This window comes from Pipistrellus kuhlii, unplaced genomic scaffold (assembly GCF_014108245.1).
Source record: "Pipistrellus kuhlii isolate mPipKuh1 unplaced genomic scaffold, mPipKuh1.p scaffold_m20_p_17, whole genome shotgun sequence".
NCBI classification, from domain to species: domain Eukaryota; kingdom Metazoa; phylum Chordata; class Mammalia; order Chiroptera; family Vespertilionidae; genus Pipistrellus; species Pipistrellus kuhlii.
In genome coordinates, this window is record NW_023425482.1 from 15,179,556 (window position 1) to 15,251,644 (window position 72,089).

Here is a 72,089-nt window from a genome sequence, read left to right on the forward strand (position 1 = left end):
CACTGCACTCACAGCCGTCAGCCCGGCTTATGGCTGAGTGGAGCTCCCTCTGTGGCAGTGCACTGACCACCAGGGAGAAGCTCTAGCAAAGAGCATCTGCGCTTTGGTGGCCAGTGTACATCATAATGATCGGTCATTTCTCCATTAGGGTCAATTTGCATATTACCCTCTTATTATATAGGAGGAATATGACCCCAAAATCTGAATCTGTCCTATTGAAAATATAGATTACATAAAAAATACAGTAACTGCCCAATAAACCTTCAAAGGAAAACAAAATATATAACAGCTATAGTATGGTTTCAAACTTATTTTCTTTAATAATGGGGAAGTCTTTGAAGAATATCTATAAAGCTATATATATATATATATATATATCTACATATATGTGTATATATATGTATGTATCTAATACATATGTGTGTGTGTATATATATACATACACACACACACACACACACACACACACACACACACACATCTATATACAAATCTATATAAATAAAAGCCGAAGCGACCTTTACGACTGGACAACTGGCCGGTAACTATGACACGCACTGACCACCAGGGAGCAGATGCTTAACACAGGAGCTGCCTGCGAACCTCCCATGGTCTTTTCCCCAAGCCAGCCAGCAGCCCCAATCGGGACTGGGCTAGACAGCCAGGCAGAGGGACCCCACTCGTGCACAAATTCATGCACCAGGCCTCTAGCATGAATTCTAGAATTCAAGCTGCCTTAATTCCATATAGAACTAGAAATAGATACACATAAAACATTACCTACCATTAAAACTTTTATTAATTTAAAAAAAATCAATAAAAAAAAAACTTTTACTAATTTTAACTTCTGCTTTGTGAGAACTATCACATTTCCCTTTCTTTGTCTTTATCCATAATTCTGGGTCTTTACTCATGCAGAAGTAACACTAAATCACTTTCACAGAAGGAATGAACTTCTACTGCCAGCTCAGGGTCAACAGTCAGGGATGGGATTGGAAGAAGTACTGATTAATAGAGCTTTAAAGACAGGTTCAGATGTCTTAAAACAAGACAAATACCCAAAAGGGCACCCACATCTTTCTAGTGATTCAAAATTTCATTTATAGCAACTACTTCTAACCAAATTATATGGGACTACAATTTCCCAATGACAAAGGCCTATTTCCTTTAGTTTGGGGGAACTTCAAGGGCAATCCAAGGATATGGTCAATATTTTATAGATAAGAAGTAACAGAAAGGCAATCAGGAAATGGAAACAGGGGCAGTGTCCTGAGGATCAGGTAGAACACAATGGAGTCTCTATCTAATTATATTTAAGGGAGCAGATACAAGGAAGAACACAGCTGGAATGTACTTTTTATTTTTTGTTAAAACTCACCTGAGCAAAAAAAATAAAATAAAATAAAAATAAAAAATAACTCACCTGAGCATATTTTTCCATTGATTTTTAAGGAGAGCTGAAGAGAGGGAAAGACAAAGAGAAACATCGATGTGAGAGAAACATATCGACTGATTGATTTCGGCAGGAACCCCTACCAGGGGCCCAGTCCAGGGAGGAGCCTCCTACTAGCCCTTGACCAAAATTGAACTTGGGACCCTTTGGTCCACAGGCCAATGCTCTATCCACTGAAAAAAACCTGGCTAGGGCTGGCCCTACTGGTTTGGCTAAGTGGACTAAGGGTCCCGGGTTCGATTCTGGTCAAGGGCATATGACCAGGTTGCGGCCTGATCCCCAGTGGGGGGCATGCAGGAGGCAGCCAACTGATGATTCTCTGTCATCAATGATGTTTCTATCTCTCTTTCTCCCTCACCCTTTCTCTTTGAAATCAATATTTTTTTTTTTTTAACTGGCTAGAGCACATGTGTCAAACACAAGGCCCGCGGGCCAAATCCGTCCCGCCAGGCCTTGCAATGTGGCCCGCACCGCGCTGTCATCACTGCACTCCGCTGCGTTTCCATCACAATGACAGTTTATGACTGTTCAGTAAACCATTCGGCCCGCGATTTAGGCTGGATTTTAGATTTTGGCCCCTTCTCTGATTGAGTTCGACACCCCTAGGCTAGAGCTTGGTTGCTTAAGAAGGAGACCACTTTGTCTAAACATGGATACAGAATTTTCCTCAAAGGGCTCCTATCCTTAAAGCATTCATCTTTCTAATCCCCAAAGCTTAGCACAAGTTACATAAGAAAAATCTTCTTCATCAGAATTAAAAGGAGGATATCTATCCACTCCATGCCTTGCCTCCCTGGTTTCTGTATACAAAGAATGCTTCCTAAGTGGGAAAAATGATGTAAAGTGGTAGGATTTTTTTTTTAATTAATGGTTCTCACTCAAACAAACAATCAACAAGTACTGTGAAGCAGTTCACCTGCCTGCTGGCTTTGAGTTATTAGCTCAAAGCTGATTACCTAACAGCTTTTCTGTCAAAGCGGAGCCCAGCAGCTATAGATCCAAAGAATCCACCCTTCAGAAGAGACCAGCAGCCCGGCGCTGGGAACGCTTTGTGCTCCCGCAGTCACCTCAGGGGGGACAAAGTTCCGGATAGCAGCTCAGTATCAACTCCAAAGTAGTCATTTGGGGAGTCAAAACCGAATTTAGATCCACCTATATATATTTTAATCAGTTTACCATTTCCCTGCTGAATTATTCTAAAAGCCTTTCCTCATGGTGCATAGGGCTGTTTTTTAGGGGGGAAAAAACATATATAATATAGCATGATCAAATTTACAATTATTTTTCAAGCAAATACTAATCTACATACACAAATTTTCCAAAGAATTCAACTGCTTTGCTCTTTGAACCAAAGTTAGGGGCATTCAGAGATTTGGAAGGTGAAAACGAAATAGCCAATGATTCTCATGAAGCAGTGGAGGGCAGAGTGAGGGTTTCAGGCAATAGCAGATGTAACAATTTGCCAAGCCTTTCAGAATATCCTTCTGCATGTCACTCACTTCAGGGATACAGGCAAATGGATTCATTGGGAGAGATCTTGAAGTTTTTGAACTTACTAAAGACATTTTCTCCTCCAGACCATCCATGTATTTTGAAAGCCTCTAATCCCCTGTATTAAATTCCTTCCAGAGTAATTTCTTATTCCTGGCCAACTCCTGACTAATCCAATAAGGAATACAAATTACTCTCAAACTGGTTACTCTGATGTTTAAAAACTAACTTTTAAAAAGTGAAACTGTTCATTTTATTTAGTCCAAACGACCAGGATTTAATTTAAAAATTAAAATTTCCACTGAGTCAAATAATAATTATAATTTCCAACCACACCGCAGCCTCTGACAAAATCTGGGATCATGTAATCATATGGTTGGTTGACTCAGCAACATTCATTTGACCAATAAGAAATGCACATTATTGAATGTTGACAATGACCCTGTAAATCATTATTATGTTATTTCCAATTTGTAGTTAAGGACACCAAGGGTTTCATGACTTGTCCTAGATCCCATATCCAGGAATTAGAAGAATTTGAAGTGAAACCAGATATTATCTGATGCCTGAATCTTTCCTGCCATAGTAAACACTTTTTTTTTCTTTTTTCTTTTTTTGCCATAGTTAGGAAGTAATGTTGGAGAGTGGTCAATAAGAACATTTTGGGTAATCAAAGTAAGATAACAACAGTATGCATTGCTTTATGATAGCATCTACATTCTGAAAACTCTCCCTTCTGATATTATAGGAAATTTTCCAGCCAGCTCATGTAATAGATGTGTGGTTTCCAAGATGTCATGAAAACCTACTACCACATGGGTACCAGTGAAAGTGGCTCTCAAGACTAAGAAAAGCTCTAACAAGGAGGCTGACTAAAGGAAACTGATTTAATACAACAACACTGAAAGCAACAATTGCAAAAACATTCTTCCGCAGATGGCATGTCACTGGAAGACATGCTTGCCATATTCTATGAAATGCAGACTTAGATAAATTTCTCCCAGGAACCATCACTTCCTTCAACTTCCTTAACCCAATTCTGGAAATACTGAGTCTCTTTCAGAAAAGATTGGCTTTTTGCTGGGAACCATGCAACAGCAGAGCTCTCCCTTTGGCAGGCGACTTATTGAAAAGATGCCCACTGGACTGGAAAGGTTTGGCTTCACCTGGGGGCAGGCGATTGTGCCACCAGCAATTTTCCCTGCCAATCCTTCTACATGACAAAGTGCATACAGATTCAAATAAAATAATCCTTCTCTGGAAGAATAAGCGGCACCTGGCAGAGAAGACATGAGTGAGGTACCGGGGGATTGCCACAAGCAGCCGGGAGAAATGTCCACATAAGATGCCTGAATAAAACCTAATCATCTGCTGGGATAATTGGCCTCTGAAAGGGATACATGCTAATAATAGCATCAGCCATAATGTTATTAAACTGCCTAAAGGTTTGGACTCTTTGCCTATTTATTAGAGAATTCCTGAAGATGGCAAAGCCACAGACATTCAAACAAATGAATCAAATGAAATTCTACAGAAAGAAATTGTGCATCCTGTTAATTGGTAAAGAAGATATTCAGAGAGGAACACCTGTCATAATCTGAACAATAAAGACTTATTATAAATAAATAAAAAAGAAGATATTCAGGGACAGGTCACCCCTCAATGAACAGGAATAGAGAATCTTTATAGAGAGCCAAATGGATCTCTATAAAAATTGGAACCCACCCATATTATCACCAAAACACGGCCAAACCACTAAAACAATTATGTTGGTACAGAACATAATTAGAAACAGGAAAATATTCTTTAAAAGATTTGTAAACATATGCTGTAACTCATTTTTTAAAATATTCTCCTTTACTTTGTTCCTACGCTGAATTTTATAATAGTGAGGGGTGGTTTTTAAAACATTTCTGTGACATCATTGATACTCCTCCCATAGAGAGATGGGAGTCTATCCCCCCTCCTTAAATATTAGTGACTTGTTGTAACCAATGGGATGCTGCATGACTTCCAAAGCTAGGCAAGGAGAGACAATGAAGCTCCCATCTGGTTCTCAAGGAACACTCATTCTAGGGGAATTCAGTCGTTACTTATAAACTAGAGGCCCGGTGCATGAAAATTCATGCACTGGAGGAGTGGTCCTTCAGCCTGGCCTGCCCCCTCTCACAGTCCGCAAGCCCTCAGTGGCAGGAGGCGACCTGGCGATTAGGGGAAGGTGACACCCCCTTACTCCTCTGCTGGTGCCACTGCTGGCAGCACAAGCCTCGGCCAGCCCTGATTACCTGGCCTGTGGGGGCCCTGGACAGCTGGGAAACTGAGGGGATTGGGCGCCGCCATCTTGTTGCTGTGGGCGCCACCAACTTTGAGGGTGTGACAGTCAATTAGCATATTCCCTCCTTATTGGCTGTGGGTGTTGCCATCTTTGAGGGTGGGGCAGTCATTAGTATATTCCCTCCTTATTGGCTGTGGGCACCGCCATCTTTGCGACAGCATGATAGTTAATTAGCATATTCCCTCTTTATTAGATAGGATAACAACGCTGAAATCACCATGCTAGCAAAGGTGAATAAAGAAGCTCTTACCCACAAACCCAACTATGGTTCTAGCTTACCACCAGCTTCAACTCCCAGTCATGGGAGTGAGCCATCATGGACATCCAGGCAGCAAGCTTTTAAATGACTATAGCCACAGCCAACACTGTATCAAAATTGCATAACAGACTCCAAATAAGAGCTCCTAGTCAAGCCACTCCAAATTCCAGAGTCATGAAAGTATGACCAAGTAAATGATGGGTTTTTCACACTACTATGTTTGGAATAATTTGTTATGCAAAACATAGTTGACCATTCCCCAAACTTCCAACAAATAATAAGTTAACATTTTGTAATGCCTTTCAATTGACAAAGTGTAATCATATAATCTCATTTAATTCTCTAAATATTATGTGAAACATGTAATTAGCCTAAGTTGCAGAGACTAAGACAAATGTTTAATATCATAATTAGGACTCAGATCACTGTCATCTTATTCCCATGGCCTTCAACACTATGCTAATTCTCAGATGCAGTGAAATGTTTTAAGTGGCTAAAAATGTTAACTATTCAATAATGCTATATGATAAAACTGACACCACTGGTTTTTTGCTCATTATGTCCTAATATACTGTCTCTTCATACATTTATATGTTCTTATAAAATGTAAATAATAATAATAAAGCAATTCCTGCAATTTCTACATGGCAGCCAATTCTTGTATTTCTTTATATTGTAAACTCGAGGCCCAGTGCACGAAATTTGTGCACTGGGGGGGGGGGTCCGTCAGCCAGGCCTGTGCCCTCCTGCAGTCTGGGAGCCCTCGGGGGATGTCCAACTGACAGCTTAGGCCTGCTTCCTATGGGGAAAGACCTAAGCCAGCAGCAGGACATCCTTAGTGCTGCAGCAAAGGCAGGAGAGGTTCCTGCCACCACTGCTGCCCTTGCCAGCTGTGAGCCTGCCAGCTATGAGCCTGGCTTCTGGCTGAGGGCAGCTCCTTCATTAAGCATCTGCCCTCTGGCAAGTATGTGTCATAAGACACTGGTTGTGACACCGTTCAGTCGATGTGCATATTAGCTTTTATTATATAAGATAACATAGTGATTTCTCTATAGTCTACCTTTATTTTTAATATATTTTATTGATTTTTTTTACAGAGAGGAAGAGAGAGATAGAGAGCTAGAAATGTCGATGAGAGAGAAACATCAACCAGCTGCCTCTTGTGCACCCCCTACCGGGGATGTGTCCGCAACCAATGTGCATGCCCTTGGCAGGAATCAAACCTGGGACCTTTCAGTCCACAGACCGACGCTCTACCACTGAGCCAAACCGGCTTCAGCTCTATAGTCTACCTTTAATATTATGAGCAATAGACCAGGTTTCAGACAATGAAACAAAGCTAAATTTTAAGTAGACATGGACTGCTTAAAAATCACAACAACTCTCTGGATTTCATATCTTTAAAGACATACTGGGATTTAATTAACTGAGCCCTTAAAATTTAGAATGTGTTAATCCTAAAAGAGTTTGCCAAATCTGGCATGTTGTTTGGGTATTTTAGGTTCCACTTATTAAATTTTTACAATGGATAAATCAACAAAAACACATTTACTTTTCCCTATGAAGGGCACTGATGTGATGCAAGAAGTATAAAACATGCTTCAGTCAAACAAAAAGTTTAGTCTAAATAGAGATACATGCTTCAGTCAAACAAAAAGTTTAGTCTAAATAGAGATAAATTAATATGATGTATAAGAAAGCATACTGTATTAGCAATATATTTCACTACATACCTTAAAAGGATGTTATAAAGATTAAGAATGGCCCTAAACAGTTTGGCTCAGTGGATAGAGCGTCAGCCTGCAGACTGAAGAAGGGTCCCGGATTCAATTCCAGTCAAGGTCACATGCCCAGGTTGTGGGCTCAATCCCCAGTAGGGAGCATGCAGGAGACAGCCAATCCATGATTCTTTCTCATCATTGATGTTTCTCTCTCTCTCCCCCTCTCCCTTCTTCTCTGAAATCAATAAAAATATACTTTTTAAAAGATTAAGACTGAAAATGCTTTTATTCTCACAATACACTAAACAAATGTAATGTAAAATATATGTGTAAATTAAAACAAAAAAGTGTTATTCAAAATGGTAGGTAGATCCCATGATATTTCTGCTGGTTTTAGAAATTGCTAAATTGTATCTTACTGGCTGATTCCACAGTGAAGATGCTATACTAGCTAATTCCAAAAGAGTAGCCCATTGCTGACTGACTACTGACTACACTTATTACATACATCACATTGGAAGGAGAAAAAAAAATGTGTTTTCCAGGAGTTGTAATCAAGGTAGACTTTAGTAAGATTCCAGGAATTCACCATCAAGTATAGTCACCAAGTTAAAATCAAGCTGTGATTTATCAGCATAGAAAATGCCTAATTAAAGTGGTAATGACAAAAAGAATTGTAAGATATATAAACCAGCTACATAAAAAGGTTTATAAAATTTTTACAAATTCCTTAGAGAAATTTATCTAAAGTTTTTTAGAATATTTACATAGTCTATGGTTGTTATGAAGTCTCAATTTTTCTGAAGTTATTTTTTTTTTTCTATCCCTAAAAGGATATGACCTGTTCCATAGAAATGACCTGGAGAAGTAGGTACAGTTCTTTTGTACCAGGAATTTAATTTAATGCTATAAGAAAATATTGCTTTAAAAAGAGCCTCTTGATCTACAAGGTATTATGCTAAATGAAATGAGTCAGGCAAACAAAGGACAAATACCATATGATTTCACTTAAAAAAACAAATCAAACAAAAGAGCAGAGGAAATACAGGGGTGGGTGGAAAAAGATGAAAGGGATTAAAAGGTATAAATTTCCAGTTATAAAATAAATAAGCCATGGGGATATAATGTACAACACAGGGAATATAGTCAATAATACCGTAATGACTTTGTACATGACAGATGGTTACTAGACTTATGGAGGGAATCACATCGTAAGATATATAAATGGCGAATCACCGTGTCTGAAACTAATATAATGTATGTCAACTATACTTTAATAAAAAGTTTTAAGAAATATGAGCACTTCCTGAACATTAAGAATACAGAAGAGAAGATGCCTATTTCTCTTGACTGCTATATGTTAAAAAACAAACCCGTGGAGGAAATTTCCAGAATGGGGCACTCACTGGTAAGTCAAGACACCCAGTATCTTGAGACTAACTGCCATCAAGTTGTATATAATTTTTTGGCCCAATGTTGGCCTCAGTTTCCTCTCCTGTTAAAAGAAACAACAGCAGGCCTAAACCGGTTTGGCTCAGTGGATAGAGCGTCAGTCTGAGGAGTGAACTGTCCCAGGTTCGATTCCGGTCAAGGGCATGTGTTTTGGTTGCGGGCACATCCCCGGTAGGGGGTGTGCAAGAAGCAGCTAATCGATGATTCTCTCTCATCGATGTTGCTAATTCTCTATCCCTCTCTCTTCCTCTCTGTAAAAAATCAATAAAATATACTTAAAAAAAAAAAAAAAAAAAAAAAGGATACAACACAGAAGAATAGACCACGTCCAAGAAAACCTTACTGAGGAGGTTCCCGTTCCAGATCGTGAGAACCACCTCCTCCCTTGCACACACCGAATCTCCAACTACGTGAGGAACAATTTTCTCTGAGAAAAAAATAAAAATAAAAAACCTAAAACCTGGCTGAGGTGCCGCGGCCCCAGGTGCGGCAGAGAACGCAAGGCCCACGTGGCAGCGGGCATGAGAGCCTGGGACACAATCTCCCCAGAACCCCCACCAGGCGAGGCGGACCCACAGTCTGTAGGAAACTCCGACCCAGGAGCTTCTCCCTGAGGGGTGAAGACTTTGAGCCCACAGGGGGCGCCGCTGCACCCCAACACCTGCCCCTGAGAGACCAGTCCCCATCACATGTGGGTTTTCAACCCACGAGTCTCCTTTCTCTGAGCCCCACAGAGGAACCCTCTGAGAAATGGCGCCAAGGCCTCGAGCTCCACTCACCGCCCGCGGCCAGCGAGGGCGCCGTCCAGGGTCGCGGACTCCGGTGAAGAGGCTCCTCCCGGGCCGGGAGCGGGTGTGAGGAGGCATCCCGCTGGCTGGCCTTTGGGAGCTGCAGCTCCTCCTCAGCGGAAACCAGCGGGGGCCTCTTCCGGTGGCTCTTCCGCAGCCGGGTCTCCCCGAAGGGAGTTTCACACCGGCTGCGCCAGGTTTACGCCTGCTGCCAGGTTTACGTCCAGGGCCCCCGTCTTACTTTCCGTCCAGGGCCCCTGTTTTACGTCTGCTCCCTGGTTTTACTTCCAGGGCCCCCGTCTTACTTTCCGTCCAGGGCCCCTGTTTTACGCCTGATGCCTGGTTTTATGTCCAGGGCCCCCGTCTTACTTTACGTCCAGGGCCCCTGTTTTACGCCTGATGCCTGGTTTTATGTCCAGGGTCCCCGTCTTACTTTACTTCTGGTTTTACACACAGGGCCCTCGTTTTTATGTCCAGGGCCCCCGTTTTACGCCTGATGCCTGGTTTTACATCCAGGGCCCCCGTTTTACGTCTGCTCCCTGGTTTTACGTCCAGGGCCCCCGTCTTACTTTATGTCCAGTGCCTCAGTTTTACTTCTGGTTTTACATCCAGGGCCCTCGTTTTTACGTCCAGGGCCCCAGTTTTACGCCTGGTGCCTGATTTTACATCCAGGGCCTCGGTTTTACGCCTGGTTGTACGTTTAAGGCCCTCGTTTTTTAAGTCCAGGGCCCCAGTTTTACATCTGGATTATGTTTAGGGGCCATGAATTTATATCCGGTGCAGGGAACCATTTCTATGTCCCCGGCTCTGGGGACAGTGGGCTTATACATTTGCAGTTCTGTAGGTCTGTGCATATTTGTGTCCTTTAAAAACTGCTCCCTGAGGCCCTGGCTATGTAGGTCAGTTGATTAGAGCATCCTCCGCCCGGAAGGTCCAATCCCTGGTCAGGACACATATAAGAATCAACCAATGAATGCATAATGGGCAGAGAAGCAAATCTCTCTCTCTATCTCTATATCTCATCAATAAAAATTAAAATAACAAAAAGAAAAAAAACACACAAAAACCTGCCACCTAAGGCTCTCACTTCCAATCAGCCTAAGTCTAGGTGTTGACTGAGATCCTCCACCACCATCACCACCGTTTTTTGGGATACTGACAGGTCTTGGCACATCCCCAATTATGGGAGCCACTGAAAAGTAAAATAGGCCTCTTGGACCATCACAGAGGTTGAGAGACAACCAAGAGCGAAGGCATGGTTAAACAGTAAAGTTCATCTCCTGCAGAAGGTCACTCTTTCAAGACTGAGAGAGGTGGTTGTTTTATCTAACACATGGAAACTGACACAGAGTAAGGCCAAATGAAGAAACAAAGGAATGTGTTTCAAACAAAATAATAAAACCTCAGGTGGAGAAAAAAAAAAAAAAAAACCCTTAATGAAACAAAGGTAAGTAATATAACTGATAAAGAAAATCTTATTGCGCATTCAGCAATGTAATGAAGAAATGGAGGTGACTAATACAGGCAAGGTGGAAAAAACACAAGGAAAAAGAAATAAACAAGAAAAATACCAGATACTGAAAAGTACTGTGAAGAGTACTACTCGTAATAGTGTAATAAAATAGTACAGAGCTGATTTTCAAGGTTTCTCAACCTTGGCACCTGACATTCTGGACTGGATAATTCTTTGCTGGCGGGGGGGGGGGGGGGGGGGGGGGGGAAGAGGGGGGAATTCTGTGCAGGAGGATATGTTTTTTCAGCATCCATGGCCTCTACCCACTAGATGCCAGAATGCCCCCTCCAGTGTGACAACCAAAATATCTGAAGACATTGTCAAATGTCCTGTGGGGAGAGAGAAAAATCACCCCAGTTGAGAACCACTGCCATCGAGTCACTAGATGATAACTTTCAGCTCCAAATTGTTATCATCATAATATCAGACTATAACACTGCAGAGCCTACGCCTGCCCTATCCTTCTTCCATCCAACCTTTGTGATTATAGGTGCCATCTTCTGTGCCCAACTATAAAGCTTGCTGAGCTGTTTGCCTCAATAACATTCCAACCTGTATTGGAGGAATTGAAAACACTGTCGGACCCTGCAAAATAGATGACAAGGTGTCCTGAACTATTGACACAGTTAAGAAACTCGATGAATACAGCTTCTGCACTATTATCCAGAGACAGACAGAAATATTGTCATTTCTCCAAATAAAAGCACTCATCTGCAGTCATAAAAGATAGCCCATTACCATGGCAGGAAATCAAAACTGCAATAGATTTCAAAAGAGAAGAGTGAGGAGGAGGAGGAGGAGGAGGAGGCATAAATGATTGGTAGAAAATCTCAAGTGAAAACATACTCAACACATAAAGGGGACGAGTACTGTGCAAGACCATCACTTGTGACCTGACTCTGCAGCAAACTGGGAATAGGTCCAGAGGATCTAGTTAGCAGTGTTTAACCCAGCCCTTTCCTTTGTCATCCAAATCGTTTCCAAATTAAGTTGAAACCATGGCAAAGAAAAACCTACCATTGTAGTTCAGTCTGGCTACAGAGGTATTTCATTTGGGAGCTGTTAAATAGCTCATGAAATTAAAGCACGCCTGAACTCAAAGTCACTGTCTTCTTTTATCTGTGCTAAGACTTCAGGGCATATTCCATAGGAGATTTTGAGCAAAAAAAAACCCTCTAAAAACTCCAGGAAATATGTTTAATGAGGAGATGGAGAAAATATTGAGCTTTTGGATATTTATAGCAAATAAAAATTGGATTTCATGAGTTACCTTTTCTACGTAATGCTTTTATAGGTTCATTAAAATCATTTTTAATGGGGAATTCACATGTCCCTTCCCTTATCTTCCTAAGTTATCTGTTTTGTTTATCTTATAAATTTTTAAAAATCTTGAATAAAAAATGTTGGAGCAACTGTTTTTCTTTGTTTTTCTAAAGAATTTATCAAGGCTTTCCCTTCAATAAGAAGTATAGGTTTCCTGGCCTCTGCGGCTCACTGGTTGAGAAATGGAGGTGACTATGACCTCCTAGTTCATAGGTTGAAGCTCAACCACACAACCATGCCAGCCAGGCTCATCTTATTATTGAATTAACATAAAATGTTTCCACAGTATATTTACATAAAACTTTCCAGCATGAATCTTGTCCTAAACCCCTGAACCTGTCCCCAAGCCCTCTTTTCTCTGACTTTTGTGGTTCTCTGACTTCTTAGTGAGCCTAGGCTCATTTCCCCACCTCATCTTTCTCCTGTTTTGTTTAAAGAGAAAAGGCATGGTTAAACAGTAAAGTTTGTCTCCTGCAGAAGGCCACTCTTTCAAGACTGAGAGAGGTGGCTGTTTTATCTAATGCATAGAAACCCTCACAGAGTAAAGCCAAATGAAACAAAGAAATGTGTTTCAAACAAAATAATAAGGTAAAACCTCAGGCGGAAAAAAAACTTAATGAAACAAAGGTAAGTAATATAACAGATAAAGAAAATCTTATTGCGCATTCATCAGTGTCATGAAGAAATGGAGTTGACTAACACGGGCAAGGTGGAGAAAAACTATGTAGGACCTAGGTCCTTCCTTGCTTCACTGTCCCCAGCTTTAATAAGCGTCCTCTAACATTTAAACAAAAAAATCTTTCCAGCTGAAACCGGTTTGGCTCAGTGGATAGAGCATCGGCCTACAGACTGAAAGGTCCCAGGTTCAATTCTGGTCAAGTGCATGTACCTTGGTTGCAGGCACATCCCCAGTAGGGGGTGTGCAAGAGACAGCTTATCGATGATTCTTTCTCATCGATGTTTCTGGCTCTCTATCCCTCTCTCTTCCTCTCTGTAAAAAAATCAATAAAATATATATTTTTTTTTAAAATCTTTCCAGCATGCAGATGACCAAGGCCTAAGGTTCCTTCACCTCAACTTGATTAAACGTTAGTCAGGTTTCTAAAGAGAACCCTCCGTGGAAGGGGAGGTCCTGACCTCCCCTTCCACGGAGGGTTCTCTTTAGAAAACTTATAAAATCTTTCTCTGCCTTTGATATGTAAATCCTGGTAAAGGCTTCTTGTTGTTTTATAATCCGGGAAGGTCTATATCCAGGAGCTGGGAGCCATCTCTTTGAAATGTTAACATCAAGGGAGAAGGCACCCCTATATCCCTAAGTTTCTAGGAAGGTGGGAAGCTAGCTTCCTTGGGCACTTGGCTCTCAGTTGTAACACTACTCTGTCACGGAGCTAAGAGAAAATGTACTTTTCCTTTGGGGAAAGCCAATTAGCAAGCAGATGGCCTATGATCCCTCCATGCCCTTGCTATAAAAAAAACTCTCCCATGCTTTGTTTCTGCAGAGTGAAGTTCAGACTTCAGTTCTGACCTCTCTGCCCAGTTGCACCAACTTTGAATAAGGTCTTCCTCAGCCTTTCAACTTTACTCTATCCAATTTTTGCTTTGAAACATATTTGCAAAAGAATGAAGCTAGCCGAAATCGGTTTGGCTCAGTGGATAGAGTTGGTCTGCGGCCTGAAAGATCCTAGGTTCGATTCAGGTGAAGGGCATGTCAATGTTTCTCTCTCATCGATGTTTCTAGCTCTCTATCCCTCTCCTTTCCTCTCTGTAAAAAAGTCAATAAAATATATTAAAAAAAAAAAAAAAAAAAAGAATGAAGCTATCCTGAGATCTCATTACAGTAAAATTTAACAGACTCTGGTTCTGAGATTGTTAACAGGCCAGTAAGCCAGGGTAAGTGGAACAGAGAAATTGAGGAGGATAGCTGAACAAACTGGCCGAGCAATTTACAGCCAGATATAGACCACTTCCCTGAAGATAACATCTAGGCTTCGGTTGTATTTCAGTTATAGGCCCAGAAAACAGGGTGGGAGACTCCAGGACCAGGTATAATAACTACACCCTTCCTTGCCTGACACCAATCAGACACCTCACATGACCCTACAAGAACACTAAGATCTCCCCTAAGAGTCTGATCTGCAAGAAAGAAATTAAAAAAAAAAATGAGACAAAGAAGCCAGCTTGAGCTCTCCCTCCGGGGTGCACTCCCTGCCTTTCCCCTCCCCACGTCCTTGCCCCATAGGCAGCATCTCCTAAACTCTAAGGGTCCCCCTGGGACTTGCAACCAGGGGAGCGGTGTGCAGCAGCAGCTTGTCCCGGGCTAGCTCTCTGAACCTGCCTCCAAGGCCCCTTTTCTCTGGCTTCCCAGCGAGCTAACACAGCCCAGCTTGGGCTCCCCTATAGCTTCTTCTATGTCAAGCCTTCCTTGTTTCACCATCCTCGGCTTTGACAAACGTACCCTCATAGTCACCTTGTAACTGGAGAACCAAACTCCTCTGTCACTCATGAGAGCAAGATTCTTGGGGTGCCACTGAAATAAGAACTTTCAGAATCCCCCAAGGAAAAATGAGATGTGGTAAAAGGCTTTATTTGCATGGAGTTTTACATTCCTCGGTCTGTCAAGTCCCCTGTCCCTTAAGCCAGTCGTGAAAGAGGTGCAGCTGGGGTTCCAGTGGAGCCCAAAGCCAGGCCAGTGTTCAGAGCTTCCATGCCATGTTGCAGCCAGGTGTAGCTCAGGATCCGAGCTAATTAAAGCTCAATTGCTCCAGCCTGGCTCAATGGTTTGAGCGTCAACCTATGAACCAGAAGGTCACGGTTCCATTCCTCTGGTCAGGGCACATGCCCAGGTTGCAGGCTCAATCCCCAGTGCAGGGCATGCAGGAGGCAGCTGATCAAGGATTCTCTCTCATCATTAATATTTCTACATCTCTCCCTCTCTCTTCCTCTCTGAAATCAAGAAAAATAAATATTTTTTTTAAAAAGTCCATTACTCCACTTGTGGGGTACCACTGGCCATGAGCCATTTGGCAGAGAGCAGCACATCTACTGCAACAGGTGTGGGGTGGGGGGTGTATGTGTGTGTGTGTGTGTGTGTGTGAGAGAGAGAGAGAGAGAGAGAGAGAGAGAGAAAGAGAGAGAGGCCGGGGGAGCTGCTCCTTTGTTTAGAAGTTTAATTATTCAGGATCCACAGGCTCCTAGTGGCCACGCCCATTCTGCTCACTGACTCTCTACCGGATGTGATTGACATTTCCACATCACTCAGACCTTGCTGGGCATTGTCCAAACTGCCCTTGTCTGGCCCCATCTCCCAGGGATCAGCGGGGAACAGACTTAGAGAGTGTTAGATACAGCTGATGGCAAAGCTGTGTAAAGGCATGCCTATATTATTTAGCCTTCTCTTCTCTCCTTTTCTGTTAATAACAACCAGATTGTTACAACAGCATCAGCGTGGACTCCAGTTGTGAAATCTTTCCTGCACGAAGTTAAGAATCCACACACTGCCAGCCTGCCCTGGGCAGACGCACGCAGAGCCAGGTCCTCTGTCCAGTAACAGCTCCATTTGTGACTCATCTTCCTTACATCTCACCTTGGACTAATCTAAAAACTGACCACATCTAACAACAGCCACTCTATAGAGGCATGTGTTCATATATGCGAAGCAACATGCAGAGAGTGGATTCCATTCCATGTTGCAATGCCCAGATTTATCTCGGCATACACATCAGGGTTTAATTTACTAGAAGCTGGAGCACTTGAAATACTTCCACAGGTGGTTGTTATGGTAATGCTGCAAAGCAGATTGCGAAGTAAATGCATTTTTAACCACTTTATTGAGATCTGATCGACATACCAAAAGCTATACATATTTAATGCGCCCAATTTGATGAATTTAGAGATAACTATACAGCCATAAAATCATCACCACAATCGATGCCCTAGACATAGCCATCACTTCCAAAAGTTTTCTTGCACCATCCCTATTTATTAATTTTTTGTGTTTGTGATAAAAAATAAAAAAACATTGAACATCAGATGTACCCTCTTAGTAAAAATCTTAAGAATTTTATAGTTAACAGAATTGTTAACTACAGGCACTACATGACACAATAGATCACGAGGGCTTACTCATCTTGTATTAATATAATCAAAACTGGTGGGGTTTTTTTACTAATATCTCCCTGTTTCCCTCCAGTCCCTGCCTGGGGATATTTCACTCGCTGCCTCTGTGATTTATATTCCTCATGTAAGTGGTATCAGGTAGTATTTATCCTTCTGTGCCTGGCTTATTTCACTTAGCATAACATGCTCCAGGTTCATCCATATTGTCACAAATAATGGGATCTCCTTCGTAAAGGATGAATCATATGTACCACATTTTCTTCAGTCATCTGTTGATGGACATTTAGGTTGCTTTCATGTTGTGGCTACTGTGAATAATGCTGCAATGAACATGGGGGTGTAGGTATCTATTCAAGGCAATGATTTTATTTCCTTTGGATATGTATACCCAATATTGATCATATGGTAGTTCTGAAGCATCCATCTTATATAAAAACTGCTGTTTGAAATGTTCACCCTGCTATTTTGGCTCTTGTAAATGCTTGCTTGTTTAAATAATAAGGAAAATGAGACGACTCCCATTTCAGAGAGGCCATTAAACCTTCCCCAGACGAAGTTATCAGTGCTGGCACCAGGCTAAGCCTTTGGTTGAGGTCTCAAAGCCCCAGCACATAGGGCTCTTTAAGAATTTGCAAAGGGGACTGGAAAACCCCATATTTTGGGAGATAAAGAGGGTAAAAAGGCATAAATACAGGAAACTTCCTGTGTGACTTCGCCCAGAATAGTAGAGACATTTTTCTCTAGGCCCTCGCATCATAATAATAACAAATGTAACTCCATCTCTCTAAGCATTGCTTAGTTCTTCTCTGGTCTTCTGTAAGTTCTTTTTTAATTTTTGGAGGAACTGCATAGGGTTTTGCATAGTGGCTGTACCAAATTGCATCCCCACCAGCAGTGCACAAAGGTTCCCTTTCTTTTACATGCTCTCAACTCCTATCCTTTGTTTTTGGTGTGTGTGTTTTTTCTGTAAGAGCCCACCTGACAGGTATGAAGTGCTAGCTCATTGTGATTTTGATTAGTGATGTTGAGCCCTTTTCATATACCTATTGGCCATTTGCATATCTTTCAAAATGAATGCATTTCAATGCAACTTCACAAAATGGTGACTTCTATAGATGTACTAACTGTACAAATATCAAGAACTAACAATGTCAAACATTTGTCAATACCAAATATAATTTAGACATAGTTAATTTAACTCTAAAATGTTTTTGCTAGAAGATGCATAAATAATAGATGAGGCAGAAGTATGACAAATGAGAAGAGCAGTGAGTTAAATATTATCATTAAGTCTACTTTATTTGTAGAAATTTTATGCTATAGTTTTACAGCTTTATGAGATATACTTAATACACAAAACTGCACATATCTAATATATGCAATTAGATGCTGAATGTAAATGTCTTATTTGACTATCAAGATAGGACTTAAGAAAGGCCATAAGCACATTTCTATGTGGATCATCCTATCCCAAGTGCTTTAGAAGCAATCTTCTTTTAAAGTATTTTTTATTAATTTCAGAGAGAAATGGAGAGAGAGAGAGAAATAGAAACAGCAATGATGAGAGAGAATCATTGATCGGCTGCTTCCTGCACAACCCCTACTAGGATCAAGACTGCAACGTGGGCAAGTGCTCTGACCTCCTGGTTCATAAGTCAGTGTTCAACCATTGAACAACACCAGCCAGGTGACAGAAGCAATCTTGGATTCCCAACAACCCATTGTATGTTCCCAGAAGAGTGCTAGGACTAAAGTGCACCCAGAATGATAAAAGTTGGACGTATCCCCTGGACAGCTACATGGCTAAATTTTGTTTTGCCTGGATTCCCCAGAGCAGCAGGTGAGTGCATAACACAGATTTAGAATGACAGGTGCCTCTCTGCAGTCACTGGAACATAAAGGTCTTACAGGCATGATGGCCTTCTTCTTGGACTCAGAGTGAGCTTCCTGAAACACCTGCCGAAGGAGTGCTTCTTTGCATACAGCCTGTGTCCCTGGCTGATAAGCACTTTTCCAGGTGCTTTAAGGTCATGGAAATTGCTCCTCCAAAAGGAAGAATGCTGCTGAGTCTCCAGCTTGGCATAGCCATCAGCATGCAGTTAAATCCTTTATCCTTTGCTTACATTAAAGGGATTTGTGTCCTTTGCCTGTGACTGTTGATATCTCACTGTCAATCACTTTCTCCCTTGTGAAAAACATGCACAGAATCACAAAACTAATAAGTGGTAGACTTTGGTGCTTCAGAAATTCCAATTGCATCTCCAACGATGTCTGCTTATTATTCTGCAGGGGCAGGGAACATCCGGAGGGGAAAAGGCCCGAGATATCATTTGGTCTGGCTCTGCCAAGGCATTAGGGGTGAGTTAATTAAATGTTTGACCAAATACAGCAGGCTCATTTTCAAGCTGATAATTCGGTATGGTCTGCAAAGGATCTTATAAATATCCAAATGGCCCTTGGCAGAAAAAAGGTTCCCCACCCCGGAAATGAATCCTCTAATACAAACTTTAGAAATCACAGAACTGGTCCCAAAGTTTATGATCAGAAAAGAATAAATGTTCTAGTACAGTGCTGGTCGGGTAGCCCAGTTGGTTAGAGCATCATCCTGATATACCAAGAATGCCAGTCCCATCTCCAGTCAGGGCACATGTAAGAATCAACCAATGAATGCATAAATAAATGGAACAACAAATTGATCTCTCTCTCTCTCTCTCTCCACGAGAGAGATAGTAGCTAACTTATCGCGTGCCCGCGTTGATCCATACTCGGAGAGAGTCTATCTCGCATCTCTCTCTCCCTATTCTCTCTTCCCCCCTCTCTCTTTCTCTCTCTCTCTCTCTCTCTCTTTCTCTCTCTCTCTCTCTCTCTCTCTCTCTCTCTCTCTCTCACTTTCTCTCTTCCCCCCTCTCTCTTTCTCTCTCTTTCTCTTTCTCTCTCTCTCTCTCTCTCTCTCTCTCTCTCTCTCTCTCTCTCTCTCTCTCATCAATAAATGAAAAAATTTTAAAGAATAACTGTTTTAAAGTTGTTTGGGAGTTCTGTTTCTGATTAGAATGTAGAATAGCACAAATGACCATCATTCCCATGGTAACAACAAGGGAAAAAAACACCATTCTATATAGCTATCAAAGAGCAGAGAATTCTAAGAAGCTTTAATGAGCTGTAATCCAGAGAGAGACAAGCCAAGAGCTGCAGATGTCTCCACAGTTAGCAGCAAAGTCCAATCTGACAGTGGATGTGTGGGAGAGCCAACTTGCCATGGATGAAAGAGGGAGGTGTGAGGAGAGATCAGCTGGGTTTTAACAGTGAGGGCGAGCAAAGAAAGAATCTGTAATAGTTCATGCCGAAACCGGTTTGGCTCAGTGGATAGAGCGTCGGTCTGCAGACTGAAAGGTCCCAGGTTCAGTTCCGGTCAAGGGCATATACCTTGGCTGCAGGCACATCCCCGGTGGGGGAATTGTGCAGGAGGCAGCTGGCCGATGTTTCTCTCTCATCGATGTTTCTAGCTCTCTATCTCTCTCCCTTCCTCTCTGTAATAAATCAATAAAATATATTTTTTAGCCAAAACTGGTTTGGCTCAGTGGATAGAGTGTCGGCCTGTGGACTGAAAGGTCGCAGGTTCGATTCCGGTCAAGGGCATGTACCTTGGTTGCGGGCACATCCCCATTGGAGGGTGTGCAAGAGGCAGCTGATCGATGATTCTCTCTCATGGATGTTTCTAACTCTCTATCCCTCTCTCTTCCTCTCTGTAAAACATCAATAAGATATATTTTTAAAGTAAATAAATAAATAAAAATAAAAATTCTCTATAAGTTTAAAATAAAATAAAATAAAATATATATTTTTTTAAACCTGTAATAGTTCAAATACAAAAAAAAAAATATTCACAGCCCAGCTGGCACTTAAACATTGACTTATGAACCAAGAGATCACAGTTTTATTCCTGGTCAGGGCACATGCCTGGGTTATGGGCTTGACCCCCAGTGGGGCCTATGCAGGAGGCAGCCAATCAATAATTCTCCCTCATCTACTGATATTTCTATCTCTCTCTCCCTCTCCCTTTCTCTCTGAAATAATTTTTTTTAAATATTTTTTAAAATATTTTTTTTAAAAGCAAAAATCAATTGTTCAGAACAATATATCTCCATCCTCTAGGAATTTTTCTGAGAAAGTAGAAAAAATAGTCATGAGGACAGAAGCTAAAAGACAGAAAAAATTTGAACCATTTTGTGGTGTTCAGATCCTAGCACCCTGCAAACTTTGCGTTTATAAGTGAATCATGACTGACTAAGCTGAAAATCAACTCTCTCAAGTTGAAATCAAAGGACAAGTTTAGCTGACAAAGTAAGACCTTCTAAATGGTATCTGGAATCAGACATAAACCTAAGTAACTGAGCTACAATCCAGCCTTGCCCAAAATCGAAGTTAAGTGGAATCTAAAAGAACAGACCCTGCATTGGCTGCCTAATGGAAGAAAGTTCTTGTACCATCGGGGGGGGGGGGGGGGGGGGGGGGGGGGAAGAAAAGACATAAAAAGTGTCATATTTCACTTCCCACCATTCTTGAATGACTGGTATATAATAAAAATGTATAATATATGCAAAGAAGCAGGTATATTGACCCATAATCAACAGAAATTTTCAATAAAGGCAGACATATTAATGTCTCTAATATTGAAAGCTGCAAACAAACACTTTAAAACAATTGTTCTAAATGCATTAGTAATTGGGAAAAGATTGAGTGGGTGAAGAAATGGTGGGTTTTTATATGAATTCTGTAAACTTAAAAATAAATAGGATTCAGCTTATCAAACTTTAAGGGAAAAGTCCTATATAATAAAAGGCTAATATGTAAATTGTTCCCTTGACCGGGAGTTCAACAGAGCATTCAACCAGGGGGCAGTTTAAGAACAGTCAAAATCAAGTTACAATGGTAAGAATCAGAAGAGTGGCTGCCTTGGGAGCAGGAAGGAGCAATGGACTGAAATGGGTGGGGCACACAGACACTCTGAAGGAGATGACATAGTCTATATCTTCTTTATATATGTGCTGAAAACTAACAGAACTATACCCTTAAGGTATTTGCATTTTACTGTATATAAATGAGAACAAAACAGAATTTACCAAAACACCAATAAAAAATTACTGAAGCACAAGCACCTATGGGGTTCTGATTTGGACAAATCAGTTACAAAAAATATATATAACTGGGACATTTGAAAATAGTGTATTGTGTTTCAAGTATTAAGTCATCTAAAATTTATTGACCTGTAAAGACTAAAATATTCTACCAGAAAAGGCAGTGACAAAACAATGTGTCCAGTATGACCTTGCATTGTTAAAAATATATCACAGAGGATTTTTTGGGCAGTGAAAATGCTCTCATGACACTATCATGGTGGGTAAGGCCCAATGCACGAAATTCGTGCACAGTGGGGATGGGGGCCCTTCTCTCCAATCTGGGACCCCTGTTTAGGATTGGGCCTAAACAGTCAGACATCCCTCTCACAATCCAGGACTGCTGGCTCCCAAGTGCTCACCTGCCTGCCTTCCTGATTGCCCCTAACTGCTTCTGCCTGCCAGCATGATCACCCCCTAACCACTCCACTGCCAGCCTGATTGATGCCTAACTGTTCCCCTGCCAATCCAATTGCCCCTAACTATCCTCCCCTGTAGGCCTGGTCATCCTTAACTGCCCTCCCCTGAAGGCCTGGTCACCCTCAACTACTCTCCCTTGTAGGCCTGGGTCCCCCCCACACGGTAGCCCCAACTTTCCTCCTCTGCAGGCTTGGTCATCCTTAACTACCCTCCCCTGCAGACTTGATCACCCCCAACTACCTTTCCTTGCAGGCCTGGTCCCTCCCAACTGCCCTCTCCTGCTGGCCATCTTGTGGCAGCCATCTTGTGTCCACATGGGGGCAGCCATCTTTTACCACATGGGGGCAGCCATCTTGTGTGTTGGAGTGATGATCAATTTGCATATTATTCTTATTACATAGGATTAGTTTCAAGTGTACAGCATATGGTTAGACAATCATACTTTACAAAGTGTTCCCTCAATAGGAAATGTATGGTTTTATTTTGTATTTTTGCTTGTATGGCATTTTCTAATATTGTACAATGTATAAGGACTGCTTCTATAATAATAAATACGGCCCTGGCCAGTGTGGCTCACTTGGTTGGGCATTGTCCCATGCGCCAAAAGGTTACAAGTTCAATTCCTGTTGAGGGCACATGCCCAGATTGCAGGCTTGATCCCAGTAGAAAGTAGCTGATCACTGTTTTTCTCTCTCTCTTTCCCTCTCTCTAAAAAACCAATAAAGGCATATTTAAATAAATAAATAAATGTCTTCTTAATATGCCATTTTTACCAAGTGCTCATTGAATTAAAAATGTATTATTGCAATATTTAATGGAAAATTGAATAAAGCATAGCAACAGGTAAGCTTTATTAAACACCAAGTATTTAATCCTTGTATTTAATTCTTGAAAAACCTTATAGAAAAGATGCTACAACTATGCCCATTGCAGATGTGAGCCTGAGGATCAACAGTCATACTAGCACTTGCCTGCAATCCTGACTCGAATCACTCTCAGTGTTAATGCCGCGCTTATCACACCTCCTTCATTCTCAAAGCATTATTTTGAAATTGCAGAGGTTCAGATGGGAAACCAGGAAGGCAGAGACATGAAGTAACTTTCCCAAGGTCACAGTCAGCCAGTGGCATGGCCCGTAATATGAAAGCAGGTGTGACTGCTATTGACAAGCAAACGCTACACTGAATCCCTAGCTTTATCCACAGGATGCAGTATTCTCATGTGAAGCTAGCCGAGACCATAATTCCATGCTCCCACTGCACAAATTATAAAATGCCCAGATAAGAGAAGTGATATTTGCGGAGGGTTATTTGAAGGAAATGAGCCCATCCATTTCATTATAATCTAGAACTAAAGCCTGATCATCAGAACACTCCATGTTTGGAACATATTATCTTGGCCAGCTGCAAAATTGCTTTCCCTGAGTTCAGTGTTCTGTCCTCAGTGCTTATTGAGGGATGAGTCAAGAAAACATTTCCTGAATCCCATAAATGTGTTTGCAGTCACAAAGTCATTGAGCCAATATTTTTACCTGGCCTCATTGTCCTACTGATAAAGTGAAGCCCCCAATGAGAATTATCCTTTAAAATTAGGAATTGGATGAAACTACATTCCTTATTTCCTTAGCACTTACTTTATTTTTTTATTTTAAAAACAATTAAATAGTGCTACCTTTGTGCCAGCCACTGTTCTGCTTTACTAATACTGGCACATTTGACTTAATCCTCTTAACATACCTATATAAAGAAGTTACCTCTATAATTTCTGGTCAACTTATCAGGATACTGAGGCACAGAGTAATTACTAAATTTGCCCAAGGTTATACAGTTCATAAGTATCAATTTTCTTTCTTTCTTTCTTTCTTTTTTTACTTACAACATTCTCTTTGCAAACAAATGTGTTCCCTTTTTTTATTTTTAATGTTTTTATTGATATCAGAGAGGAAGGGAGAGAGAGATATATAAACATCAGTGAAGCCCTAGCTGGTCTGGCTCTGTGGATAGAGCATCGGCCCAGGATTGATTCCGGTCAAGGACACATGCTTGGGTTGCAGGCTCAACCCCTAGTAGGGTATGTGCAGGGGGCAGCCGATCAATTATTCTCTCTCATCATTGATGTTTCTAGAACTCTCTCCCTTCCTCTCTGAAATCAATAAAAATAATGAAATTAAAATAAAAACAATGAAGAAAAGAATCATTGATCAGCTGCCTCCTCCTGTACACCCCACACTGGGGATCAAGCCCGCAATCTGGGCACAATGCCCTGCCCAGGAATCGAACCTCCTGGTTCATAGGTCAACACTCAATCACTGACCTACCCCAGCCAGGCTGTGTTTTCTTTCTTACTGAGGTCGCTAGGAGGTCCAGAGGCAGAATTTCTACCTACTTCTAGCAGTTCTATGAGATACTTTCACCTGTAAATATGCATCTTGTGCTGAAACCAGATTGGCTCAATGGATAGAGCGTCGGCCTGTGGACTGAGAGGTCCCAGGTTTGATTCCGGTCAAGGGCATTACATTGGTTGTGGGCACATCCCCAGTAGGAAGTGTGCAGGAGGCAGCTGGTTGATGTTCCTCTCTCATCGATGTTTCTAGCTCTCTATCCCTTTCTCTTCCTTTCTGTAAAAAAATCAATAAAATATATATTTTTTAAAATATGCATCTTGTTTTCCTTTGTAGCTCTGCTATCACATTATATTTTTCATTTTCTTTGTTCCTGGATGAATAGATACAGAGATGAAAATAAGGATGGAGCCAATGACTAAGCTCTATATAAAACTACAATTATGTTCGCAATTCCTGTGTGTGAAGACAAATACTCTGTAATTAAGTCAAGGGAAACAAATGATTTCTATATTTGATTAAAGGTTTGAGATGAGTTCAAATTAAATCTTGAAACAAAGATATGAATGAAGTTACCTTAATTAAAAATCTAAATATGCTTAGTCAAAAGGAAAAAGAATGGTAATTTTTGTTTTTAATCTGCTAAGCAAACTCAATGGGTTTAGAAGAGAAGGCAAAAGTATATACAGGAGTTTGTCATTGAGTGGCCCAGAGTTTACCTTTTTTAATAAATTTTGTTATTGATTTCAGAGAGGAAGGGAGAGGGAGAGAGAAATAGAAACATCAATGATGAGAGAGAATCATTGACCAGCTGCCTTCTGCATGCTCCCTACTGGGGACCAAGCCCACAACCCAAGCATGTGCCCCTTTTGGGAATTGAGCCTGGGACCCTTCAATCCAAGGGTAGATGCTCTATACACTGAGTCAAAGAAGCTAGAGCCAGAGTTTGTATTTTTAAAGTAATTTAACAAGGCACAGGAAAGCATTCAAGAGCCTGAATATGTAACCCACTTGTTAGAACACAGTAATACTAACAAATACCTGTTTTATCTATCTATTTTACATTTCAAGTCTTATGCTTTCTGGTTTGCCCTTTTTTGTAATTTTGTTGAATTTGGGAGGTAACATTGGTTAATAGAATTGTGGAGGTTTCGGGGTCCTGTCTTTTGTTGCAGCCATGACAGATTCTCATTTGTAAGCATTCACTTCAACTTCAGTTTAGTACTGAGGTGAGAGTTTAGCTCTGCACTGAACCAGAGCAACTTCACACAGTGAAATATTTTTCCGATGTTGTTTCTATAATATTCCTTTGTCAGAAAAGTGATGAGAACTGTTCCCATGGGCAATGGATGGCTTCTGTGAAAATAAAAAGCAGTTTATTAGACGTTACTTATTTATAGAGATACTCACTTATCATACTTTTGAAATCATGCCCAAGATACTGCCAACATTATCATAACAACACAATGGTTGAGAAGCCAGTTAAATGTTTCTCTGGCCAAAAGGATCACAATGATAAGGCAAAGACTGTCTCACCTGCGTGTGGAAAAGGTGGTGGGACTCTGCTTCCAGGGATACTCGTGTATCTCATTTTCTTAGGCCACCATAATAAAAACCACAGCGGGTGTTTAAACAATAGGAACTTATTGTATTTTCTCTCAATTCTGGAGACTGGAAGTCCAAGATCCAGGTATTGGCAGATTGGCTTCTTCTAAGGCCTCTCTCCTCAGCTTCTGTTCTGTTTCTTCATACAGTCCTTGCACTGTGGATGCCTGTTATCCTAAGTTCCTCTTCTTATAAGGATACCAGTTATATAGGACTACAGGCCTGGTGCACAAAGTTCATGCACTGGGAGATGTCCCTCAGCCTAGCCTGCACCCTCTCCAATCTGGGACACCTTGGAGGTTATCAGACATCCCTCTTACAACCCAGGACTGCTGGCTCCCAACCACTTGCCTGCCTGCCTGATTGCCCCTAACCACTCCCCTGCCAGCCTTATCAATGCCTAACTGCTCCCCTGCTGGCCCGGTCACCCCCAACTGCCCTCCCCTGCAAGCCTGGTCACCCCTAACTGTCCTCATCTGCTGGCCTGGTTGCCCCCAACTGGCCTCCCCTGCAGGCCTGGTTCCCCCCAACTTCCTTCCCCTGCAGGCAGGCCTGGCCCCCCCAGCTGCCCTCCCTCCCATGCAATTCCAGTTGCTCCCAACTGCCCTCCCCTGCAGGCCCAATCACCCCAACTGCCCTCCCCTGCCCGCCTGATGGCCCACAACTGCCCGTCCCTGCTGGCCATCTTGTGGCAGCCATCCTGTGACCACCTGGGAGCAGCCATCTTGTGCAAGGGCATGATGGTAAATTTGGATAAAATCTCTTTATTATATAAGATTAGGACCCATCCTAGTGACCTCACTTTGACTTAATTACCTCTTCAAAGGCCATATGGCCAAATACATTCTGCAGTACCTGAGATTAGGACTTCAACATACGAGATTTGATGAAACATAATTCAGCTCATAGCACTGAAGCTGATAGGCCGGTGTGATCCAGAAGTTGATCATCGACCTATAAACCAAGAGGTCACCAGTTGATTTCCAGTCAAGGCACATACCAGGTTGTGAGCCAGATTCCCCAGGAAGTGGGGAGGTGGGGAGGGATGTATTTAGCCATATGGGCCTTTGAAGAGATAATTAAGTCAAAATGAGGTCACTAGGTTGGGTCTGCAGGAGGCAGCCACTCTATGTTGTTTCTCTCACATCAATGTTTCTATCTCTCTACCCTCTCCCTTCCTCTCTCTCTAAAAATCAATAAAAATATGTTTTTTAAAATATTTTTAAAATCTGATGATTTACTACCAAAAGCCATTTGAGCAGACTTAGGAAAGAAGAATTTCAACTACAAAATAAATTAGGGTCTCAGTTTTTGTTTTGTTTTTCCAAATCTTGTGTGACATAAATGTGAATTGAGAAATATACCCCGAACTAGAATCAGAATAATAGAAATAAAAGTGACATTTTCATTTCCGAGGCCTCAGCTAGGCATTTAGATAGACCTCAAAGGAGAACACAGCTGAGAAATGAAAAAAGGAGCCAGCCACTGCACCTTAAGAAAACTTAAAACCAGAGCGACAATATGATACATCACAACACCTCCACCAAATCAAGGAATCAAAATAAAACTGGAAAGGGCAGATTTTACATCAATCAATGCAGCCTTCCTAATATTCAGAGAAGACACTGTTGATGGGTTTATGAATAAAACAAGAGGAGGCGCATTAGCCTCCCTATGTCCACTGGGCATTCTGGACATTCCAGAGTTTCTCATTGTTTGCACATTTCGATCCAAAGGAGCTCACCCTTCTGAAATAGGAGCCATTGTTGCATCTCAGTAAGTCCAGGTCTTCCTAGGGGCATCTATAGCATGCTAGAGCTGGAGAAGACCTTACACTCACCAAATCCAGTGCCCTTCAGGTGGCCCATGCAACGTCAATAGATTCACCAGAACAGAGTTTGTAGTCCAATAGCTTGGGGGATGCAAACTGCATTGTCTGTTGTTATTATTGTTATTGTTGTTTTGCCCCAACAGACTTCTCAGAGGCCCGTGGTTGCTAAAAGATAGTTATAGTTTAAATACCAAGGGACTTGGCAGCTTTCTTGACCTCAGAAGCACTGTTACAAAGACAGTTTTTCTAACATGCCTTGCAGTTGCAAAATAGCCACAGAGATGCGGATTGCAGCATGGGGTATATAGTGAAAAACGTTGAGATAACTGGAGATGGTACCAGGTGGGTGCTAGGAGTAGCATGGGGAAACAGGACTCTGTAGAGTACACATGGTTTTCTAGCCACCTTGCTGCACATCTGAGACTGGCGCAGAATGGTATCTATAATAATAAAAGCATAATATGCTAATTAGACCAAACACCCAAATGACCTTCCGGACATTATTCCAGATGTCCTTCTGGACATTATTCCAGATGTCCTTCTGCATGCCAAGGCAGAGGCAGTTGAGGGCAATCAGGCAGGCAGTCAATTAGTTAGGGGCAATCAGGCAGGCAGGCAGAGTGGTTAGGGGTGATCAGGCAGGCAGGCAGGCAGAGTGGTTAGGGGCAAGCAGGCAGGCAGGCAGGTGAGCAGTTAGGAGCCAGCAGTCCCAGATTGCGAGAGGGATGTCTGACTGCCGGTTTAGGCTCAATCCTGCCTGCCTAAACAGGCAGCTGGACATCCCCCAAGGCATTCCAAATTGCCAGAGGGTGCAGGCCAGGCTGAGGGATCCCCCTCCCCATTCACAAATTTTGTGCACCAGGCCTCTAGTTGAATATAAACTGTGGTGGAAAATAAAAAATAGAATACACCTTGAAAAACTGATTGTGGTCTGATTGCCTCATTTTACAGATTAAGAAAGAGACACAATATTGATGTTATTTTCCCAAGGGCAGTGCCAAGACTATGGCAGTTCTTTCCTCAATGCCATTGAACTTCTTCCTAATGAACACTGCTCTCTGGACTTGGACAGAGGGCCAGTGCAGATATCCATTCAGGAAATCTGAATCTAAAACGTTATCATAGGCAGATGTTCACAGAAGTCTGAGAAAGAACATAGACAAAGAAAACCAATAGAAAACACAACATTCTCAGCCAGAATAACTATCTCCCTGGTTTCTCATTAGTTATAAAAAGAGCAATTTCAACTTCGTTTTCCTTCTCTTAAGAATAGGAAGGATATCTAAGTAAAATACAGAGTGTCCATGCTAAATTTGAATCTTAGATAAACAATGATTTTTAATATAAATAGCTCTCAAATATTGCCTAACATATGTTTACACTGCATTTCTAGTTTCTAAATCTGGCTATTTCACCTATGACGGATGCTCACACTTAATGTAAATAATAATGAAAAAGTTATTAGAAAGTAAAAGTTAAAAGTAAGGAAAAATTTGCTCATCATTCAATTACTGGAGCTTAATTCTAAGATTTAAATTCAAGTACTGGGCAGGGGAAGGGGGACACCTTCAAATATGTCAAATATGAGTTTCTTTGTGTCTAATTAAAACTATTTAAGATATGTCTATTTCAGACTATGGTATCACCACTGAGCTCTGAGCCTGGCACAAGTTAGCATTTGGTAACATTGTTGTATGAATGAAAGAATGAATGAATAAGGCCAATTCCCACCTTATTTTTACAATGGCACATCTGGCTAAAATCAGGGAAAGAAAACTAAAATAGTTTCATGACTCAGAGAAATAATGTAAGGAGCATCCAACTGGGAGACATTAAGGGACTGTTGGTGTGTGATAAACTGTATAACACTTGTTTCTCACCCATCTGGTCAAAATAAGACACACAACCTGGCCAGCACGGCTCAGTGGTTGAGCATTGACCAGGAGGTCACGGTTTGATTCTGGTCAGGGCACATGCTTGGGTTGTGGGCTCCCCAATAGGAAGCATGCAGGAGGCAGCTGATCAATGATTCCCTCTCATCATTGATGTTTCTCTCTCTCTCTCTCTCCCTCTCCCTTCCACTCTGAAATCAATAAAAATATAAATATTCAAAAAAAAAAAAAAAAAAAAAAAAAAAGATGAGACAGATAGAGGGGAGAAAAGATATGGAATTGAAGAGTAAATTTACCAAGTGTATTAAGTATCCAAAATTTAAAAGACCTTCATATCACAGAAAGTACATTACTATGGAAACTGTTTGGAGATCAGAACCTATCAATAAAACAGAAGGTTTTGTTTAAAAACTCAGCCAATTTACAAGGAAAACAAGAGTTCTAGACAAGAGCTCTAGTGAAAGGGCCCTCATACCTGTGGTGAAGCCACCACCCTGAACCAAGGAAGCTTGATGCACTGGAAGTGAAAGCAAGCATGATATCACACCCCTTTCTTCAGAGACTGAGATTTCAGTTCACTATAGCCCTCATCTCCCTCTCACATTCTGTGTCCTTAAACCTTAATTGTATGTTCACTGGACAAATTCATCCCAATATGAAAACATATTGTTAGTGTATAAATTCTATCTAATTGTTACTGATTCTATTAACAACAGTTAATATGCAACATATTTTCAGTATGCAAGAACAACAAGAAACTCTTGCTTCAAAAAAAAAAAAAAAGAAGAAAAAAACACTAATTTGAGAGAATATATGCATTCCTATATTCATTACAGTGTTATTTACAATCAGATTTGGAAGCAGCCCAAATGTCCATCAGTAGAGCAGTGGGTAAAAATGCTGTGGTACATTTACACAATGGAATACTACTCAGCCATAAAAAGAAGGAAGTATTACCCCTTGAAACAGCATGGATAGACCTGGAGAGCATTTTGCTAAGTGAAATAAGCCAGTCAGAGAAAGACAAGTACTATATGATTTCTCTCATATGTGGAATTTAATTAACAAATTAAACTAACAAAATAGATACAGATCTATTTAGAGAGAGTTCTGGTGGTGGGGAGAGTGTGGAGGGGGGTGGAGGGATTGAGCAAAAGAGAAAAAAACTCATGGGCGTGGACAACAGTGTGGTGATTGCCAGGGGGAGAGAGAAAGAGAGAAACATCTGAGATTGAACCATCAATTGGTTACCTCACATACACACCCTGACCAGGGATCAAAGCCACAACCTAGGTATGTGCCCTGACCAGGAATGGAACCTGTAACCTTTTGGTGTACAGGTCTGTGCTCCAACCAATCGAGCCATCAGGCCAGGGAGTTTGTTGGGAGTTTTTAGATTATTGCTTTGATTTCATTAGTTGTAATCATCTATTCAGATTTTCTGATTCTTTCTGAGGTGGGTGTCTTATAAACAGCATATATATATATATATATATATATATATATATATATATATATATATATCTTGTTTTCCTATCCATTTTGCTACCCTATGTCTTTAGATTGAAGCATTTAGGCCATTTATATTTAAAGTCAATAATATGGTAATGACAATGCATGGTATCAGGAGGGTACTAAAAATATGGGCGGGGGGGGGGGGGGGGGGGGGGGAGAGGAGAGTGAAGAGGACCTGGCCAGCATGGCTCAGTGATTGAGCATCAACCTATGAACCAGGAGGTCACAGTTTGATTCCCAGTCAGGACACATGCCTAGGTTTGGGGCTTGATCCCCAGTAGGGGGTATGCAGGAGTCAGCCAATCAATGAATTCCTCTCATCATTGATGTTTCAATCCCTCTCTCCTCCCTTTCTCTCTGAAATCAATTTAAAAATGTGTATTAAAATATATATATGGGGAAACACCTTGTAAAGTATGTTGTCTAACCACAGTACTGCACAACCTAATAGAAAATAATATTGAATGTAAACTGTAATTGGAAAAAGGTTTTGTTTTGTTTTTTAATTTTTGCAATTTCTGACTTGCTGCCTCATTTAGCAGCCACTCAGATTTTGACCCAAAGAAACCCTTCCAGGGCTATCGAAATTAAAATAAGCATTATTTATCAGTGAAACCAAGAAGAACATGTTTATTAACTCTTCTAAAACAACTAAAGCTTGTGTGCGCCAGAAAACAGAAACCCCTGCATACTAGCATCATCTCAAGCAAATCTTAGGAGATGAGGAAAGGGCAGCAGATGGGTAATGAACCATGCAGAACTTGCTTTGAGAGGCACCTCGTTTGAAAAGAGCATTGTCAAGCTGACAGAAGCATTTGTCTCGGTAAGTATTCTTCTTCATTCCTAAACCATTCAACCATGAGAAGGTGAGCACAGACAGTAGTCTAGAAATCTCTAATGAATACTTGCAACACATAAGCCAAGAAATTCTTGATCTATCGGCCTCTTGTGAAAAATAACAAGAGCTGAAGGTGGGGTTAAAAATGAGGGAGCGGTGCCTGGGCAATGTGGCTCAGTTGGTTGGCGCATTGCCCCCGTACACCAAAAGGGTTCAATTCCCAGTCAGGACACGTAGCCAGGTTATGGGTTCCACCCCCTGTCCGGGCACCTACAGGAGGCAACCGATCGATGTTTCTCTCTCATATGGATGTTTCTCCCTCTCTCCCACTTCCTACCTCTCTCTAAAACAGGGGTGGAGAATGTGGGCCCCCTTCTAGGTGCTTTCTTCTTTAATTCTCTACTTGCAGGACTTCCATTCAGCCAGATTTCGGGTGCTCCTTGGAAAAAGTAGGGGGCAGCCCTAACTGGGTTGGCTCAGTGGATAGAGTATCAGCCTGAGGACTGAAGGGTCCAGGTTCAATGTCAGTCAAGGCCACGTGCCCAGGTTGTGGGCTCGATCCCCAGCATGGGGCATGCAGGTGGCAGCCGATCACAATGATTCTCTCTCATCATTGGTTTTTCTATCTCTCTCTCCTTTCCTCTCTGAAATCAATAAAAATATATTTTTTAAAAAAGAAAAAGGATGCGATAGCCAGCAGATGAGCCTGGAACACCCTCATTAACAAACAAGAATCATGACTGAACACTAATTACAATTGGGGGAAAGTTTGAAGAAAAAAAAAAAAAAGGAGGATATTTATATAGCCTTCAAGTATTTTCCCAGAGCTTTTTAGCTAATTACAAAATAAAATAAACCTGGAGTGAAGAAAATAGATAACTTATTGCAATCAAGATTATTCACCAAAAACATCACTTGTGTAGTATGCAGACTCAAAACACATAACACCAATTCATTCAAGAGGAAACATCAAAAGAAACCCCAACTTGAGGAACATGCTACAAACTACCTGGCCTGCATTTTTTTTCATGATAACTCAAAGAAGGCTAAGGTACTCTTCTTGATTCAAGAACACTGAAGAGACATGACAACTACAGTATCTGATCCTAAACTGGATCTTCTCTAATAAGGTAAAATTTAACTTTTTCCAGTTTTTACATTAAATAAAGTCCTTTGTTAGACAAGATTTTCTTTAAAAATATATAAAAAGAGAAAGCAAATGCATCATGCATTTCAAACAATGGGCAGGAAAATAGTAGCAAAATGAACTGGTAGAAGATGTTTTTAAAATCCGAAGTGTCTGCCTGGCAACGTAGCTCATGGGGGGGAGGGGCGGAGCGTCGACCTATGAACCAGGAGGTTATGGTTCAATTCCCAGTCAGGGAACATGCCTAAGTTTTGGGTTCGATCCCCAGTGTGGGGTGGCCCCTCCCTCAATCTCATTTCTCACCATGACTACCTCATTTTTGCAATCTGAGGTACTCATACTGTTTCTAGAATATTTCAAGTACTCTTAACTGTTTCTAGAATATTTCAAGTACACTTAATGGTGTAGCATTTGCTCTCTCCTTTAGTACCTGAATCCTCTTCACCCAGGTACCTGTATAGTTTTCCTCCTCTCTTCTGTCAAATCAGTGAAACCTTTCTTCCCCGCCCTCTCTATATTTTCAACTCTCCATGCAAACACCCTTCCTTGCCTTGTTTTTCTCCTTCACCCTTATCATCATTTAATGCATTATAATCTTCCTATCACTCTTGGATACTGATAGAATATAAGCTGCAAGAAGGCAATATCTTTAGCCTGTGTTGTTCACCCAGACCCCAGAACAGTGCTCAACACATAATTACTAGATGAATGAAAGAATTAATAAGTAAAAGAATAACTGAATGAATGGCAACTCACGGGCAGAGGCTGGAGAGTTGGAGAGAGGCCGATGATCCAGGGCTCAGAGGTTGGGTTATGGAATTTAGCTCTCCTTCTAAATGCAATGGCAAGTCATCGAAGATCTTAAGTGGGAAGTGATGTGGTCAATTTATAATGTAAATTTATAATTTATAGCAAGAGTGATAAAGGGGGGAGCAGAGAGGAGCTGATGACCCCAAGTTGCCGGTGACTCCAGTCAGGATGATAGCTGTGGAACAAAATGGGCATGGTGCCACAGATGCCAGCAGGAGAGATTGCCTTAAGGATAAAGAGACTGAGCCAGATGTTCCCTGAAAATAGAGGAGGGTGTAGACTACAGAGGGCTCATTGCATTTAATGACTTGAAGTCCCTGCTAACCTCAGGGAGAAACATTAAGGCTCCTTACAGAAGACAGGGTCTCAGGAAACCAGCCAGAGAACACATGGAAAATCAACAATGTGGACACCATGGCTTTGAGAAGAGATGGCAATGGTTTTTTAAATCAAAGGCATGTTGTTCTCAGATGTAGGTTAGGGGAAAGTGGCTGGCGTATCCAACTCTGTTCCTTTCTTATGCCGTCTTACAAACAACTCTCAGTCCAGTTCCACTCTTATTCTAGACCAAGTGCCCTTGAGAAACAGGAAGTAGGTTAACCTTCCCTAAGTAACAATTCTGCTGCTTAACCCTAGCTTTGCAAATGAAGGCCCTTAAATCCTAGGTAAATCCTCCATACCACAGGCTATTTTAGGACCATAATCTCTTCTCACTGCAGGATCAAACCAACTATCCAAATACAGTCAAGTTTTGTTTTGCATTTTTAATACATTGAATATAAAGGTTGAAATAAGAGTCTGAAAGGGTAATTGCATGTAATTATATTCCTTTATCACTAATTTCAAAAGCCTACATAACCATAATTTGCTGCCTTTGCAAATGTCATCTTGTATTGCTCATAATCTGTTAATTATTGTGTTGCTCAAATACTCTCCTTGTAAATTTTCTGGGTCTGCCTATTTACCTCCTTTGAAAGTTAACTCTCGGGTTCACGTCCTTATAACCTTAATCATCTCCTTGAGTTGTGATGTTACTAAAATTATAGTTTTTCAGAAGATGAAAGGAAATCTGTAATGAGCAATGATAGGCATGCTCTGAGATCACCGATCAGTATACTCTCAAACTTTACTTTTCCCAACCATAATTTATAATGTGTTTGTTACTTCCCAATTTTGCCATGTTAAGAGGCTCAACATAAATTAATTTACTTCCTAATCAGAATGCTCAATCATATCAAAGGAAGACATTTTCAATACCTACAATACTTACATTATTTGACTCAAATAAGAATAGCATGTGTGTCCTTTATCTTATTTATTCCTGTGCCTGGCACATATCAGGTACTTCATAAATCATCACTAAATGACTAAAGGACTGAAAACCTTTCACAAATTTATGGCAGAATGTGTGATGGCCTAAATATCCTAATATTAAAGGGGAAAGGAAATTACTCTATGCATGTAGAGGTGTGTGATTTGTTTAAAGCAGTGTTTATCATTCAGAAATTTCTAAGATGGTGGATATGTTCTACATCATGCTATTCATTCTGGTGTCCATTAGCCACATTCAGCTTCTGGGCACTTGAATTGTGACCACTGTGCCCGAGGAACTGAACTTTTAGTTATATTTAATTGTAACTAATTCAAATGTAAGTAGCCGCATGTGGCTACCATGGTGAACAGTGCAGCTTTGAACAAATCAGTACATGTTTGGTCCAGATAAAGTACTTTGGTCCAGATAAAGTGTTTTGGTCCTTCTAAAGACTAAAAGCATTTTCTTGAAAGACCCATACAATCCTAAAAATAAACAAATTCAAACACCAGTTTGGGATATTTATACCAGTTTTAAACCTTAGTCAAAGAGTGAGGCTGGAATAGAGCTAAGTAGGCTGGACAGTCTTTGATGGTTCCCCCCTTTCCCCCCGCCCCACCGCCTCCCCCTACATACACACACACTCCTCTGCAGTGATAAGGAGATTCAGGCTAGAACCCAGGTATCCTGGCTCTCATGTATTATATTATATAAACACAGATGTTTCTTGACTTACCACTGCTGGGGTTACATAATTTAAAATCATCGTAAGTTAAAAATACTGTAATTTGAAATGTACTATGAAACACTGTTGTGGAGTAAACACAAGTAAAAGACCACTGGAGTCCAGATCAAATTAAAATTTAGGGAGCCTTTATTAGTTGGCCGGCTGGCCAGCTAACTGACTGGTGACTGTTCTGCCTTTCTCCACGCAGGGAGTCCAGAAAACAGTAGCGACTCCTTGTGCAGGACTACTTTAAACCCATTAACCACATCCTGTTTTTGCAGGACAAGCAACCCAAGACAAAACAGTTTTCCCAAGCAACATCAGGGTCATGCCATTGACGACCATGTTATTTACAGGGTCATCCTATTCTTCAGAAAGCTGACAGCGATCTATGAAAGAAGGCCTACGTGCTGGGAAGGGACCATGAGATCATACCTCAAGGCCTGGCCTGGTGTCAGCACTGACAACTCTGTCTGGAGCATAGTCCACGGCCTCTCTGGAAGCATGCTCAAAAATTCCCACTCTCCAACAACACCATAGCTTAGCCTAGCTTTGTCTTAAACATGTTTAGAACAAAATATCCACACACAAAAAAAACTGGCAACACAGTGCACCGGAGAGTGTCGGTTATTTAATCTTGTTATCGTCTGCCTCACCGGGATCAAAAGTTCAGGTGTAGTTTCTATTGAATGGTATTGCTTTCACACTACCGTAAAGCTAAAAAATTGTGAGTGAAACCATCCTTAGTTGCAGACCGTCTATATAGGCAACTGTTTTAACTTGCTACTCGGGAACTGTTAGCAAATGGATCATTTTTTAATAACTGGTGTTTACAAAAGTCTGTCTTTCGCTGGCAGTTTCAACAAACCAATTGCTCAGAGTCACCAGAATCAATATCATTCTCCCCTGGAACTTGGCTTAAATAAACTGGTAGAGAAGATGGGCAGGTATAAAGCATGTGGGCATGAATCTTGGCTTCAGGATACTAATTAGAGGCAGGGTTTCACAGTGAATTATTTATATCTCTGTCACATGAGGACTTCCAGGGGACAACTGGGCTAATTCACATGCTGTAATTCACCAAACATTCTATGCTTTTACTCTCTAATAAACCATGGAGAGTTTTTCATTGCTAATTAGAAAATGATTACACCTTGTCTGTAAAAACTACACTTCTTTGACTATATTGCAGTGTTTATGCAATTACTGTTCAAATTAGCTTGAACAATGTACAACACAGGAATTCTAAATTTGGCCTGATCTGCCAGGTGACGTGAGCCTGGGGCGGTTAGGGGCATCCTGAGTGTGAGCGCACTGTTCTTCGTGTTCAGTGGTTCCTCAAGTCATCCTAGAGTTCTTTGAAACACAAAGGCGGCACTTGGGCTGCTTCCAAATCTTGGCTCTTGTCAATAACACTGCAATGAACAGAGGAGTGCATGCATTCTTTTGAATCAGTGTTTCAGGCTTCTTTGGACATAGTATATTCCCTGAAGTGGAATCGCTGGACCATAAGGCATTTCCATTGAAAGACAACCCACTGAATAGGAGAACACATTTTAAAGGATACATCTGATAAGGGGTTAATATCAAAATGTATAAAAACTTATATAACTCAACACACACACACACACACACACAAATTTAAAAATGGGAAAAGGCCCTGAATAAACATTCTTCTGAAGAGGACATACAGATGGCCAACAGCCATAAAAAGATGCTCAACGTCTCTAATCATCAGAGAAATACAAATTAAAACCACAATGAGATACCACCTCACACCTGTCAGAATGGCTATAATCAATAAAGGCACAAATGACAAGTGTTGGTGAGGATGTGGAGAAATTGGAACCCTCGTATACTGTTACTGGGAATGCAGATTGGTGCAGCCACTATGGAAAACAGTATGGAGTTTCCTCAAAAATTTAAAACTGGAACTGCATTATAAAATAATTCTACCCAATGATTTTTTTTAATATCTAATGGCACATGTATAGACTAATGTGATAGAGAACACCCAGAATCAAGAAATGTCCCTCCCCTTCCCCAATTAAAAAAAAAAATGCTGATAGACTTGCTCTATAAAGGGTTAATACAAAGTTTCAATTTATAAAAAGCACAGTATTTGCAAAGTGCAATATGGGGAAGCACAATAAAATGAGGTGTGCCTACATAAGACATTTTTTCATAAAAATGGAAATAAAATTAAACACATTGCTTTTGCATTATTAAATATCATGTGGTAATTCCCTCCATTAATCTAATCTATAATAATAAAAGCATACATGCTAATTAGACCGGATGTCCTTCCAGACAAAGCCAGGGCTTCGAGGAAGTCCAGGTCCTGGGTGCCTGCTGGTGACCGGAGGGAAGCCTGGGTCCTGGGTGCCAGAGGGAAGCCAATGCTGGCAGCCAGGGTAGGAAGGCCTGATCTTGCACGAATTTTGTGCATCAGGCCTCTAGTAAAGAAATATAAATACGGTAAGTAAATTGCCTAAGAGGACAGAATATCTAGTGGAAAAATAAAATAAATTGACCCAGATTTCAAGGACTATTCTTCTTAGCAGATGGCTCCTACCTGTATAATAAATGTCATTTTCTCTTCCTCCAACCCTCAAAAAAGTAATTATTCAATCTTTCTAGTGTAGATAAGTAACGTGTCTTGGTCCAATTTCACCAAATTGTTCATTCCAAAATTCCAAGTATGATCAGTAAAAGGAAAAGATAAAAGGGCATGCTTTGAATTATGTAAAAAGTCAGATGAGTAAAATCCTGAAACAAAAACACTCCTCGAGTGGCTAACGCATTTCCCACCAATTAGGAACAATTAAAAATTTGACTTCGCTCTAAGAAACGCTATCTTGCTCATTCAATCATTTAAGAGATATTTACCAAGCACCTCTATATGCTAGGCAGATAAAAATAAAATGAAGGAAGATTTAACATCTCAGTAGAAAAAGGAGAAGTGATATTTGGTTGTAAAAGAATTTGATTTTTATGTCAAACTTCAAATAGATCAAATGACAAAAAAAATTGCCAACTCATAAAGAGTTACTTATAAAAAGAATCACCCTCTTTAATGTTGGGAGTGTATTTGAAGAATCTACAAATGAATCACCGCCTGGGGGCAGGCACACAAAAGGAACCTTACAGGGCTGAGGCACACAGGTAACCAGAAGCATCACTGGAACAGCCTCAAGTGCAGTGCTCAGTACAGCTATTCATTAAATGAAATAAAATAAACTGCAGGTCAGATAACAAAATAATACTCTTCACTTTGTATTATCTGGGAAATTGCTTGTGGAAATAGCACAAAAGAAAACCAGATAACATGGGCTTTAATCCCAGCTTTGTCAATAGCTAAGTGTGTGAATGTTAGCAAGTCTGGATTTATTTTGATTTTTTTTTATTTGTTTGGTCTCTACGTTGTTGTTTATAAAGTAGGAATAATGTACACATTCCCTATTTACTGTGTGAGATGAAGATGAGGCCAAATCTGAAGGAATTTCTGAACCACCTATCACTCCCTAACATAAATAGCATGTTAATGTATGAGAAATGTGTTGTTTCCATAAAATCACAGACCTGTCCAAAACAAAGCCACTTTTATCTGTGTTGATTTTTCCTTGTCTGTACTACAAATGTACAAGTAGGAATAACATCAAATAGGATACAGAGATTTTTCATGGGGTTGGTCACCCCTGCCAGTTCCTCTTTTCTGGCAAAGAGTGAGCTCCCTTGACCAATGCCAGGATGTAAACATTTTGCTAAAAGCAAAATAACTCATTTTTAGGGAATACTAGAGTATAAATACATACATTGAGAGTGATATGGCTGCTTTAAGGTGTCCAGGTTTGTAACTAAAGTACTTATAGACACCACAAGTTAGTCTTTGTTGGAATAACCGAAAGGACAACAGAATATTGAGATGATAAGAGAGGTGAGGTCGTTTTGGCAGCTAAACATGGGTGCTGCTGCAATGCAAGTTTGTGAAAAATAAGGTAGATTAATACTGTGTTTCCCCGAAAATAAGACATCCTCTGAAAATAAGACCTAGCGCATGGAAAGATAAGACACCCCCTGAAAATAAGACCTAGCGCAACTTTGGGAGAAAAAAATAATATAAGACACTGTCTTCTTTTGGGGGAAGTAGGGTAGAGGTGAGGCCACAGAAGGCCATTGCAGCAGTAACAGACAAGGGGTTTGAGTGAGTTTTACTTCCAGGTTCTGCTAACAGCTGGTATGAATTATTTCAGGGCAGAGTTCACACCCTAAGAACCTCGTACATTTTCACCTCTAAGAGGGTGATTGGAGTTTTACTGAACATTTTACCTGTTCATAGCATGCTAGCTACTCAGTCTTTAGAGTCTCAGACAGAACCAAAAGTGAGGCAAAACATTGTTAAAGAAAATCCTGTTGCCTGGCTGACGTGGCTCAGTGGTTGAGCGTTGACTTATGAACCGGGAGGTCATGGTTTGATTCCCAGTCAGGGCACATGCCCAGGTTTCGGGCTAGATCCCCAGGAAGGGGTGTGTAGGAGGCAGCCAATCAATGATTCTCTCTTACCATTGATATTTCTCTCTCTCTTTTTTTTCTCTCTCTCTCTTTCTTTCTCTCTCTTTATCTCTATCTCTCTCTCTCTCTTTCTCTCTCTCTCTCCCCCCCCTTCCTCTCTGAAATCAATAAAAATATTTTTTAAAGAAACCATGTTAATAGTATACATGAACATATAATAAAAAGTAAATACAATGGCTTTCCAATGTCACAGGCACACTGACAATTTCCAACTTCTTCCCCAATGGTCTGTGATTAAAAAGATAACAGAAAAAGACTGTTTCTGAGGCAGGCTTCACTGCTATTCTCTGATACCTCCTTCTTCTTCTCCAAATCCTAGCAATTGGAATCAGCCATGTGTTTTTGCTTTGGAAGCATTGTTTGTAAATTCCTAGGGGAAGAATTTAATTGTTGGTGCTAATCTTTCTAACACAGCTGGCACTGCCCTCAGGTTTGTGAAGGAGCCTGGCTGAGCCATGACATGGAAGATAGTCACCCTGGAGCCTCCCAAACTTGCCGTGGATTTTGAGTGAGTGAAAAAATAAATGTTTAAAATAAATAGATAGCCCTGGCCGGTGTGGCTTAGGTGGTTGGGTGTCATCCCATACACAATAAGGCTGTCAGTTCGATGCCCAATAAGGGAACATGCCTGGGTTGTGGGCTCAGTCCCCAGTAGGGGGTGTGCAGGAGGCAGCTGATCAATGTTTCACTCTCACATTAATGCTTCTCTCTCTCTTTCCCTCTTTCATCCTCTTTCTCAAAAAAATCAATTTTAAGCATTTTTTAAAAATTAAATAAATAAGTGAATAAATAAATGCTCTTTTAGGCCATTAGAATTTGGGAATTGCCTAGCATTTGATTGGTCCTCAGATCACCACTAAAAACCTTGAAATAGAAATCTTAGTGTAGCATTGGCTTACAGCATAAGCAGTCAGAAAAATTACATTACAGTCTGGAAAGATGGCAAGCTTTATTATGCAGCAGCAAAGTAACAACATGCAATAACTTCTAAGACGTGTTCCTAATCACACTGTAGCTCGGGGGAAAGTAATTGGAAAACAAATCATTAATAGCATTGTTCTTAGAGAAATTGGGGTGTCCTCCTCCCTACTGGGTGCTGGGGGTGTGGTCCTTACTATATCTGGAGAAAAAGAATTTTCTGAGATTCACACCAGAGGATGAGTGATTTTCGTTGGTGTGGAATTACATCTCTGTGTTGGTAAAATCCCCTTCCAGTCCTAGAAGTGTAGCTGAGGATTCAGTAGAGCTAAAAGCAAAGCCAGTGTCCAGAGTTTCCGTTCCATGCTGCAACCAGGTCCAGTTCAGCATGAGGCTAGTTACAGCCTATTGGTCCATTGTGCATGGGGTCCACATGGCCGTGGGTCATGAGGGTGAACACAGGAGAGCATGCCCTGAGCAATAAGAATCCCAAGAGCATAACAGGAACCAAGAGAGCACAGAGCACCAAGTTTCTTTGTTAAGGAGAATAAATATCCCAAATCTTCCCACACTTGCAGGGGGCACACCCATTCTGGCCAATAACCTGTTCATAGGGGTGATTGACAGGCAAGTACCTTCCCTAGGGCACCCCAACTTCACTGGGCATGAGTCTATTCTCCTCCCTGTTCAGTCTCTTCCCACAGCGATCTGCAGGAAACAGACGGGTGGCTCCCTGAGGAGTGCAAGGCTTTAGCTTCCTGGTGAAGCTGCCAAAGGACATGCCTGTCATATATGGCCTTCCCTTTGCTCCTTCCCTGTTATTAATAACTAGGTTAATTGCGGTGGTATCAGCATGAGTTTCTTATTATTGGATGCATTTAACAAGAGGGAAAAGAATATCCATTTGTAAGAAGGAATAAAAGGGTCTAAAAATTCTAGGATTTGCCAAGTCAGAAGAGGAAACAGCATCTCATCCCAGCTGGTGAATGATGAAAATAAATCCTATCTTCATTTGGTTTCTCCCACATTGACTTAGCAATATTTGACGCAGTGGGTCATGCCTTCAAAAACACTTTCTTCACTTCCCTTTCAGGTCATTCCGCCTTCCTGTTTTCCCTCCTTTCTCACTCATCACTCATTTCGGTTTCCTCTATGGTTCTTCCCAATCTCCCCCATGCCCAAACATTGTAGGTCTGCCAGGCTTTGTCCAAGGACATCTTCTATATCGATATGCACACTTACTCCTTGGCGATCTCACAGCTTCACAATGTCACAGGTACACTGACAATGTCCAACTTCTGCCCCAAAATTCTAGCTGTCTAGTTGGCATTTCTACTTGAGTTGTGAATGAACATATCAAGCTTTCTGTGTCTAAAATTGAATGCATGCCTCCCAAACAAACAAACAAACAAACATCTGATCTTTCAAAACCTTTTCTTCCAACAGGCTTCTCGTTTTAGTAAATGGATATCCCCTCCTGGTTTCAGTGCTATAAATCTTGGTGAACTGCTCATCTCTCCTGTCACAGCCTCATGCAATCCATTAGCAACCCAATTAGCTGTATTTTTCAAAATACAGAGAATCTGACCCCTTCTCACTACCTCTTCCATTAATAGTGTTAACACCATCATCTCTTTCCAGAATTACTCTCAGAACCTTTTAACTTTTCTACCTACTTCCTTCCCCCCCCCCCCCCCCCCCCCCCCCCCCGCAGGCCCCTCCCTTGCAACTCCCTTAGCAGCCACCTAGAATCTATGCCCAACATAGCAGATAAGGTGGTTCTTTTCAAACAGGTCAGGCCATGTCACTTTCCCAGGCCCTAAAAGTGATTCCCAGATGACTTAGAGAACAGGCCATGCCCTCTCAATGACCTACACCATTTTGACTTCATCATTTATTCTCAAACTTTCCCTTCTCTTTCTCTAGAATAGTCTTTCCTCTTCCCCTTGCCTTCTTCAAATTGCTGCTCAAATGTCATCTTCTTCTGTCTATTTTCTTCATTGTGGTGTCCCCAGCTCCCAGGAGAGTGTTTAGAGCATAGCAGAATTCCATTATATGTCTGAAAGTCTACACAGCCAGAGAAAACATACTTAATATCAATCCTCTTTCTTATAGATTAAGAAGATGTTAGCCTACAAGATATCAGACTGAATACAGGCTCCTCGTGACTAGATGATATCTCAGAGCAAGAGAGCTTGTCCAAGGCAGCACAGTGTATATGGGCTAACGCAGAGAGACTGCACTGGGATTCATTCAAAACACTGCACACGTATACGCATATACATATGCTCATACATACAGGGGTGGGCAAAAGTAGGTTAACAGTTGTGATTCAAACAAATACAATAACTAGTAATACAAGAATAAACTCTGGCCCTAGCCAGTTTGGCTCAGTGGACAGAGCATCAGCCCATGGACTGAAGGGCCCAGGGCTCAATTCTGGTCAAGGGCACATACTTTGGTTGCAGGTTCCCCAGCCCTGGTCGGGGTGCGTGCAGGGTGCAACCAACTGATGTGTCTCTCTCACATCAGTGTTTTTGTCTCTCCCTCTCCCTTCCACTCTCTCTAAAAAGCCATTGAAAAATATCCTTGGGTGAGGATTAACCAACCAACCAAACAAACAAAAAGAATAAACTCTGTGTTTTAGGTGCTCACACTGTAAACCTACTTTTACCCACCCCTATATGTGTATACACACATGCATATGTACACACATATGTCTGTGTGTGTGAGCATGTCTGTGTCTATAACTAGTTCCTAAACATCTTAAGAACCAACTTTCTCTGAGGGACCTTTTAACAACAGGCAGCAACCCCTCCAGTCCTTGATTTCTCTATAAAATCAACATAGAGGCTAGAATCAATAATCCCTAAAAATACCTACTTTTCCTCCCAGGACTAAAAATAAGATATCTATTTTATATTCCAGTACACGCTTCAGAGTTCAATACAAAGATGGACATTTGCACCCTTAAGCAAATATTACTCTTTGGATCACCTTAAACGTGTCTCGAGGCCTGCATTTGGCTCAGCAAATCAGCTACTGATGGATGGCCCTGCTCTTCCTATAGTGTTTTCTCCTGACACCGAGAAAATTATTCTTTCCAATATTTCAAGATTCCCTACACTCCTGTTTTAAGATCATTTTTGTAAATTGCCCTGCACCAGTTTTAAGATTAGATTTCCATCTCAGAATTCATATTGCCGTTTAAGGAAAACTAAAATCCTTTTACAAATCATGTAAATATCATATCATGGCTCAATGTAGCCAACTTTGAAAGATAAGTATATGCTCCCAGAACTTAGTCTACCAGCTAACAGCATCTCACAGATGATACACTCTGATAGACAGGTACTTCACATTGCTTGCAAGATCTGGATCTGAAATCTTATCATTTTTTGCTATTAGACTCCTTCACAATAAAACGGGAACCATAATTCGGAGCTAAAGGAGATATTTTAGTCACTTCTCTTACTGTTCATAATAGTTTTATGGGGATTTTTTTTTTCATGTTGCCCATTCAGTGTGCTTTAGTTTAACGTACTTGAGTATCAGTGAGTCCAAACTCGAGTGCATTTTTCATTAACTAGGACACTTCCTGTAGACGCCCAGGTTTCATTTAGAGTCAGCCACCCGAGCAGGCCGAGCCAGAGTCCACCCAGTGATGCCCCCGTCCTGCACATAAATCCCCTTCATACACTGCTGGCCATGAACACTGCTGCACTGGAATCAGCTACCTAGAAATGCACGGCCACTGCAAGCGAGCTGAAATAAAACTCTCTTGCACCCTGTAGTTGACGTGGTGGTGTGGGCCCAATATGCTCAGGGCCTATTGAAGAAAATGGGAGGCGGACACCCGTTTGTCCCGATTCTGGACGCTATTCCAGTAATTATAAATCAGTGTCCCTGGTGTGAACGGAATAGAATACAAAATGATCAAAATGATGCTCCTTTTGGGAACATCATATTCATTGTATAACCTCCCCAAACACTTAAAGAACACATCCTGCCTGTCATTAGTCTGGGCAAACAACCCATCAAACTCTCACCCAGCTGAACAAGCGGAAACATTTTACTCTAATACACTGTTTGGTGTTTCCACCTTTGAAGCTCAAGCATTTTCCTGTTATGTGCACTCAGGCACTGCTGACATCCACATCTTTGTGTATCCCTTTGTCATATCAGGGTCATCTCAGCTAGCCTGAAAGCCATCTATATAAGGCTGCAGCAAGTTGGAGAAACAGACTGGTGGAGCTGGTAAACAGGAATTGAGAAGTCCATTTTCTGTGAGCTAGCGAAATCCACTTAATGTTTTCTTTCCCTTTTACTGCTGTTAAGCATTTCCTTTACATATCACACTCACACTGGTTTGCTGCGTTTCTCTGGCAGCCAGAAGGAATGCAACATACAAGTTCCTCCATTATTTCACTGCCTTCCCCTCTATCTCTAGTAATTGATCCTAGAAGAACCAATTCTGGGAATTTTACCATATGTGGTTCTGAGAGGAACCACCGCCCACAGCTTTTCTCCGTCTGTTTGCCTTTTTTTGTTTTATAAGCAAACGAACCTCCAAAGAATGGGCTTTTCCCCTTGGACCCAGTGATGCCCTACAGCAGTGTTTCCCAAAGTGTGGTACGCGTACCCCCAGGGGTACGGGAAGAGTTTGGTGGGGGTATGCATTGCACTGGAGTTTGGTGGGGATATGCACTGCACCGTGCTTAGCTGCGCCTAATTCTACATTCTCATGAGTACGAGGGGTACTCAGCATTACAAAAATTATAGAAGGGGTACACGTATGTCAAAAGTTTGGGAAACACTGCCCTACAGCATCCTGAAGACATTATGCCTTTGGCTTTTCTATTATGATTTAATCTTATACATATGGAAATATTGCCCCCAATTCGTTCTATTTTCTTAAAGATATTTGGTCATTTTACTCCTATTATGTCTTCTTCCTATTATGTAACTCCTATTATGTAATTCCTATTATGTCTTCTTCCTATTATGTAATTCCTATTATATTTAATTGAAAGAATGAAGGGATGAGTGAGTAAATGAGTGAACCCATTGTGGGTCTTCATTGACTTCTGGGATGTTCTATTTCTAGTTTCCTTCAGGAACACTATGCTTTACTCACTGGTTGTGTGTGCAGGTGCCTGTGTCTGTGTGTGATTGTGAGCACACACCCATATACATACATAATTTCACATTCTACCTCTGACTATAGCCTGGCTCTAATCTGCACAACTCCCTGCATTTTATCTTGCGTGGCAGGCTGCCAGCCTCCTCATCCCTGGTTGCAGCCAGCCCCTTCCACAGCCTCTACCAGCTTCTTTCCAGGTTCCAAAAGCAGAGGGAGCCACGCCCTGGATAACTGGAGATCCAAGTGAAGTATGAAATGAGCTCCATCGGTAACGGGAATGAGAGCATTGGAGGGAGGGAAAGAAGCTATAAAAACTGTTGGTATAAAACTTTTATTAGATGCAGTCCTCGCTATACTAATACTTTGCCATTGTATAGCCGCCTTACCCCCAAATTACTTTTGCAGCTGTCAAGTAATTAAAGCCCATAATATTTTGAGCCATATCACTTGATTTAGTTTGTGCCAACTATCTTGAAAATAGTCAACTAAACAAAATGAGGAGTTTTAGTAGCCACATTTTTTTAAAAATATATTTTGGCCGAGACCAGTTTGGCTCAATGTATAGAGCGTCGGCTTGGGGACTGAAAGGTCCCGGATTCGATTCAGGTCAAGGGCATGTACCTTGGTTGCGGGCATATCCCCAGTAGGGGGTGTGCAAGAGGCAGCTGATCGATGACTCTCTCTCTCGTCGATGTTTCTAGCTCTCTATCTCTCTCCCTTTCTCTCTGTACAAAATCAATAAAATATATTTTTTTAAAAATGTATTAAAAAAATATAAATAAATAAATAAAAATATATTTTGTATTTATTTCAGAGAGGAAGGGAGAGGGTGAAAGAGAGAGAATCAATGATGAGAGAGAATATTGATCAGCTGCCTCCTGCACGCCCCCTGGGCATGTCCCCTGACAGGGAATCAAACCTTGACCTCCTGGTCCATAGGTTGACACTCAACCACTGAGTTACAATGGCTGGGCTACTAGTCATATTTCTGAAGTAATCTGGGCCAAGGCTCAATTTCCCACTTCCAGAATTGTATCCCTGTCAATGCATCAGAAGAGTAGACTAGGGAGAGGAGACACACTTCCATCCTGTATGTGTCCAAACAGGACTCAGGGTCCTTTAATGCAATAAAAAAGGACAAAGAACCCTGGCAACCAGGTAGGAAAACTTAAAGACATTCTTTTCCTCAAACAAATATAAAAAGATTTTTTCCCCTTAAAATTTAAGAAAAAAGAACATAAAGTAAATTGTTCATTTTACTGCATAGATAACTGTCCCATAAGAACAATTATACATAATCTCCCAAATGTCGTGTCCCCCTCCACCATGCCATAACCCCACTTAATTAAAGTTGCTATCTTTGATTTTTTTTTTAAGTACTTCTTTAAGAAATAGAAACATGAGCCCAACACATAAATAGCTAAATCTGGCTGATTTGAATGTGTTTAAAACGTTGAAACCCTATTTACATTTTAATAAGACATTTCCTCAGTGCGGGTCTTAGATAAATCTCCATAGAGATGCCAACTAGGACACAGAATTAAGAAGAAAGGAGCACCCTTGACAATTTGGGGGGAAAAGGAAAGATAAGCAGAGTGCTGTTTAATAGAAACAGATGTGGCTATAATCTTTTTAAGAAGAAAAAAAAAGCCGTACAAATATAACATAGGAGGAGGAAAAATGGCTTCAGACACATATAATGGAAAAGCCTGGGGAGCTCTGAGAGCTCAAGCTAAGAATGAGTTCATGACTCAGGCTCTCTTCTGATCCACAGCCCAACCACTGGGGTGTTATGTGGATAGCTTGAAGAAAGACATGGTGTTGAGCGTAATCTGTTATATATAAGACAGATTAATGGGAGTTTCTGAACATGGCAACAGAGAGCCAAAAAAGGAGGCTTTTTCAGCCTAAAAAAAATGGATACATTAGATAGACAGTCACAGATATGTATGCTGGTTGGCACATCTCTTATCTATGACCTGTAACAACTGCTTAATGCTTTAGCGGGAAGGATTTGAATAAGCCTTCAGGGAAACCTATTGACTAAAGTTTAAGCATTAAAATATGGTAATGGTATTCGTGACCATCTCCAGGTCTGCGATGCTTGGCACAGGTTGCAGGAGTATAAAATAAACCTGGAGTTACCATCCCACCATCAACAGATGTGTGGTTAGCAGTTAAGTAATAAGGAGAATTTGGGGGGAAGTTGGTAGAAGAAAATGTCTCCCAGGATACACTGAGCCAGAGCAGCACCCCCTCACTCTTCAAGGATATTCTCTGTACCTCTAAGGAAATATTTTCCTTCCTGCGTAAAAAAAAAAAAAAAAAAAAAAAAAAAAAAAAAAAAAATGGCCTAAGTGCAGCCATTTTTCAATAGAACTAGAGTAGAGCAGTCAATCCAGAGGAACTGCATTGTTTCTTGAAACTTTGTGACTAGGCCAAACCTTAGAACTAGCTACACCAGGATTGTTTTACAAACAATGGTTTGTTAAATCAGCAAGAATTCAAATGTCTTCATCACAAGGACTGATGATCGTGACCTCCTATTGACTAGGAAAGTCAGTAACCAATCACAGATAGCTTGTCAACACCAATAGAAATGTTTTTCTTCTTTCTAGGTATGATAGATCCGCCCTTCCTCCAGCTGATGGACAAACATAAACCCCACCTGCAGCCAGACATTCCTGAGCACTGAACCACCAATCAGCACCTGTCAAATACCCTAAGCCCCTGATTCCTAAGTCCCTAGGTCCCTATCATAGGCCTTACATGAAACCACCAATCAGTGTGTGCTGAGTGCCCTAAGCCCGGTCCCCTATCCTCCCCTTAAAAAGTGCTTGTGCCCCGGCCCTCGCTCTCTTCCACTCTCTCTGGAAGCAGCCAGCAGTGGTACTCTTCTCTTCAATAAAGCCTGTGTCCTGGCATTCTGGTCTCCGCCCCACTCTATTTCATCTTTTATACTGGTGCTGAAACCCTGGATTTACGTCTGTCCATCAACTGGAGGAAGGGAGGATCTATCAAGGCAATTATTTCTTTCCTTTTTTGCACATAACTCCTTGCTTTCACCCTGTAATCAGGACACACTTTGGCATTCTGCCTGAATCTGTGTTTCCAAATGCAGCTCTTTAATCCCAAATAAACACTTGTTGCCAGACATTCAGGATTTTTTTTTTTTTTAACTTTAGGTTAACACCTGCATGTTTTCCCTGACTTTAAGGAACTGAGACTAAGTGACTCTCCACCTTGCTCTTTAGAGAAAAACAAAGAGAGAGATGAGCAGAGATGGAGTCAGGGAAAACCTTTACCTGGGGAAGAGTTAGAGGCAGAGGTATGCAAATATTTCCTAAAAATAAAGAATAAAGAGCAGAGGTCCTGTGTCCTGTAAATCTTGACCCTCAAACCCTACGTCTCAGGCAAGAACTTAGAACTCTAAACACATTTCTCAAAGCCAAACCACATCATTGATGGTTATTATAAACAATAAAAAAAAAATATGTGAATAACATCACAGTGATTCACCTAACCCCAGTGACTCAACTAATCCAAGGCTGTGATTGCTTAACATAACTCTCCATTTAAGGAAAGTAAAATGTCTCCACCAAATTCATCCCACATATTTGTGACTACAGAGTGGTACAAAGGCAAGATCCTTCAGCTGGATACAGGGAGAGTGGCAGCTGCATAATGGGGGAGATATTCTCCATCTGAGCCATGCTCTCTGCCTCATTTCTGTTGTTGTTAATCCTCACCAGAGGATATTTTTCCCTTTTTTTTTTTTTTTTTTTTTTTAGAGAGAGTGAAAAGATGGGAGAGGAAGAGAGAGAGAGAGAGAGAGAGAGAGAGAGAGAGAGAGAGAGAGAGAGAGAGAAAGGTGAGAAGACACATTGATTGGCTGCCTCCTGCATGCACACCTACTAGGGCTAGGGATGGGTCCTGTAACCCAGATACATGCCCTTACTAGGAATCAAACCTAGGACCTTCCATGCTTGAGGGTCATGCTCTAACCAGCTAGCAACACTGGCTAGGGTGCTCTCTACCTCTTAATGTAGGCACAGTGAGTCAAGATTTCCTGTTGTCAAGCAAACTGGAAAGTTCCCTGAGCTAACAAGTGAAGCAAATTATAGATGAGTAAAGACTTCAGAACAAGCCAATTTATTATTTTTAAATATTCAAGTTAACTTTTGAGTACACATAGATTCAGAGTAAATTTTCTATGTGTAATAATTATTACTGCTTATTATTGTAAGAAGTTTCAGAAATACTTAAAAATTATTGTAACATCTGCATAAAATACTGCATTGAAAACTTCATCCATACTTTTTAAATATATAGTGGATGTTATCTATTATGAAGTGGGATATGGGTATCCAGGGGGGACCAAAATAGGCAAAGAGAACCTTTCCTACAATATGTATTATCAGTGATTATCTCTGTCATTTGGGGTCTTTTATTAAATATTCTGAGTTGCTTTGAACAGGTTTTCATATTTCCATAGTAGTTTATTTAATTCACTTGAGTGTATTTGATCGTAAGTAGTTTCAGGGAAAGCAAATGGCATTAAAGATAAGAGTCTATTCACAAAACACACACACACACTCACCAGTTTTAATATTCAAGGTGCAAAGTCACTTTTCCCTAGGGCCATGATAGCAAACTGTGGCTTGAGAACCACATGGGGCTCTTTGGCCCTTGAGTTTTTCACAAAAGCCAGCTTAGGAGTACCCTAATTAAGTTAATAACAATGTACAGTGGAGTGGGGGCATACATGGGGAAGGGTTTGGCATGGGAATGGGGGGATGAGGACAATTATGTGATACCATAATCAATAAATCAATTTTTTTAAAAAGGAAAAAAGAAAGAAAGAAAAAACTATATACCTACCTATATAGTTTAAGTTTAAAAAAATTTGGCTCTCCAAAGAAATTTCAATCGTTGTACTGTTGATATTTGACTTTGCTCTGTGGACTAATGACTTTGCCGACCACTGCCCTAAGGGGATGGGAGTAGGAATGGGAAGGGTTCCTTAGATAAGACACATTGGGGGAAAAAAAAAAAGGCAGGGGGTGAGGTGATGAAAGAACATCTCTGACTTCTGCACCTGGAAGCAGGAGCTGCTGCCAGGAGGAGGAGGTGACAAGGTGGGTTTTGGGCATCCAAACTCAGTGGCTGGACAAGGAGCTACCACCCAGCGGCCTGAGGCTGCCAGTCTCTGATCAGCAGAAATCTAGGACATAAGAGGTTCCTGCAAACGGAGAGGTGCTTGAAACCATGAGAGATGCAGACCAACGGGCCGACTGTTGCACACAATGAGACATTGCACCATCCTGGCTATCACATAAAGAGATTTTCCCTCATGTTTACACAGCCTGGGGAAATCTAATAATTTAACACTTGACTGCCTATGTGCAGTACACGCACCTTGGATTAGCCTATTCAAGAAACTATCATTTCCATTTGCACCTCTTTTCCGCTTCTTCCTCTCTGTTTCCAATAACAATCTCATTCTGAAGCTCAGTCCCAGAACAAGAGCTGTGCCCGGCAGCCTTGCCTGATTCGTATTCTCCACATAACGTGTGGGAAAGTGGCCGGAATGATTGAAACACATTAAATACCTGTTGTGGTTTTAGAAATCACCAAGGAAATATCACATATAGAACTCTCACCAAATATTTCAATTTAGTAGTGACATGTGCAAGCTTCTTATCAAAATGGATTTTCTCTTCCTGGAGAGATACTTAATCCAGGATTTCTAATTTATATTCGTCTTTCCTCAAAAATTAGTGGCTCTTAGTAAGTTGTGCTGATCAAGTGGGAAAGGGCCTTTGATAGGGGCTGGTTTATTCCTACCCTCATCACCTCCCTTCCCTAGCTCAGTGGAGAGCTGAGTGAGCTCCATGTTGCTAAGCAACTCTGAAAAGATTTTTTTAATCGTATTAACTAAATAATTCTGAAGGATACTTGGGAGAAACAGACGTATCCTATCCAAACCAGGCAGGGGAAATACAAACAGCAAGCAGGGGAGCACAGTATGAAGACCCATCACACAAAAGAGCTCGGTGGATGCTGCATCATCCTGGCTATCACAAGCAAGATTTCCGACCACTTGCGACAACATGCATAGATCTTCAGGGCCTTAGGCTAAGTGAGGTCTGTCAGGTGGAGAAAGACATACAATGGACCCTTGAACAACATGGGTTTGAACTACGCAGGTCCACATGGGATTTTTTTTCATAAAATGTTTTAGATATTTTTTTACCTACCATGAAGCAATTGAATCGATTACACTCCACTACCAGTTGTTCTCTGTGTTGCCTCATGGAGTTTCATCCTACAGATATGAAGTTCACTACTCACCAACAAGTTCAAAAGGGTCCCTTTTCTGATTTCTGGAGGCACTTTTTTGCATAACTTCCTCTTTTCTAGTACTCTGCTCTGAAAGTTCCACCTGCGTCATCCTCCCCCAACTCCAATCTTTTGTCTTCTCAACTCAGTAAGAATGCTGTGCCCTGCCTGGGTTGTCCTTTTCTATGCCATGGTCCACAAAGGATCTCCAGGTGATTGCAAGCAGAGCAGTTGTAGGGCTCACATCATTTATTATCCTTTTCCCTGGATCACCATCCTTCCCTATCTATTGCCAAATTTCAGAAAGCAGTTGCTTCATTCCCCCCCGCCCAATTTTTTCAAATTTTTACAGCAAGAGAACAAAACTAATTACCAGTTACTTCAACATAACAAGAAGTGGGATATCTACAACTTCAGTGGGTAAGAAAATCAGGACAACTTGAATGGGTCCTTCTAACTCATGATCTCTCATGAGGTTGCAGTTGACATGTTGGCCAAGACTGTAATAATGTGAAGGATTATGGGGCTGGAGAATCTATTTCAAAGTAACTCACCAAGGTGGATGGCAAGTTGATACTGGTTCTTCAAGGAAGTCATAGGTCCTCACCTCCTGGGTGTTTCTGTAGGACTGCATGAATGTTTTCATGGCACAACAGCTGGCTTCTCCAGGAGCAAGTGATCCAAAAGCTACCTATGCTTTCTGAGACCACCAATACACATAAAACACATCCCTACCTGGTTTAGCTCAGTGGCTAGAGCATCAGACACACTGAAGGTTCTATTCCAGTCAAGGGCATGTACCTTGGTTGTGGGCACATCCAGTAGTGGGTGTGCAGGAGGCAGCTGATTGATGTTTCTCTCTCTATCCCTCTCCCTTCCTCTCTGTGAAAAAAAATCAATAAAATATCTATATTTTAAAACAAGGAAACACATAAATGATGAATTATTGATATTCTTTTTAGTACACATCACACTGGATTGCATTCTCAGCTCACAGAAGAACCATATCCAACCAATTCCTCAATGAATTATTATGAAGAAAAAAACTAACCAACATTCAGTTTGGTAAAAATAAATGCAGCCCCCAAGAAATCTGATCATCATCATCTCGACACACCGTCCTCCTTTTCACAAGCAAGTTGTCACATTATTTCAGAGATTCTAGTTAATCATCTTCCCCGAGACTCTCAAGAGGGCCCGAGAGGGTCTTGCTTGGCACACAATGTCAGTGCCCCCAGATAACTAGAGCCCTGATACAAGCAACGCTCCCTTGGCACATCTCAATGTACTTGGCTGTTCCTGCTGCCCTTTCCCATAAGGCTGAGCCAGCAGCCTCTTTCTGAGAGTTCAGCCGGTCCACGCCGCCACCTCGAAAATGTAATAAGGAAAGAAAGCCCCTTCTAATGAGAGTGTGCCAAGTACTAAGAAAAAGATGATCAAGCAGATGCTGGCTTCTCTGTTGCTGCAGACGTGGTCCATTTAAAGGGCAAGTGGGCCCTGGCTTCTAAGTGAAGACAACTTGCAAGTCACATAACATTTTAAAATGCATGCGTTTCCTTAGACTTTTTTTTTATGTATTCATTCCACAAAATTCATTTCTCTTCCAAGTGTATAAGGCCCCTAGTTCTCAGCAACAAATTTAGCATTTAACATGCAGAAGTCTAAGATAGGAAGTCAACAGAGGGGAGAGATTCACATGGAATTTTTCTGGCTCACACAATTTTAGTCTACATATAGTTCCCATTCAGCTTGTCTTCCTAAGAATTAGAGTAATAAACGGATGCAAAGTCTAGCAGTCAGTTCACAAGCATTTACTGCTGCCCGCGTTGTACCAGTCGCTGTGCAGGATGCTGGAGACGTATTGAGCTGTTCGCTTTCAAGAACTATAGACTAGGCAAACTGCACATAAGTAACATACTTCAAACTATTCAGTGTACATTTAATTACACCACTATGTGATAGACTGTCTGTCAGACAGGGAGGTTTCAAAGCACAAGAAAAGAAATCTGACATTAACATGGTCCAAACACAATAAACCAGAATTGGTCAAGGGACATTGAGAGAGACATGAATACCATATCTCTTAATTTCTATGGCTTAAAATGTTTGCATAGTATGTTCCTTGGCTGGTAGTCTGAGATTTGATAATTATTAAATACTATACAGATTCTGTGCTAAGAAGATGTTTTTTAAAATAAAGAATGTCATCATTTGTCAGCCTTATTTGTGCTCTTGCATTTATAATGAAATTTGTAAATACTCCTCTAAATATCTCATGATCACACCCTTCTTTCAGAGTCTTAATTCTCACAATCTACAGCTTTGTTCTCTAATATGGCAGCTATTTAAGTTTAAATTTATACTAGTTAAAAGTGAAAAATTGCCCTAACTGGTTTGGCTCGGTGGATAAAGCATCGGCCTGCAGACTGAAAGGTCCCGAGTTCAATTCCAGTCAAGGGTATGTATTATACCTTGGTTGCGGGCACATTCTCTGTGGGAGGTGTGCAGGAGGCAGCTGATCGATGTTTCTCTCCCATTGGTATTTCTAACTCTCTATCCTTCTCCCTTTCTCTCTGTAAAAAATCAATAAAATACATATTTTTTTTAAAGTAAAAAATTAAATTCACTTCCTCAGTCCTATATTCTCATTTAAAGTCTTCAATAGCCACTGTATTATAAAATATTTCCATCATCATAAAGTTCTATTCGACAGAACTGGTTTATTAATGTCTAACATGAGAAAATAATCTTTCAATTCAAGTTATATTATGTTTTCTAAGCATGTTCCCATATCATTTCATTTATTTCTTTTAATCAAAAAGTAACTTTTTGTACTCCAGTGGATAAACTCAATATTATTCATGTTATGATTATCAAAATAGTAACTTATTACTAAACATGTCCCTATACTAAGTCTATAATCTACCAATATAACACCACCATGTGAGGGCACCATAATCAAAGTAACACCATTTTTTAAAAATTTAATCCTCACCTGAGGATATTTTTTTCCATTGATTTTTTTTCTTTTTCTTTTTTTAGAGAGTTGAGGGGTTAAAGGGGAGAGGAGAGAGAGAAACATTGTTTTGTGAGAGATACACATCAATTGGTTGTCTCCTGTATGTGTCCCAACTGGAGATCAAGCCTGCAACCAAAATATGTGCCCTTGACCGGGAATTGAACTCTCGACCCTTCAGGCCGTGGGCTGACATTCTAACCACTGAACAAACCAGCCAGGGCTTAAATAACATTTTAATTTTTTATATTAAATTTTAAATACCATTTAAAATTGAATACAATAAAATTCAATCAACTACTTGTTTTCTTCATGAAGGGCATACTGAAAATATATCCTTTTCTTCTTCGATGATTGCAAACTACTTGTTAATGAAAAATTTGGAAATTCTGGATTTTGTACAATATGCTTAAAGATTTTATTTTTCACAGTGAAAGAGATTGGAAGAACTGCATTTGCATATACTTCATCAATTAAAGAAACTTTCAGGTTTCTTTTTAAAACTCAAACTAGCCAAAACCAGTTTGGTTCAGTGGATAGAGCGTCAGTCTACAGATTGAAGGGTCCCAAGTTCGATTCTGGTCAAGGACATGTACATTGGTTGCGAGCACATCCCCAGTAGGGGGTGTGCAGGAGGCAGCTGGTAGGTGTTTCTCTTTCATCGATGTTTCTAGCTCTCTATCCCTCTCCTTCCTCTCTGTAAAAAAATCAATAAAATATATTTTAAAAATAAAGAATAAAATAAAACTCAAACTGACATAGCATCAAGAATGATGATAATTTATTGGTTATTGGGCAAAAGTAAATTAAACCTAATGATAATGGACTCAGTTTTCCTATTTGGATATTTTATTATTATTATTCATATTGGATATGAGAAAATTCCACAGGATAAATTCAAATATTCCACGGAACAAAGGAAGCTAAACAGTATTGTTGGTCTTGTTCTTTCTGTGAATAGGCTTTCTCTCTGGCTTCACCCACAAGGTATCTTTTTGTTAAGAATTTAAGATGACCTCACCTAATTTCTTTGGTAGACAAATGCAGTTCTCCTATGTTTAGACCTCAGTTGTACATTGATATTCTTTTCCATTTTCCAAATTCCTTAATTAAGTTTGATACCTTGGGGATATTGGAAAAATTCTCTCCCTCGTATGGAAGAATATCTGTGCTCCTCAAATCCTGTAACCCACAACTGCATTAAAATTTTAAATACAGTATCAATATTACTAATTTCAAGAGAAAAAGAACTTCATTCCTCAATCTTGAACACCACAGAGTTAACTGTGGCTCAACTGGACGCAAAGGTGGTCGATGAAAGAGTTGTGTGTCTTATCTGGTGATTTACCTCTTTAAGCTTTCATCATTTTAATTGTCAGCAAAAAATTAGTTTACTAATAATTGAAGAGGAGTATCTATAGTCCTGGGATCTTTGACTTTCCATCCTTCTCATCAGACACTTTCTGATACATGCCAAGATCAAACACCAAGCTCCTGATCAAAATAACTGTCATTTCCCTGCTAGAATGACTTTCCCTCTCTGTCTACAAAGGGTTGATATGATATTCCTGTCAAATATGTCAAGTAAGTCTTTAATGGTGTCTGTCAATAGCCAAAGTGAGTGCTGTCTTCAGGAAGGAAGCAGACAGCTTCCAGAGTCATAACAGGCCATGAAACTCCCATTACCCAGGGAACGCTCCTATCTGAATCTCAAGTCTGGACTTTCAGAAGATGTGGAAATAGAGGAAAGCAGTCTCTGCAGATGCCTTGAGAAGGGTATATTCCTTTATTTCCAAAACAGCACGAATGGCTCATTAAATTCGATGTTCTATATGGAAAAGAGGACGTTCCCCCATGAATCCAAATATTATTTCTTACAATTTTTCAGGAAACTGGAAACTTCCCACTAGGATAGACTTCCCAACTGTAAGAATCTCTGTGTTTTTTTGTTTGTTTGTTTGTTTGTTTGTTTTCTTGTCTCAACTCTATGGAAGGCAACCCTGTATTTAGGATGAGTTGTTGAATATAGGAATGAAGACACTAAAGAAGTCTAGAGACTTCTCAGCAGCTAGATGTCCCATATTACCACTGCTTAACAGGAAGGCTAATAAAGAGCTGCCTCATGTAGTTGATCTATTGTATATAAGTCATATTTCAACTCTACTGATGACTCATCAGATGTATTTATTGCTGTGTACAGGAGCTTTCTGTCTGACAGAATGACGTTTGGCTTAGAAACCAGAGTTCTGATTGCTATGTTTTCTACCTTCCATGCTCTCCTAAAGGTCTAGTAATAAATAGACCAACTGTCCTTGCCATCATCCTCTTATACTTTCGAGCAGAAACTAAAGAGGCACATATCTGAGATACGTATGAACCTTATAAAATTTGAGAAAAATAATGTGATGAATTTAATTTTAAAATAACAGTTAAATAAGTTCCAAATGGTCTAGAATATGAAGGTATGGATAGCAAACATAGAAAATAGAGCTCCCTTATTATCCAGCTATTCCACTTCTGAGAATATATCCAAAGAAACATGAAACACTAACTTGAAAGAATATATGCATTTCTTTGTTCATTGCAGCATTGTTTATAGAGGCCCCCATGAAACTAGAGGTCCGATGCATGAAATTCACACGAGGAGATGACCCCCTCTGGAAGGTCATCTGGACAGTCGTTCTGCTGTTTGGTCTAGTTAGTACATTAGCTCTTTATTATATAGGATAGCCAAGATCTGGAAGTAGCCCACATATCTATCAGTAGATGAGTGAAAACAGCTATGATACATTCATACCATGGAATACTACTTAGTCATAAAATAGAAGGAAATCATACCCTTTGCAACAGCATGGATGGACCTGAGAGACATTATGCTAACTATTGTAAAATAAGCCAGTAAGAGAAAGACAAATACCAAATGATTTCACTCATATGTGGAATCGAATGAGCAAAGTAAACTAACAAACAAAAAAAATTTTAAATGAAAATAATAGAGTATGTGGGAGAAGTATTACTGATTTCTGTTGAGATGACAACAGGTCAGCAGATTACTTCCCCGGGAAATGTTCAAAGATTTTTGGTCTCTTAAGAATAAATTAAAACAGTGCCCTCGGCAGTCCCGGATCTGTCTCTTCCTTCAACAGTGTTCGGACGGAACAGACCCAGGGAAGCCCCTGCATCTAGCCTCCGACCACCCTCCAGCATTATCCAGTCACCATCTCAGCACCCTCAGCCTCCGAGACCAGCCAACACCGTTTTGTTTTCTTTACCTTAACTTCTCGTGGCAGAACAACTAGGAGCTCCCAATTTCGTCAGAATTATTCCACGGAGGTGGAGGCTGCTGTCACCGGCCTGGCCAACTTGCATCTGTGGGCCGCCCACACCTACCTCTCTCTGGGCTTCTATTTCAACTGAGAGGAGTGTGAGGGCCACTTCCGCCAGCTGGCAGAGAAGGAGAAGACGTGAGGGTACTCAGCATCTCTCAAAGACGCAAAACCAACGCAGTGGCTGCATTCTCTTCCAGGACAAGCTGAAGCCTTCCCACGGCCAATGGGGCAAAACTCGGGATGCCCTGGAAGCCGCTCTGGCCTTGGAGAGGAATCTGAACCAGCCTCTTTTGGTGCTGCAGGCCCTGGTTCTACCCGTGCAGACCCTCATCTCTGTGACTTCCAGGAAAACCACTTCCTGGGTGAGCAGGTGAAACAGGCAACACCTGACTCACCTCCACAGGCTGCCAGCCCCCAGGCTGGGCTGGGCAAGCATCTCTTCGAAAGGCTGACCTCAAGCACAACTAGGAGCCTTTGGAGTCCAGAGGCCTTTCAGGGGTCCCTCTGCATTCCCCTGGTGTCTGACTTTTGCCTGAGCCTCACACTGAAACAACTAGCCATTCTTTTAAAAATATATATATATATATATAAATATAAATATAAATATATATATATATATATATATTATTGATTTTTTTACAGAGAAGAAGGGAGAGGGATAGAAAGCTAGAAACATTGATGAGAGAGAAACATCAATCAGCTGCTTCCTGCACACCCCCCATTGGGGATGTGCCCACAACCAAGGTACATGCCCTTGACCAGAATCGAACCCAGGACCTTCCAGTCTGCAGACCGGCTCTCTATCCACTGAGCCAAACCGGTTTGGCACTACCATTCTTTTCACCACTCTGGAGCCCTCTCTCATGCATTGTATCAAATGAAAACAATACAGCTTTTTGCAACAAAAGTAAATAAATAAAATAATTAATTAAAATTAATTAATGCTTTATAAAAATTAAGATGATTATCTGAAAAGATTTATATATTTGAATAAGTGAAAAGTAACTCTGTATATTGAAGAATAATAACATAACATCTCTTCATTCTATGTAATATATATTTAAATCAGCCCTAGCCAGTTTGGCTCAGTGGATAGTGTCAGCCTATAGACCGAAGGATCCTGGGACTGGATTCAATCAAGGGCATGTGCCTCAGTTGCAGGATCCTCCCTGGTAACCAACTGATGTGTTTTTCTCACATCGATGTTTCTGTCTGTTTTTCTCTCTCCCACTCTCTCTAAAAATCAATGAAAACATAGCCTCAGGTGAGGATTAGCATATATATATATATATATATATATCTATATATAGATACATAGATATATATATATAACTAAATGCCTATTAACAGATGTAGTGATTATATATACACATATGTGATTGTGTATGAATGTATATTTCAATTACATAAACATATTCTATATTTACATATATATTCTATGTAAGTATAATTTATTTAGAAGTAAACCATAATTCTAAAACACTACATTAGAAGACTTTTTATGACACTGCAAAATATAAATATACTAAATGAAAAAAACTAGTATATAATTCAATAAATTAAAAAATGCATTAAAATTCACATATATATCATATATGAAATATTTATAATGTGTAAATGTATCATAAAAACATGATTGGAAATGACACCAGCACAGATTTCAAAGGCTTTTTGTAACTTTTGTTCCTCATTGTAGAAATAATAAATGCCCATTTTAACAAAGATAAAAGATTTTTAAAGTAATTTTTTAAAGTAAATTAGAATAAATTATTTAAAATAAAGCAAAAGTTACCACCCAAAGAAGTCTATGAGCATAATTTGATACATAATTTCCCAATCTTGTGTTTGAAGTGTACCTTAATGTATTCCTATTTTCTGAAAAAATTGCTTATTCACTTTGGCTCAATTTCAGATAAATAATCTTTAGCATGTTAAAAAATGTTATTTTTCAATATTTCACGTTGTGTTAGGTTTCTGTTTGTTTGTTTATTTGTCTTTGGGGTTGGGGCATTATGTATTGTGTCGTCTCCTTTCAACTTTCTACAAGCTTACTGACATGCAAAAGAAGGAAGAGGAGAATGAGGAGCAAAAAGTACTGTGGAGTACCAACTTTGAAACCATTGCCCAGAATACCCTCATAGTGTATAAGGAAAATAGTTAATAAAGAGTTTCTGTAATCCAGGAGTTCAGCATATTTTATTTCCATGTTGTTCAACTCAATAAGCCTATTACTTAGCAACAAGACACATTATACATACAACTACACACACATCTGGAGACCATGAGATGCTAGGTAACCCTCCACCTCCAATGTGTAAAGGGACTCCCCAAGGCTGGATTCTTTTTCTCTCTCATGAAATGTGTGTGTATATTTACACTTACACTGCCAATATGTTCCTGGATTCTATGGGTTTGGTGCCTCAGTGATAAGGAGAGGGTAAAAATATCATCTACACATAGGAACACTAAGGAAAGTGAAAGCATAGTTAGTAAACATATTAGTAGCACAATGCCACACCATTACTCTGCTTGAAGTCAGCCCCTTCTTTTTCAGTAACTGAGCAACAAATGTGTGTGTGGGGGGGGGGGGTTATCATAGAAAAAATGGAAACTCTCCTTGGATGCTTTTCCAGTCAGCCAATCCCACACACACTTACTGAATAGCATCTAGACATGTGCCAGCTACTGTTGCTGGTGCAGGCGCTTATGGTAAATTATCCTATCTCTGCAACATGTTATTTGGAGGCAAATGGGCACTATTTACAAGGAACTTTGGGTTTAATTTGCATCTAAAAATTTTAAAGGCCCATAATTGTAGATTGCCAGGAACATTACCCGTGGTTAATTTGCATATTGTTCCTATTGTCCCTAAAATGTGAGGACATTTTGCGATACTTTATGCCACAGGATGCCACTCAGCACACTGAGAGCAAAGATCACTCGGGGCTGATGAAACTTGGCATTGAGGACGTTTGGGGTCAGGATGAACCCGCCAGACAGTTTAACACCCTTTCGTGTGAGGCCCACTGAATTTCCCTTTTGAGCACGCCTCCTGCCCAGGCTCTTACAGATTCACCCAGGGATGTCTGGCTCCGTTATCTTTGTCCTTAGCAGAATCACACTTCACAGGTTCAAAGGGCTCATGAGTTACCCATCAGGCCCTGTCTATTTCAAATACGAAAAAAATCTGGTCGAATTGACATTTTCTTCATCCTCAACTATCAGTGGCACCAAAGGGGCACTGACACTCCTTCCACCTTCAGATTCTGAACTTCATGCTTTAATGTAACAGTCCTTTCACGACCTCCTTTCCCAGGCTCATTGATTGCTTCTATTGAAAATACTCTAACCTTACATTCCTTTCTTATTATGAATAAAACAGCCATCCAAACCCTGAGAAATTTTTACGGTCTCTAACCCTTTCATCCTGCAACTCTGTGTCAATAGTAAAAACTGAACCAAGGCTCTTGGGGGAAAGCGTATGCTTCAAAGGGAAGCTATGCATTGTCTAACACATGCCTGCGTGTTATCGGTTTATGATTCTCTGGCCGCTATGCTACATCTCTGTAAATTGTAGATAACTGATAGCAATGAAAAGTAATTCTTATCTATAGAGACACAAATCTTCCCTGTCCAAAAAGTCACTTCTCCACCGTGGAGAAGCCAGGATTGTCTTTGGAACCTGTATAACACCTACCTCTGCTTAATTCCCTCATTAATTCATGACTTCAAAAAAATTATCTTCTTTTTTTTTTAATGATCATTTAACAGCTTCAAATGAGGAAAAAGAAGCATCACTTGGGTATTGATCAGGGAATTTACAAAAATGAGATGATGAAAGAGGGCACATCCTGCAAGCGGGTCTCAAAAGTCATATTCTGTCATTTCTTTCTAAGCATAAACATGCTACAATCTAAGGGGGATGAAAATGAGGCTTATTTAATAATTTTCTCTAGAAGTAATAACAGTTTTTACATTCATGTTGGAGAGTCTTGATGGAAATGATTAAAGGGTAATCGTTAGTCTATGAAACCATTATCAAAGCAAAAATTGCACCTAAGTTGAAAAGGTAAGGAAGATTTTTTTCAAGGCCATTGCAATAGGGAGGAAAAGACCAGTCTGAACTGAACTCCACTGAAACAATGGGCAAAAGAGTTTTTAAAAGCTTGCGTGGACCCTGGCTGACTTGGCTCAGTGGATAGAGTATCAGCCTGTGGACTGAAGGGTCCCAGGTTTGATTCTAGTCAAGGGCATGTACCTCAGTTGCAGGCTCAATCCCTGGTCTTGGGTGGGTTTTGTGTGGGAGGCAATCACTCAATGTGTCTCTCTCACAACGATGTTTCTGTGTGTGTGTGTGTGTGTGTGTGTCCCATTCCCTTCCACTCTCTCTAAAAATAAACAGAAAAATATCCTCCTGTAAGAATTAACAACAACAACAACAACAACAGAACTGGGATGAGGGATATTATAGATCCTCTCTGTTTCCTAATTGGCCTTACCCAAAAGAAAATGAAAGCAGAGGGAGATTTTACATTCAGAGAGGAGAAAGCAATGCAAAGATAAAGCAGAGAGAGATTTAAATGTCCTGGCCTTAAAGAATGTAATGATGCAGCCACAAGTCAAGGAATGAATGCTGGCATCCATGACAAGCTGGAGGAGTCACGAAAAGTATTCTCCCCTGGAGACTCCAAAGTGAGCACAGCCCTGCTGACAGCTTGATTTTGACCCAGTAACACTGGTTTCTGGCCTCCAGAACTGCAAGAGAATAACTTTCTGTTGTTTAAAGCCTCCAAGTTTCTGGTAATTTGTTATAGCAGCCACAGGAAACTGATATAGACTTTGATATCAAGAAGTGGGGAGGCTGCTGTAACAAATAACTAAAAATGTGGAGGTGGCTTAGGAATTAGGAATGGACAAAGGCTGGAAGAATTTTGAGGCATATCATAGATAACGCCTAGATGGCTATAAGTAGACTATTGGCAGAAATATGAACATTGAAAATAATGCTGATAGGAGTTCAGAAAGCCGAGACTGGTTTGGCTCAGTGGATAGAGCATCGGCCTGCGGACTGAAAGGTCCCAGGTTTGATTCCGGTCAAGGGCATGTACCTTGGGTTGCGGGCACATCCCCGGTGGAGGGTGTGCAGGAGGCAGTTGATCCATGATTCTCTTTCATCAATGTTTCTAACTCTCTGTCCCTCTCTCTTCCTCTCTGTAAAATATCAATAAAATATTTTTTTAAAGAGTTCAGAAAGAAGTGAGACATACAATAGAGGAAGCCTATATCATCTTAGATAATATGGGTGTTGTCATCAACAGAGTATTGGCAGAAATAGGAACATTAAAGGTGCTACTCAGGGGCTCAGAAGGAAATGAGAAACATACTACTGGAAAACAGAAGAAAAGCAATCCTCCTTACATAGTGGCAGAGAGCGTCGCTGAATTGTGACCAAGCACAGTGTGAGAAACGGAGCCGGTAAGCGATGAATGTGAACATTGAGCTGAGGAGATTTCCAGTGGAAGCCCTGAAGACACAGCCTGGCTTCTTCTTGCCGCTTACACTAAAATGCTAGAGGAAAGAGACAATGTGAGAACATAATTATTAAGCAAAAAAGGAGCCAGAACTTGATTTAGGAAGCTCCCTGACGGTCCAGATTACAAACGACGGTAAAATTAGGATATTCGCTGTTATTGTTACAGCAAAGTAACCGAGAAGCAGAAGACAGACCACGAAGCACTCAGAAGATGCAGAAATTCCCCTTTATTCCAAAAGCATCGCCAGTTCCCAACAGCTGAGTGCCTCTGTCCCGCTGAACCCAGTCTTGTATAGCCCCAGATTCTGTTTTTTACTTCCAGGTCTGTGTGAAGGTTCTCTAAAAGCTATTTCGCTGGAAAGTAGGTTATAACAGACCCCTGGCTGACACCAGCTGCTAACACCTGGGGGCTTGGTCTCAGTTCGAAGCCTCTGCACCTTACTGTTCCATGATGTGTGTGTGTGTGTGTGTGTGTGTGTGTGTCCCATTTCCTTCCACTCTCTCTAAAAATATGTGGGTCTGCATGATACAGCAAGCAGGGGCTAGGCTGGTTATAGATAAGCAAACACCCTGTTGCTGCTGGGGCTGGGTGAAGCTGCCCTTACATTATGAAAGCATGCTCTGGAGAGAAGGCCAAAGGTATAGCTGAAGAACCTTTAGTCAGTGCTAAAGAGGTTAGGCAGGCACGAAGGGGAACACAGTTGGGGGCCTGGAGCAATCTAGGTGAGAAATAACAGGGCATTGGTCAGGGAGTATATGGGGTGGTCCAGCTCTATAGGTGATGAAATGAGGTTGGGTTCTGGATGTAATGCAAGACAGAACTGATGGTATTTTCTGATTGAGTATATATTCTTTGTGAGAGAGAATTGTTGAGGATTATTCCAAAGCATCAGGTGTGGATTACTGGAAGGATGCAGTTGACATTTCCTGAGGTAAGTTTAGAAGAAAATTCCAGGAGCTAATTTTTAATGGAATAGATTGATATTTAAAAGAGCCAAGTGAGGATTTTGGAAAGTAATCCTATATAATCAAACTCTAATATGCAAATCGACCAAACAGCAGAACAACCAGTTGCTATGATGCACACTGACCACCAGGGGACAGACACTCAATGCAGGATCTGCCCCCTTGTGGTCAGTGCGCTCCCACAGGCTTAAGGCTGGCAAGCCCAACAGCAGTGACAGGAGTCTCTCCTCCCTCTGCAGCAGCACTAAGGACCCCTCGAGGGATATCCAAATGCCTGTGAATGGGTGCAGGCAGGGTTGAGGAACTCCTCTTTCCCCCTCTTTGCCCCATTGCACAAATGTCATGCACTGGGCCTCTAGTTAAATATAGGAATCCAGAGACAAGCATCTAGGTCCAGTCTACCGCTATAAATTTAGGGTCATCAAACAGAGATACTATCTGAAGCACTAAGATTGAAAAATGATCATCAAGATGGGACTGCAGATACAAAATAATAAGTTCAAAAACTGAGTCATGGGAATCTCCAAAATTAAAAATATAGGAGAAGAGGATGGACCAGCGGAGGAGGCTGAGATGGAGCGTAGTAGGAGAAAAACTAGGAGAGTGTGAAGTTCTGCTAACCCAAGTGAAGAAAGTGTTTCAATGGAAGGGTGGTCAGAAGCAGCAGATACTGCTGAGAAGATGAGGAAGAGGACAGAATTGTCCATGGGATTTGGCAACCTGGAAATCCTTAGAGATGTTGGCTACAGAAGATTTGTTATAATATTGGGAATAGAAGTTAGACATAATGATTTGTCAGGGGTAAGAGAGATAATTTTAAGAATATATAGGAAATGAAATAAAATTGACTGAAAACTGCATTAATTTTGCTTTTGAAACATCCACAAATTTGGCCAGAATAAGCTCATTACTAAGTTAAAAGGGAAAAGCTTTGCTAAGAGGCACCAGATGCCTAAAGGTATATAGGAAATGAGTAACCAACATGGATCATTCAATTAGAGAGTTTGCTAATTAAAAAAAAGAGGTAGTAAGTGCATGGTAATTTGCAAGATCTAAAGGGGAAAGCAAATGTGATTGTTTTAATCTGCTTACTCTGTTAAGCCTGTGAGGTCAAATGTAAGAAATGAGCGAATGAGATGTTCTTGAAGGGTTGGGAGTGATGTGAACAAAAAGCAAAGGAATCCAGGTAAAAGCATCTAGGTCCAGCACTTTAGGCAAGAGTATTTCTTCCTCTGAAACCTTAGGGATAGGGTTTCTCAGTCCCAGCACTACTGACACTTTGAGCTGAATAATGCTTTGCTGTAGGAGGGCCGTTCTGTGCATCAGAACATTTAGCCTCCTAACCACTAGATGCCATTAGCACTCTCCTCCTTCGTGACAGCTCCAAATGTCTCCAACACTGCCTATGGGCAACATCGCCTTGACTGGGAACCACTGAAAAAGAGACATATTGAAGCTTAGCTGGTTTGACTCAGTGGATAGAGCATCAGCCTGCAGACTGAATGGTCCCAGGTTCAATTCCAATCAAGGGCATATGCCCAGGTTGCAGAAAGATCCCCAGTAGGGGGCATGCAGGAGGCAGGTTCTCTCTTATCATTGATGTTTCTCTCTCTCTCTCCCTCTTCCTTCCTCTCTGAAATCAATAAAATATTTTTAAATATAAATAAAAGAAGAAATCAAGTCATGATAGCTCTTACTATTATTGAGATATCATAGCCATCTGCCAAAAATAGAAGGAAGAGCTTTTGATGGCCAGTGTACTGGTTTGTACCTAGAGCATATTCTCTCCAGAGTGCCTTCTATTTCAGCTGACCAGAGTCTGTCTCCACTAAAGGAAACAAGATAGTGCAGACATGGGCAATATAAATGAACTCTCAAGAATTTACAGACATGGCTAACCCATGTTAAAACAAAGAATTTATCAGGATTAAGAACTGACTCATCAGTTTAGTTTCTCAGTAACTATATCTGTCCTCTAAATAAATTTGCTGCTAGGATGGCTGTTTTAATCAGTTTTGGGTAAAATAAATGTAATAAGAAAATTGAGGAGAGATTGCTTCCTTCAGATTAAAGGATGAGAAAGTCCTAGAGGGAAAAGGCTAAAAAAAAAACAATAATAGGAAGCAAGGTTTGACAATTCAACTGTATATGGCAGTACTTTAAGAGGAAAAAAACACAATTTAGTGAAATTCAATAAATAGTTCTTTTAAATTAAATTATTTGTTAAAATTAAGCTGTGCTCTGGGTTTTTAAATCAAATTGAATATAATGTGGTAATTGGGGATAGGAGAAAAATAAATTAACACTACTTGAAACGTCGTTAATGTGTCTGAACTGATGCCAATACCTGTTTGTAAGAGGGAACAATATTCTAGTAGATGAAAATTGCAAATTGAGTTTTAATAGGCTCATATGCAGTGGTAGGCGAATTGTTATACTGATTTTCTTCTAAATACTCCAATTGACACTGTATTCCTCCAATAATGTCTGCTTCAATGATTGTATATTGATCCTCACTATGTGTCATTTTTTCTTACATTAAATACTCTATTTGTAAGTGGGGGTGGGAACACATAAAGACTAATCCCAATTCTGCTGAAACCACCTGATCTTTCATTAATAGGCATTTCGTTTTTAAAATAATTCCTATGATTTTTTTTTTTTTTTTGGCCTTGAACACTAAGGAATTGGCTATCCATATGTATTTATTCACCTTGCTTTGCCTTCATGTTTGATCTTTGTTTCTGCCTTGAGTCATTTCGCAGCTAATTAATTTCTCTACCTTCCAAGTGCGAAGAAGAAAGACATAGTAATGTGAGCTATTCTTGTAGTGTCCTCGGAGGGGGAAAAGAGAAAGGGACTGATGTCAGTGCCAGCTGACCCCAGTTGCACTTAATTCCATCAGCACTGCCCCTGGTACGAACAGCCCTTGACACGCCACTCTATTTCTGCCCTACTCAGAGAGAGAGCCATTTCTGCTGGGCCTGGCTGTTTACGTGGGAATAAACATGCACCAGCACCATGCTTCTGACGTTGTCAATAGCCTTGCTTTCCCAATACAAGGAAGCCTTGGCTGTAGCATGCTTACTGACATTCCCTCCATCCCTTCCACATCAGGTTCTTCTGAAGAACACAGCTCTACCTCCTTTTTCTTATTGATAGTCTGTCTCCCTGGAGGGTCTAGAGTCCTCCTCACGCTTGCTCTCATGTGGATGGACTGCCAACAATACACACAGCCAGCACCTTCTCCCACCCTGGCCCGCTCCCTTCTCTGGGGGACCAGAGTTTACACCCGTAACATCGGCCACTGTTCCAGAGAAGACATACCTTGGGAAATCTTGTTTCCACCACTGAGCGATCTGAACAAAGCAGCCCCGTGGAACGCCATTGCCGGCTCAAGCTCCGCTTTCTTCTTCCTTTCCCTCACGGACAATGTTTTGGAGACTTGGCCACTTCATCTGAAGGAGTCTCAGCCTCCAGTTTGTCCACTAACTAGCCCCTTCCCTTTCCTGGTTCTCTCAGCATCCCCACCAACCAACATTCAAAGTCCTGCAATAGTTTATATATATTTAGGTTGACTTAATTTCTTCTTTGTGTCATTGTTTCTTACTCCAGGTAACCAAAATGTGTTAGCAATTATAGTAATAGCGGAGAACCGATGTCTCAAGTTTCTTTTAGAGCAAGATTGATAGACTATGCAATAAAACTGGGTACAAAATATTGAGCCAGCTTCTCTGTGGGTCTATGAATACTTGACGAATGTAAAGAAGCCCTGGAGGGACACCTAGAAACTAAAAGAATTAGCCACACATTGATCTTTTATTTGGCCTTGCGTTAAAAAAAAAAAAAAAAAAAAAAAAAAAAAACCTTGGGGGTCCAAAAAGGTCATAAGGTCACAATGTCATAATATGCAAACATCCCCAGTATCGATCACACTACATTGCTATAGTGGGTTTTTCTAAACATTAGTTGAATAAATAAGTGAATAGATGAATATAGAATTTTTTACCTGAATTCAAGATATCAAAAATACAGAATAAAAATCAGTTATGCCAAAACCAGTTTGGCTCAGTGGATAGAGCGTCGGCCTGCCTTGGTTGTGGGCACATCCCCAGTAGGGAGTGTGCAAGAGGCAATTTATTGATGTTTCTAACTCTATCCATCTCCCTTCCTCTCTGTAAAAAATCAGTAAAATATATTTTAAAAAATCAGTTATGGAGGAGTCATGCAAAAAAAAAAAAATAGTGAAATGCTGACTATACCATACAAGGACTATAAAAGTTGAAAGGAAAGAGAGAATAGAAGGTAATGGAAAAGTTGATAAAAGACTATATGAAGAATTTAGAACTAAATCAGCCTTAAATTTCGGCCAAGGTTTAGCATCAGGCAAGGAGAAAAGCATTCCTGGCACAGGGAACAGAATACATGAATACCTGCAGGTGCATAAGAGCATGGACCAGCGAGGAGAACAGCTCTATTGGAGTGGAGGATGTGCGGGAAATACAGTTAGCCGGATGGACTGGGGCCAGAACATGGAGATCATTAAAACAGGCTGAAGGAGACTTGGAAAGGCACTGGGAAAGCTTAATTCCAGTCAAACAAGACTTTTTTTGTGTGCCAAGACACTAATTTCCCCTCCATTCACTACGTCTAATTTTCCAAAAGAAGCATATTTTTTTCTCATACTGTGTTAGATTTAAGACCCCAGAATGGGCAGGACTGGGGGATGGATTAAAGAAATAATTGTTATCTAGCAGAGATCAGGGTAAGCTGAACTCTTGTACTTATCAAATACAAGATAAAGGAGCTTGGGCTGTAATATGGTCAAATGCTGGCTCCCCAAACTATCACCAAGGCATCTGTGGATAAAACAAAGCTCAGAAAATTGCCTACCTGGAGAACACTAGATCAACAGAATCTTAGAGAAGGAAGGACAAAGTTGGGATATTTACTCAGAATTCAAAGTCTAGATTAAAACAGGTCTTTTAATATAAAGGCTTGATCACTAGTGGATGGGGATCATGACATAAAGGTTTAGGATTAGTGGACACAGAAAGGTAAGAATTTTGAGGCAAGGGGTTCAAAGAGTCTGGTGTAAACTATCTACTAATGCTTCCTACAAATGAGTTGATGGGACTCTCTGGAAGTCCTTAGAATGAAAAGCTAAGTTATATACCATTTGTATTTTCCTGGGAAGGAGCCTCATGAAATAGCAGAGTCATGTTGAAGACAATGGAATAATAAAATCTTGTTCATGTAGATGGTAAGCTGCACGCAAAGAGCAGAGGAAGCAGAACCGAAGGAAGAGGGACCAAGATCTGCAAAGTGGATTCAGAGGAGCTTTCAAATAGGATGTGGTCTCTGTGCCAAAACTTGAAAAATGAGCAGGAGTTTAACCTGTGTGCAAAAAAGAGAAAGGATTCAAGAAAAGGACATAACGGGTAACAAAAGGTGTGAAAGAATGTGTCTGGGCTGAGGGACTCCAAGTAGTTTCCATAAGCAGAAGGCTCTCACTATGGTTCTAAAGTAGAAATGGATGCACTTTTACTTATTAGTGTTAATAATTTGAAGTATATTGTTGAGTATGAATTTTTTAAATAAGTTAATGGTGATTCTTAAAATTGTTCCTGAAACCACTTTTTTATTTTAAGATTCATGTTTGTTTATTTTTAATGTATGAATTGGGGAGATACATTTAAAATCATGTGGGATTTTTTTTAATATATATACTTTTTATGAACAAATTGTGAAAATACATAGCAACGCACTCCCACCTAGGGAGACTAAAAGAGAAAGGAAGCAGGGAGCTTCCAGCGGGGTTGATAGTTTCTGGGAAGTGATGTAAGGGCATTCAAATCCTCCAAGAAACGGAAGGAAATAGTCTATGGCTATGCTATTGAAAGCCAGAGCCCAGACCATTCAGATCTCTCTTCTGCAGGTCAGGGGATTTTGGGTAAACTAACTTAGAAATAAATCCAAATAGATTATGGTTGCCATGCTATATCATAGAAGAGATGACCTTGAAGGAAATTTAATCAGGAAATAAATGTCAAAGTCAAAAGCATGCCTTAGTGCCAGAACCTCAGGAAACCACCCTGACCAGTGTTGGGCATCGTCCCGAGCCCTGAAACATTGCCAGTTTGATGCCTAGTCCTGGCACATATTCGGGTTGCAGGCTCAACTGCCAGTGGGCAGCAGGCAGCGATC